This window comes from Drosophila yakuba, chromosome 2R (assembly GCF_016746365.2).
Source record: "Drosophila yakuba strain Tai18E2 chromosome 2R, Prin_Dyak_Tai18E2_2.1, whole genome shotgun sequence".
Classification (NCBI taxonomy): domain Eukaryota; kingdom Metazoa; phylum Arthropoda; class Insecta; order Diptera; family Drosophilidae; genus Drosophila; species Drosophila yakuba.
In genome coordinates this window covers 3,067,113-3,139,201 of record NC_052528.2, presented here as the reverse complement: position 1 = coordinate 3,139,201, position 72,089 = coordinate 3,067,113, and the positions used below count along the sequence as shown (strand labels likewise).

Genomic DNA, 72,089 nt, shown 5'->3' with positions numbered 1-72,089 from the left:
AGGAACTTAGGCTTTTCCTAAGCATGCAAGATATCGACATCATGCTTGCCACGGAAACACACGTGCGAGAAGGACAGCGCATCTATTTACCTGGTTACTCCACCTACTACGCCGTCCACCCCAGTGGAAACAGCAGAGGCGGTGCCACTGTCATTTTTCTCCTCCTACACACAGATAGCTCCATATGCATTAGATTTTTTTGTAACCAAAGGCTACTCTATCAACATCCGAACTTTGCACGATCTGACATCAGACCACACCCCTCTCCTGGCTGATCTATATGCTTCGCCGCTGAAAAAGCCTGAACGCTGCCGTTTCCTAGCTCCTGGTACTAATGTTGAAGCTTTCAAGGATCACCTGTCTGAACTAATCGACTTAAACATGGAAATTCAAGGGACAGAAGGTATTGACAACGCCATTAACTTATTTATGGATAACCTGGAAGAAGCAGCAGCACATGCGGCACCGAGTACTCCACGCAATGCCCAAGCCTTTATCCAGTCGCCCCTGACTTCTGTAACAGTTGACCTCCTACGCCTTAAACGAAAAGTCAGAAAGAAATTTTCCAGAACAGGAGATGCTCATATCCAACAGATCTACAGAGGCTTTCAAATCGGCTTCATAAAGTGCTAACCCACAGAAAACAGCACCCGATAGACAACATCCTCAAAATTCTCTCTGTGGAGAATCACGAAAAGGTTAAAGTCTCAGCCTTTTCAAAAATCCGCTATAAGGAGCCTTTCTGGTGGCACACCACAGGACAAAGCAGAAGTGTTTGCAAGCAACTTGGAACAAAGATTTAAGCCGCCCGCATTTGCCGATGCGAATCATTGTCGTCTGGTTGCGCAGTCTCTCGAAAGGTCATTTCAAATGGCGCTGCCCGCAGATCCTGTCACCCTCGACGAACTGAAATAACTTGTTTTCTTGCTGAAGCCAAAAAAAGCCCAGGGACATGACCTTCTTGACAAAAGAACGATCAAAATCCTACCAGATCAAGCTTCTCGGTTTCTGGTACTAATTTTTAACAGAGTTTTACTTAAGGGCTGTTTCCTAAAAGTATGGAAGGCTCCAAATATTATCCTGATACCGAAACCAGAGAAAAATCCGACAGAGGTAGAGGTAGAGGCCGAACAGCCTCCTCCCCTCGCTGGTAAAATTATGGAAAGGGTTATTCTCAACAGAATGCGTGACGTTGAGGCTGTATTATTGGCGATACCTGACTTCCAATTTGGATTCCGGACTCAGCAGGGTACCCCCGAGCAACTCCATAGAGTTGTTAATTTTTCGCTACAAGCCCTAGAATGGAAAGAGTATGCAGTAGCAGTTTTCCTGGACATTCAACAAGCCTTTGACAAAGTTTGGTGGCCTGGACTCCTACATAAAGCAAAACAAATACTAACACCTCAGCTGTACCAGCTTATAATGAGTTTTTTGCTAGGACGAACATTTTGTCTGACGACCGATTGATGTACCTCTTCCGTTAAAGCCATCGAAGCGGGAGTGCCTCAAGGAAGTGTGCTAGGCCCCACTTTATATTCTTCTCCTCGGATATGCCCACCCATACAGCAGTCACTGGACTAGACCGCAAAGATGTGCTGATGACACTGCAGTTCTGACAAAGAGTAAAAGCATTACCGAGGCCACGGATGCACTGCCATTTCAGAATTGGGTTTAGATGTGGAACGTCTGCATCAACGCTGACAAATGTGCAAATGTTACTTTTACCAACAGAACAAAAAGATGCAGCGGCGTCTCACTTAAAGGAAGAGTGCTTGACCAGAAATCATTCTACAAATACCTCGGAGTGATCTTTGATAGAAAATTACTATTTGAAAGGCATATTACGGCGATACAGCACGCTTTTAAGACCAAGGTCTCTAAAATGTCGTGGCTAATTGCTGCCCGCAACAAACTTTCCCTCACCAACAAGGTCAGAATCTTCAAGAGCATATTAGCTCCTGGCCTATTCTATGCCATACAGGTGTACGGGATCGCTGCCAAATCGCACCTCAATAAAATTCGGGTCCTGCAGGCAAAAACGCTCAGGAAGATCACGGACGCTCCTTGGTACATGGGGACCAGAGATATTGAACGCGAGCGAGGCGACTAAGCATCGCAGCCCAAATTCATCGGACAAGAAGATGACTAAAACGCCACAACCCTTAAGACCTGATTAACCGGGACTTGACTTGAACGTTCTAAATGTGAATCTTATTCTTATTTTTATTCGTTATAATCATCCATTTACTTTAAAAACAACCCAATCTTTGCAAAAAAGTCTTTGTAAAAACTTAGATATTAAGGAAAAATCGTTTAAAGTATTTCAGATTAGATTAAGTTGTCCAATAAGGGTAATAGTACGCTAATCCAAATAAACAATTTTGTTGAAAATCTTTTACATCCACCAGCGCGCTGCAGCGCTTCTATGTGTACTTCAACTCCAGGCCTAAAGAGGTAAACGCGCTTGTTGGCCATTACATTAAGTTCTCCTGGTTGGCAACAAACTCTACCTTGCATTGAGCCGCCCTATGTCCTGGTTGCTTGTATCTAAAACATTTGTTATCTCTTTTTAGACCATCTCTTTTTATGTGTGACTCGTCCCCACAGCTGAAACATTTCCTAACCTTTTCAACGGCTTTAAGTACATATTTTCACCTTTAGTGAAGTGAGAGTGACACCTGACTTGCTTTACAGATGATCGCCTTTTCTGATTTGCTTCCATTTGAATTTTCAACTGTCTTAGAGTTTTGGCTTGGTATAATAACGCCTTGGAATCTGTAATACCTTGGATAAATTATTTAATCTAGAGCTTGATTCGCTAAAAAACTTTTTGCCACGCCCACTCTAACGCCCACAAACCGCCCAATGCTAACACGCCCACACTTTTGAAAAATATTTTGATAGTTTTTCATTTTTGAATTAGTCTTGTAAATTTCTATTGATTTGCAAAAAAACTTTTTGCCACGCCCATTCTAACGCCAACGAATCTAGTATATAACGAATATAATAACGTTAGAATAGTATAACATTATAAAGGTAATGTTTATCAAATATAAGAGATTAAATCCAAAATATGCCACTCGGCCCAAAAATACAGCTTACTCTATCAAGAAATGCTAATTTAAATCAAGAGAGAACGCTATAGTCGAGTTCCCCGACCATCTGATACCCGTTACTCAGCCAGAGGAAGGGAGAAGGAGGGTCTTAAACACAGTTTTTGGCAGTTTGTAGGCGTTATAGTGGGCGTGGCAGAAAGTTTTTTGGCAAATCGATAGAAATTTACAAGACCAATACGAAAATGAACAAATATCAAAACATTTTTCAAAAGTGTGGGCGTAGCAGCTTTGGGCGGTTTGTGGGCGTTAGAGTGGGCGTGGAAAAAAGTTTTTTGGCAAATCGATAGAAATTTACAAGACCAATACAAAAATGAACAAATATCAAAACATTTTTCAAAAGTGTGGGCGTGGCAGTTTTGGTCGGTTTGTGGGCGTTAGAGTGGCGACAAACTTGTGCTGCGTCTATGTCTCTGGAGTCTGTATGCCTAATCTCAACTTTCTAGCTTTTGTAGTTCCTGAGATCACAGCGTTCATACGGACGGACAGACATACGGACAGACGGACATGGTCATATCGACTCGGCTATTGATCCTGATCAAGAATATATATACTTTATATAGTCGGAAACAATTCCTTCTGCCTGTTACATACTTTTTAACGAACCTATTATAGCCCTTTACTCTACGAGTATAGAAATGATAGCCCGCAGTATACATACATATGTTGATGAATAAAGCCGACTGACTTTTCTTATAAGGATTAACCAATTTTTAAGATAGGTTGAACAATATGAAAAGGACTTTGCACATGTCTAATGTAAATGCATGAAAACCTAACAATCTGTTAGATCCCTGGTGACAAGTGTGTTTTTATTTCAGAAATGTCCGATTTTAAAAAAGCTTGTCCTTCAAAAGTTCGCATAAATTACCGCTATTTTGTACTCTGCAAATGACTACTTTAAATGAAATTGTCATCATCTACTCATTAGTTTATGGCGCGACCCATAATACTGAATTATGAATTAATGCTCACACTTCAAAATAATTTTGATGCAAATGGCACCTAGAATGTAAAGGGACCAGCCTCGGTAAGGAAACAAGATGTTTTCATACAAAGAAAAAGTCGACAAGTGAGAGACTAGACCTTCTGGTCAAATACCGGAGCTGCAGTCAATGAATATAGCGTGAAAAACGCAATGCGGCAAAGAAGTTACGTGACGGAAGGTAAGTAAAGGGGATGTCCCACAGGACTTGTAAATATCAACATCGCAAACAAGTTAAAAGTTTTCCTCTTGTTCTTTGGCATTTGTTTATGTTCGGGTCGAGGCCGAACCATAATCGTTTCTTATTTCAATCCTGTGCGAGGTGCACCTTATATATTTCGCCCAACTTCCGCAAAGGCACTAAACAAAATTTTCACAAAACATAATTATATAAATGATATGCTAAGATAAAAACGATTAAACTTCTTAAGAAAGAATTTTTAAAACAAGAAATTCATATGTTTAAAAGGGCTGGTTTTGGCGAGGGTTCTGATTCGGATTATTTTTACTGTACGCATCCTTTAAATATATACCATTTTAATATACGTGTATGTATCACGAGCATTCTCTATTCCAGTAAAGGCTAATTTGTGCAGATTTGTAATAAAAGATCGCAGAAACTATAAAAGCGAGAATGTTGAAAATAAGCATGCACGTTTTAACGTCTACAGACCGCACAAAACTGTCACGGCTACACTTTTGAAAAATATTGAATATTAAAAAGTACGGCGTTTCGGACCATATAAAGTACATAAATATATTCTAACTGCCACGCCCACACTTTTAAAATATGTTTCGATATTTTTTCATTTTTTTGTTACACAAGTAAATTTTTATTGATTTGCCAAAAAGAACGCCTTTTAGTTCTGAAAGTAATTTTGTTTAATAGCGCAAGTCGTCAGATAAAATTTTGCTGCTGTAGAGCTGCAGCCCCAACCAATTGTCTCGCCATGACATTGGTACTAAACTCTTCGGCCTGCCACACTACCGCTGTTAAAAGAAAGGTCTCTGTTTTGGCGGATATCGCAAGTAAATTCCTTAGTTTGGGCCATGTCCGGGGGCCTAGGGTGAGCGTCCCTTCGGTTTGTTTTATTGGAGGTAAGGGCGTATCGGTGGGGAAAGTTTTCCAACGGCCGCTTAAGTTACCGTTTTTTGCAGCATGACGATTTAATTTGCATTTTATGATAATTTCACTTCATAAATATGTCACGGCATCATCTTAAGGGTGCCAGAAAAACCACCATACACAGCGAAACAAGACATCTTGTTTCCTTTACGAAACAGGTTCTTAGTATGTTTTCTGTGATGACAGGTTGTTAGGTTTTCATGCGTTTACTTCAGCCTTGTGCAAAGCACTCTTTATATTGTTCAACCTATCTTAAAAATTTTGGTAATCCTTATGAGAAAAGTCAGACGTCTGTAATTTCTCAACATCTGTATACTGCGGGCTATCGTTTTAATACCCGTTACTCGTAGAGTAAAAGGGTATACTAGATTCGTTGAAAAGTATGTAACAGACAGAAGAAAGCGTTTTCGACCATATAAAGTATATAATTAAATAATCGCAATACTCATATGTAAAAAAATATTATTTTATTTTACTGAATGATTACAATAATTATAATAATGCCGTAAACTGAACTCTCATAATTACTCTGATTTAATTGACGTTCAGCCTAGGTTTCGAGCATTTCTAATATGGACTTTAGACTGGTCAAATGAAGAGAGTGAGCTTTGGAGTTGCTCACTTTAATTGTTTTTGCATTTCTCTTGGATGCAAGTGCATTCGCTCTTGGATACAAGTGCTCTTAGATTCTTATAATTTTGTTTATTGAAATCTAATACTTCTGTTTTTCGGGATTGCGAGTCCGAGCTTTGAACGTGGGAACGGGGGGCTTAAGCAAGGAATGTTTAAATTAGGCAACGGATGTTTAGTCCAACAGTAGGTGACTTATCTGGTATCTGGTATCCATTGATAACATCCAGACTAGTGTAGGGTGTGTGTGGGTGTACGTGTTGTATGTGTATTATTGTATAGGCATGTGCTTAAGGCTTAGGGACTTATGTATATGTCACTCCCCCAATCATTGAATTTGGCCTGTCCTCAGGTTGTAAATTTGGATATATCATAATATTGTTTTCTTCTTGTTCTTCTTTTTGTTTACAATATTTAACAATCATTTTCTTAGGTATATATATTTTTTAACTTATATGCTAAATACAGAGTCAAACTAATTATAATGATGACAAAAGTTGTAAAGCATATAATTTGGAAAAAGATGTAGTGTTTTACATGGAATTTTATAATTTCTCTTGTTTTTAAGTGATATAATCGTTTGTGTAAAATCTGCTAGATTATTAGAAATTAGGAATTCATCTATTTGCATGGTACAATTTTTAATTTTAATGATGTTGTTCCTGATATTAATATTTTGTTGTTTGTACAATCTTGGTTGACAACTGTTTCATGAATATTCCATGTTAAAAATATATGTGGTTCTACATAATTTATTTGGAAATTTCTTTGGGTTTTAATGTATTTGCATTTAGTTTGCTCTTGTTTAATAAGTCAAACAATACATTTGTCGAATATTAATTTATCTGTATCTTTATGAAATACTTGGTTATTGAATATACAAAATTTATCGAATATTTGCTCGGTTAGAATATAGTTAGAATATTTGAAATATTGAATCTTTAGTGACCTCGCTAGGAACGTGGGATATAATCAAAATTTCGTTCGTGTCTGTCTTGAGCCAAGTTGATGTTTTCATCTTAAGCATTTTCTTCGAATTTACGTGTTTCAAATAATCGTGTTTTAGTAATTTTGGGTTAAAGATTCCTAATCTTGCTAATTGCATACCTAACTTGATATCTTCTATGTATTCTGTAATATGCTGTAGGTTGAATATCAGTATCGCAATTTGTTGGTTCTGTTCTTTTTCCACCTTGAGCCTATTAATTATGTCTATACCGCTGTTAATAACGTCGATAACCATGTTAAGATCATGGGTTTTCACGGAGTCTTCTGACATGCTATTAATTTTTTCCTCTAGCTCCTCACTGTCGTCTTCATCTAATATACCAAATAAGTGTTTATATGCCTTCCCTACTACGTTCAAAAGACCTCTTTTGCTTCTGTTAATAATTCTTAATCCATTTATTTCCAGTTTTAGTTTATCGACTAAATATTGTAACTAAGATACATTGGGATAGTCGTTTGCTTCAGTTACTAGCTTTTCGAACATAAGCATTGTCGTTGTTATGTTCATACTCAAATAGTGGTATTCGTAGCTGGTTGGAATTTCCATCGTTCCGGTTTGGAATATAAGATATTCATTGTTCGCACTTATTGGGTTTACTTCGATATTGCTGCATTTGACCATGGTGATAAATGGTAACATGCAACTAAGCATTATTAAAAATATGTTGCGTACTTTGCGCTTCTCTGGCTGGTCTGGAATTATCGTATTTGCTCTTATTAATCTTTTTTGTTTCTTGAATTTTGATTTATAATGAACGATTTTCCTGCCGCGGTTTGTTTCCTCAAAATGTTTACTGTCTACTTGTTCAATCCTTCATCTCTTTTTAAATGGGTTGGTGATTTTACTCTTTACGAGTGGAGCCTGTCTATATTTTATATCAAATTCAAAATCATGCCTATTCTTATTGAGATATTCGATCTTATCAATTTTGTTTTGTTGTACATTAAAGTCTGGGCTGCCTGCATATAGAAAAATGTCTGCCGAAGATTGTTTTGTACTATTAGGTTTAGTTTTATGATTATAGACGTATAAGATTGTTTCGAATCTTGTACACCTATCTTCAATATTTTGTTCACTACCGATGATTCTCAGCTTTTCATTTACGGTCTTGTGAAATCTTTTTATATTAGATACACCATTTTTGCTGGTTGTTACAGAAATTTGTACGCTTTCGGATCATAACCAGAGTTACAAAGCTATGCTCATAAAAGCTGAATATGGTTACCCGTGAGATAAAAATCTATCACGTATTTTTTCCTTGTGTTAAAAATTTACACATATTCTTAATGAGGGTTTTGGCGAGTTCAAGTGTCATTTCTTTATAGATTATTTTAATCTTTAGTTTTTGAAAGTAGTGGCTTACACTTGTTGTGTCACTGTCGCCTTTTCCTATCTCTATTTGTCTAGAGAAGAAATTGATTGGTCTCTCCGTTATGGATATATAATTTAAATGATCTTTATTGGCACTATGTATAGTTGCGTCTGCGCTGTTTGCAACTTCGACTTCGCCATCCATGACTTCTTCTATCTTTGTGCGGGAAAGAGCATCCGCGACATAGTTTTCTTTGCCTGGAAGAAATCAATTTATAATCGAATTCATTAAGTTTGATTTTCCACCTTTGTAATTTCATGTTCGGCTATTTGATATTATTGAGCCTTACCAATGGCATGTGATCACTCATTATTTCAAATGGTCTGCCGAATAGGTATGACCTGAAATATTTTAACAATTATTTTTTAATGGCAGCATAGTTAATTTCGTGTTCGGTCAACGTTCTGCTGGCATAACAAACGGGCTTATGGTTCTGTGACAGCACTGCACCAATAGCTACATTATTCGTGTCAGTTGTTAGAAAAAAGGGCTTTGAAAAATCAGAGAAGATTTATATCGGATCTGAAGTTATCAAAACCTTTAGTCTTTCAAATGATTCGATGTACTTTTTACATTTGATATCTATTACAGCACCTTTCTTTAGTTGGAGGGTCATGGGTTTAACTATCTTGGCAAAGTTAAGAATGAACTTGCGATAGAACCCACATAATCCCAAAAATGATTTTATCTGTTTAGATGTCTTAGGTAACGGAAAATTTGTGATTGCATTAATTTTGTTTGGGTTTGGTTTAATGCCATTTGTTGTGACTATATGTCCCAGGAATTAAGTTTCTTTTTCATGAATTCACATTTGTCTAGCTGCAACTTCAAGTTGGCGTCTCTCAGTTTCTCAAAGACTTTCTTTAGAGATAAAATATGTTCCTCCAATGAAGTGGATTAAACAATAATATCGTCCAAATAGACTAAGCAATCTTTGTAGATCAAATCTTCCAAAAGATTATTCTTACATCTCTGAAAAGTAGCTGGAGCATTTTTTAGTCCAAAAGGCATACGTGTATATTCGTAATGCCCATGCTTAGTTGAAAAAGCAGTTTTTGAAATAGAATTTTCGTCCATCTGGATTTAGTAAAAACCCTTAGCTAGATCAATGGTGGTAAAATATTGCCACCCACCCAATCTCATCCATTCGAGGAATGGGAAATTTGTCATTAACAGTTATCTCGTTAAGATTCCTGTAATCCCCTACCAACCTAAATTGTTGTTTTCCAGAGGCGTCTGCCTTCTTGGGGACCACCCAAATAGGAGAACAATAAGGGGACTTAGATTTGCGAACGATCCCTTGTTCTATCATTTCTTTGATTTGTTTGTTGACTTCAAATTTTCGCCTTTTTTGTACTGAATGTCTCTATATTTGTATAGAACCTTCATTAAACATTTAATTTCCGCTACATTTAGATGCTCGAGTCTATAGTATAGACTCTATACTCGTTACATTCGCGTAACTTATTGTTGATCGCGAAGTTGAATATATCTTTGTAAACGGACATGGGATCGAGATGTGTTTCATCATTGTCCACTGTGTCACTAACAACTTTTGAAGTGAGACATTTTGGTACCGTGGTCTCCTTCTTCTGTTGTTGATGCTTTGGTTTAAGGCACTTAGGTGCGGTCTTAACCTTTTGCATCTTTGGATTGATTTCCTCCACTTGAGCAGAATCATCCTTTTGCTGTGGGTCGTGGCATTTAGATGCGGTCTCGCCCTTCTTTTCTCCATAAAAAACTTAGTTCTTGAGAGTTTAGAGTTTAGAGTCTAGAGTTTAGAGTCTAGAGTTACCGTCTCTTTATCATAATCTATCTTAGCTTTCGTATCCTCTAGATACTTTCGACCTAACAGGAAATGTCGGAAAATTTGTGGATATAGAATTTCTGAACAGACGGACATAGTGATGTGGGCTTCATTATAATGTTTTTCTTTAATTTTATTTAATGGTAACACTGTTAGATCTTCTTCTTTTTCTTCTAAAATTTCAAAATGTTCCCTTATGATATTGATTGATGAGCCTGTGTTGATCATTTCCTTGTAAATTTTGTTATGATAACCTATTCGCACATGGGGACTGGTACGTCCTTCTGTGTCACTTGAGTGTCCGAGGCAGTTCGATTAAAATTTACGTCCATTCTGCTTTTGCCACTTTGACTCTCGCGTTGCCTTTTAACCGGCATCTGACCGTTAGTATTATTTGAAGTTGAAGGTTGGAAATTAAGGGAATTGTTAAGAGGATTGTTTTGTTGGCCTTGTGTTAACTCCCTTCTAAACGGTAGTCCCTTTGACTAACCGGTATGGGACGAGTGGAATACTGACTTTGATTTTCGTAGGTTGATTCAAATTTAGAGGTTGCCTATTATTATTCTGATTCGTTCCAGAATAATAATTGCTGTAATTGTGAATTCTATTATTGTAATATCGTTGATTATTGCTTTGACTATGATTTCCTCTGTTCCTGCGTCTGTTCCCTTCTGATCTATTAGAACGCTGATTTTCTGGACTGGCGTCATAGAGGCCTAGCTCCATCGAAGCTTGTTTTAATTTATAAATAGTATCGATATCTTTGCGTGCCAATGACATATAAATTCTATCCGGCAATCTTCGATCTATTACAGATTTAACAGTTCTTTTTAACATTTCAGTGTAATTTGATTTATCGACAGGGTCGCTTTCTAATTCTAACTTGTCAAACATACTTACATACAACTTTTCAAACCAATATTGTGATTCGATCTTCTCGATGAACTTACAGATGCTTCCGGGGTATGGTGTATCCTCCAGCTGTCTTATAAGTGTTTTGTAGGGCCTGTGATCCTTGAATACAATCGTCAGGGGCGTCTTTGTATCCAGCCATGTTTTTTACTCTGGTTAACAAACACAAACAGCTTGCCAGGTGTGCCATCGTAGTAGTTCAGTTCTTTAATTTGATTCAATAATTGATTTAGGTGGGTTTCCCAAAGTTGCGCAACTGCCATGGTGTACTTGTATAAGTTACTGGATACACGGAGTTTATTTTAAATTTGGTTTTAAATTACGGAATTACAAATTTTAATTAATTAACCCCGTTATTCCTAAAGTAAAAGGGTATACTAGATTCGTTGAAAAGCATTTAACAGGCAGAAGGAAGCGTTTCCGACCATTTGAAGTATATATATTCTTAATCAGGATCAATAGCCGAGTCGATCTGGCCATGTCCGTCTGTCCGTCTATATGAACGTCGAGATCTTAGGAACTACAAAAGCTAGAAAGTTAAAATTAAGCATACTGACTTAGACGCAGCGCAAGTTTGTCTATTCATCTTGCCACGCCCACTCTAACGCCCACAGACCGCACAAAACTGCCACTCCCACACTTTTGAAAAATGTTTTAATATTTTTTCATTTTTGTATTGGTCTAGTAAATTTCTATCGATTTGACAAAAAAATTTTTGCCACGCCCACTCTAACGCCCACAAACCGCCCAAAGCTGCCGCGCTGAGTAGTCGGGGAACTCGACTATAGCGTTCTCTTTTGTTTTGTTTATTGAAATTTTATAGTTCTGTTTTTCGGGATTGCGAGTCCGAGCTTTGAACGTGGGAACGTGACGATGATGCGAGGGCTGTTTCTGTCCAGAGGAGCAAGTCTTACTCAACCTGAAGATCCATAATTTCCTACTTTCGAGGTGATAATTTCTCAAGGCGAACTTTCTGAGGCTCAATAATTTTATATCTGGCTTTAATTGGTCCGAACTTTACTTCTGGAACATAATGGCGGATGCCATAAATAATTTGTATACCGATGTACTGTCGATCAATCTCTAACAAACCTCCTTAGATTACCAAAAAGTTCACACCAAAGAAATATAAATACAAAATTAAAAATGCCGGCTTTCAGTCTATCCCTTTCTAAATATTTAAGTGCTCGGTTACATTTTACCGTGCTTAATGCTCAGTCTTACAAGAACTATTTAAACCGTTGTAAGTTCCAGTTTGTCGAATTTAATATTTTATGTATTATATTGACATATTCTAAACCGTGATTTACAATCTTCTGCGTGTAAAGCCAGGCTCCGATGGAATGCCCGGGTGTGCTTTGTTTCTATGCGGAAGCCTTAAGCAAGACTACTAAACCTTATCTCTGAAATATTTCCCCCATATATGGAAGGAGTCCTTTCTATTAAAAGGTAACAAATTGGATGCAAGCACATACAGAGGAGTTCTTAACTTTTCGGCTATCCCTAAGCTTTTTGGAATTGTTATCACTCCTCATTTGCAGCACCTTTGTAGGTCAACTATATCACCATGACAGCATGGTTATTTGAAACGCATATTTACATCCTCTAACTTTTTGGAGCTAATATTCAAACAGATGTCATCTACACTGACTTTAGTAAAGCATTTGACTTTGTTAGTCATTCTCTTCTATTAAAGAAACTTGATTTATTAGGTTTCTCTGTTTATATGGTAAATTGGATTTTAGGTACTATTTCTTTCTTGCATTCTCCAAATCACATCCGGCACAACCGGCTCCTTTGTAGAAAGCCATCTTGATCCACTCCTTTTTAACTTATTTATTAACGACCTTCTCTTAGTAATAAAACATTCGCGCGTACTTATGTAAGCAGACGATGTTAAATTATGCCTCCAGTAGGACATTTCCTGTCATTTGGACTTACAATCTGATCTAGATAGCTTTAAAATATGGTGCCGTTATAGCGTGCTACACTTAAATGGCTCGAAGTGTAAAGTTATGACCTTCTGTCTTGTCAACCCAAGACACGCGACTTACACTCTAAGTAGTAGCTCTTTGGACAGAGTTGCACGGGTCAATGATCTTGGTGTTTTTCTGGACCCTAAACTACAATTTCCAGACCATATTTCGTCTATTGTCAATAAGGCTAGGGGTGTGCTTGGTGTTATAGGAAGGTTGTCAAAGGAATTTTTTGATCCTTACATGACCAAAACCTTATTCATTTCTCTCACCTGCTTGGAGTCCACAATATGAAGTTTATTCGGACCCGGACCGCATCGAATCGGTTCAAAAGAACTTCTTACTTTTTGCCTTACGGCGCCTTAATTGGGATGTAAACCTTAGATTATCTCCTTATTCAAGTAGATTAATGTTAATTAACTTACCCTCCTTAGCTAACCGTAGAACGATGCTTGGAACAGTCTTTATTTGTAACCTTATTCGTGGTGAAGTGGATAGTCCCGACTTAATTAGTCGGCTAAACTTCACTGTTCCGAGCAGATTTACTAGGAATTACGTACCTCTAATTTTAAATCATTGTAGATCTAACTATGAGTTGCATGATCCCTACAGAGTATTATGTTCTGACTTATTGAGTGTAAGTGAAGTTACTGCTAATTATATGATCTATATTATAATGATTGTGGCCTCAAGTGATAAAATATATCTTTTATCATCCTTATAGTTAAGACAAATTATACCCGTTACTCGTGGAGTACAAGGGTATACTAGATTCGTTGAAAAGTATGTAACAGGCAGAAGGAATCGTTTCCGACCATATAAAGTATATATATTTTTGATCAGGATCAATAGCCGAGTCGATCTGGCCATGTCCGTCTGTCCGTCCGTATGAACGTCGAGATCTTAGGACCTACAAAAGCTAGAAAATTGAGATTAAGCGTACAGACCGGAGAAGCAGCGCAAGTTTGTCGATTCATGTTGCCACGCCCACTCAACCGCCAAAAACTGTCGGTGTTGAAGACTCTCCTTCGCACTTCCACTAGCTGAGTAACGGGTATCAGATAGTCGGGGAACTCGACTATTGCGTTTTTTCTTGTTTATTAATAAGTATGTTAGGTAACATTTTTCTATACTGATTGGGTGTTTAAGTTCAAATTCTGCATTGGAGTTTTGCAGTCTTCCTCCCACTCCTAGTACCCCATTTTTGTTTAAAAATGGATTTAGTGACAATATTTTATTATTTGTCTTAATTTCTTTGTTGTTTTGCAGGCACTTTATCTCCGGACTGAATTGATGTTGTTATTAGGGATCTAAAACCAAAAAAGGCTCCAGGCGGTGACCAAACATAAACAAGAGAGAACGCTATAGTCGAGTTCCCCGACTATCTGATACCCGTTACTCAGCTAGTGGAAGTGCGAAGGAGAGTCTTCAACACTGACAGTTTTTGGCGGTTTGTGGGCGGTTGAGTGGGCGTGTCTAAACGTTTTTTGGCAAATCAATAGAAAGTTACAAGACTAATTCAAAAATGAAAAAATATCAAAACATTTTTCAAAAGTGTGGACGTTAGAGTGGGCATGGAAAAAAGTTTTATGGGAAATCGATAGAAATTTACAAGACCAATACAAAAATGACAAAATATCAATTTATTTTTCAAAAGTGTGGGCGTGGCAATTTTGGGCGGTTTGTGGGCGTGAGAGAGAGCGTGTCAAAAAGTTTTTTGGCAAATCGATAAAAATTTACAAGACTAATACAAAAATGAAAAAATATCAAAACATTTTTCGAAAGTGTGGGCGTCTATGTCTCTGGAGTCGGTATGCTTAATCTGAACTTTCTAGCTTTTGTAGCTCCTGAGATCTCGACGTTCATACGGACGGACAGACAGACATGGCCAAATCGACTCGGCTATTGATCCTGATTAAGAATCTATATACTTTATATGGTCGGAAACGATTCCTTCTGCCTGTTACATACTTTTCAACGAATCTAGTATACCCTTTTACTCTACGAGTAACGGGTATAAAAACCTCTTACTTTTAGCATTACGGCGCCTAAATTGGGATGCAAGCCTTATGTTACCTTCTTATTCCAGTGGACTAATGTTAAATAATTTGTAATCTTATTCGTTGTGAAGTTGTTAGTCGACTAAACTTCTCTGTTTCAAGCAGATACACTAAAACTTCGTACCCCTAATCTTAAATTATTGCTAATCTAACTTTGAGTTGTATGACCCCTACAGAGCATTATGTTGTGACTATAATAGACTTTATCCTATTATCTCTTATCTTAACTCTCTGTCATTCTTAAAGCACTCGATTCTAACTTTTTAAGCACATAACTAGATCTTAATATTATTTATAAAGTTCCTCGTTCTATATTCTCGTAAATCGAGCCGAACGATACACGGCAGGTGTGGCCGTGGAACTCAAGTGTATAAAACACAAGAGAGAACGCAATAGTCGAGTTCCCCGACTATCTAATACCCGTTACTCAGCTGAGTGGAAGTGCGAAGAGAAATTTCAACACTGACCGTTTTTGCCGGTTTGTGGGCGTTAGAGTGGGTGTAGCAAAAAGATTTTTGGCAAATCGAGAAAAAATTTACAAGACTAACAAAAATGTAAACAAATAACAAGACATTTTTCATGGGCGTGGCAAAAAGTGTTTCTGCAGATCGATAGAAATTTACAATACTATATAATAAGAAAATGAAAAATTATCAAAACATTTTACAAAAGTTTGGGTGTGGCAGTTTTGTGCGGTTTGTGGGCGTAAAAAGGGTTATAATTAAAATAGAATAGGTCGATGTATTTGATTTTTGTAGAGCCTAGTACTCACCTGTATAAAATATACGCTATGAAACAGTAAGGGGGAAATAGGTGAAAGGTACGCTTAGTTTTAGACATATTTCACCATATAACTTCAACAAACAAAACAGAAGAACAGAAGAGAACCTTATGGTGGAGTGGCACGACTATAAGATACTTTTCTTATATCATAAGACGCGTTATATGCAAATATACAAATTAGAAATCGAGACTTTTCGAGATTTCACCCGAAAGCCACATAGCGGAGCTTACATTTATGGCTCATGGCACTATTATGATTTGGCACTATTATGATCTTCCGTGCAAGAAATCACGTCTTACCCCTTTGTAAACCTACAGCGGACAAGCTCTACTCAATAACTCAACTAGACAAAATCCTATCATATTAACCCCTTCAAAGCTCAAGGTAAAAATGAACATCTAACGCCTCATTAGAATCGAGACATCAAGCTATCCCAACAGCAACAGCCGACGTACCCATCCGCAGCCACAAGACGCAGGCAATGAATTTACTCCGGCATAAACAGAATATATGGCCGCAAATCCCAGAAGCGCCTAGCAGGGAATGAATATTAATGAGATGTCGTCAGTCTTTCGTCAAATTAAAACACAGCTCCAACGGGCCAGAACTGTGAGCAGGGATCGGGTGAGAAATTGGTCCTGACAGGAGAGGACACATCTTCTCGGGTGTTGTGCGCGCACATCCTGCGGTAACTTTTCTAATTGTTGTCAGCACTACGCGAATAAATCAGCAGCCGTGAAGCTGGGCCACTAAACTAGCTGAAGGCCTTGTGGAATTTCGGCAATTTGTTTTCCCCTAGTTGGGTTGAATGTTTCGAACGAGGATGACTGGATGAGAAGGACGGGGAAACAGCACTTAACCCTTTTGGGCAATGTGACTCTGCCAGTCACCGCCATCGTCACACGTCAGCGCACCATCATCAGCTTGTTTACACGCATAATTATGTGAGCCGGATTCCGGGAATTGCTCCAGGCTTCCGGCTAACCCACTCTATTTCTACTCCTTGCCCGGTATCATCCTTGCGGCTTTTGGGGGCTACCACGCCAGACGACTTAATGCAACGTGACAGATTTCTCACTTGAAGTTAAGATGACGGGAAATGTCACAATTTGATGCTGATAATATGCTAATGGGGTTTGTTTGTTTGATTTATATTCCCCTCGTCAAGGCTGCGAAGAGAAGGTGTAGACGCCAATGGGCAACACGAAAGTCAAGACCTTAAGTTTCCCTTAAATGGTAGTTAATGTCGGAGAGCTCTTTCAACTTAAGTTAATTTACTTAAATGAATTGGTAGTGGCTATTTGATGTTGGAGCACTGTTTTTAGAGGTGTGTTTTACCATTAACCGTTTCAATTATCCATCTGCTGATAAGAAAGTTAGGCACACATATTTCCAAATAAAACAAGTGAGAACGCTGAAGTCGAGTTCCCCGACTATCTGATACCCGTTACTCAGCCAGTGGATGTGCGAAGAAGAAATTTCAACACTGACAGTTTTTTGCGGTTTGTGGGCGTTAGAGTGAGCGTGGCAAAAAGTTTTTTGGCAAATTGATAGAAATTTACAAGACTAATACAAAAATGAAAAAATATCAAAACATTTTTCAAAAGTGTGGGCGTCTATGTCTCTGGAGTCGGTATGCTTAATCTGAACTTTCTAGCTTTTGTAGCTCCTGAGATCTCGACGTTCATACGGACGGACAGACAGACATGGCCAAATCGACTCGGCTATTGATCCTGATTAAGAATCTATATACTTTATATGGTCGGAAACGATTCCTTCTGCCTGTTACATACTTTTCAACGAATCTAGTATACCCTTTTACTCTACGAGTAACGGGTATAAACACTATGAGCTTGACAGCTTAAATTTTTTACAAATGCTGTCATTGATCACCCTGTCGAAATTTGTCAATAATCTGAGTTGTTCCGGAATCTATATCTAAATCGTTTTGGACTGGTTAACCACAACACAAAAGTGCAGAAATACAACTACTTCAAAATTAATTTGCCTATGTATGTATAAAACGATGATTAATATCAACTAAAGCTACGCTTACATCTGCAGACAAGATGTTCCGCACACTGTCCATTGAACCGATTAGAATCGAGGAGCGCTCCAAGGATGAGGTCCGTGCTAATATTTTGGTGTTTACCGTCACCTGTGCCCTCATTCGGTTTTTTCCGATAATCTTGAGGAAATTATCGTAGTCAAGGTTAAAAATGCGATTGTGAGCTTCCGCTTTGGCTGAGATAAAACCGATAATAAATATTAACATATAAGCTAACACCAAATTATTATAGCAGATTTAAAAACAAGAGAAGAGCAATAAGAAATAACAATAGCAAAACGAATATTGATATCCAAAACATCGAAAACATTTTACAAAATGTTGGATGCTCGGTTTGTGGGTGTTTGTGTGGGCGATCTTTAAAAGTAAACTTAGGACAGCGCCACTATAATTTGCATGCTTAATCTTGAATGTAAGCTTTAGTTTCTGAGAACTCGACGTTCATAAGGACAGACGTCCATGCCTACCTCATAATATTATATATACATAAATATGTATATACAGTAGAATCCGGTTATAAAGACTTTCAAGGAACCGACGATTTTACGTCGTTATATCCGGAAGACGCACTATCAGAAAGGTAGAAAACAATTTTTTTTGTTTTTGTTTATTTTTTGGTTGCCGTGTTCGTAATTTGTTTTAACCTAAAATTAATTCTTTTTTTTTTAACATTTGTTAATGCACTAACTCACATTTGGCGAATTTACGCATTAAGTTTTATTGGAAAAAAGCTGAAAAAACTAGAAATATAACGGGACATAGGGAATGGAATATAGGCATGAGGTCTGCACACGCACGCTGTAAACATTTTTGTGACGTCGGTCACAGATAGATACATACATTTCTTACAGAGTTGTTTGATGCTTAAAATTGTTGGCATTATTTTGCTGTATTTATACCCGTTACTCGTAGAGTAAAAGGTATCGTTGAAAAGTATGTAACAGGCAGAAGGAAGCGTTTCTTAATCAGGATCAATAGCCGAGTCGATCTGGCCATGTCCGTCTGTCCGTCCGTATGAACGTCGAGATCTTAGGACCTACAAAAGCTAGAAAATTGAGATTAAGCGTACAGACCGGAGAAGCAGCGCAAGTTTGTCGATTCATGTTGCCACGCCCACTCAACCGCCAAAAACTGTCGGTGTTGAAGACTCTCCTTCGCACTTCCACTAGCTGAGTAACGGGTATCAGATAGTCGGGGAACTCGACTATTGCGTTTTTTCTTGTTTATTAATAAGTATGTTAGGTAACATTTTTCTATACTGATTGGGTGTTTAAGTTCAAATTCTGCATTGGAGTTTTGCAGTCTTCCTCCCACTCCTAGTACCCCATTTTTGTTTAAAAATGGATTTAGTGACAATATTTTATTATTTGTCTTAATTTCTTTGTTGTTTTGCAGGCACTTTATCTCCGGACTGAATTGATGTTGTTATTAGGGATCTAAAACCAAAAAAGGCTCCAGGCGGTGACCAAACATAAACAAGAGAGAACGCTATAGTCGAGTTCCCCGACTATCTGATACCCGTTACTCAGCTAGTGGAAGTGCGAAGGAGAGTCTTCAACACCGACAGTTTTTGGCGGTTGAGTGGGCGTGGCAACATGAATCGACAAACTTGCGCTGCTTCTCCGGTCTGTACGCTTAATCTCAATTTTCTAGCTTTTGTAGGTCCTAAGATCTCGACGTTCATACGGACGGACAGACGGACATGGCCAGATCGACTCGGCTATTGATCCTGATTAAGAAACGCTTCCTTCTGCCTGTTACATACTTTTCAACGATACCTTTTACTCTACGAGTAACGGGTATAAATACAGCAAAATAATGCCAACAATTTTAAGCATCAAACAACTCTGTAAGAAATGTATGTATCTATCTGTGACCGACGTCACAAAAATGTTTACAGCGTGCGTGTGCAGACCTCATGCCTATATTCCATTCCCTATGTCCCGTTATATTTCTAGTTTTTTCAGCTTTTTTCCAATAAAACTTAATGCGTAAATTCGCCAAATGTGAGTTAGTGCATTAACAAATGTTAAAAAAAAAAGAATTAATTTTAGGTTAAAACAAATTACGAACACGGCAACCAAAAAATAAACAAAAACAAAAAAAATTGTTTTCTACCTTTCTGATAGTGCGTCTTCCGGATATAACGACGTAAAATCGTCGGTTCCTTGAAAGTCTTTATAACCGGATTCTACTGTATATACATATTTATGTATATATAATATTATGAGGTAGGCATGGACGTCTGTCCTTATGAACGTCGAGTTCTCAGAAACTAAAGCTTACATTCAAGATTAAGCATGCAAATTATAGTGGCGCTGTCCTAAGTTTACTTTTAAAGATCGCCCACACAAACACCCACAAACCGAGCATCCAACATTTTGTAAAATGTTTTCGATGTTTTGGATATCAATATTCGTTTTGCTATTGTTATTTCTTATTGCTCTTCTCTTGTTTTTAAATCTGCTATAATAATTTGGTGTTAGCTTATATGTTAATATTTATTATCGGTTTTATCTCAGCCAAAGCGGAAGCTCACAATCGCATTTTTAACCTTGACTACGATAATTTCCTCAAGATTATCGGAAAAAACCGAATGAGGGCACAGGTGACGGTAAACACCAAAATATTAGCACGGACCTCATCCTTGGAGCGCTCCTCGATTCTAATCGGTTCAATGGACAGTGTGCGGAACATCTTGTCTGCAGATGTAAGCGTAGCTTTAGTTGATATTAATCATCGTTTTATACATACATAGGCAAATTAATTTTGAAGTAGTTGTATTTCTGCACTTTTGTGTTGTGGTTAACCAGTCCAAAACGATTTAGATATAGATTCCGGAACAACTCAGATTATTGACAAATTTCGACAGGGTGATCAATGACAGCATTTGTAAAAAATTTAAGCTGTCAAGCTCATAGTGTTTATACCCGTTACTCGTAGAGTAAAAGGGTATACTAGATTCGTTGAAAAGTATGTAACAGGCAGAAGGAAGCGTTTCCGACAATGTAAAGTATATAGATTCTTGATACAGGATCAATAGCCGAGTCGATCTGGCCATGTCCGTCTGTCCATCTGTCCGTCCGTTTTTCCGTCTGTCTGTCCGTATGAACGTCGAGATCTCAGGAACTACAAAAGCTAGAAAGTTGAGATTAAGCATACAGACTCCCAAGACATAGAAGCAGCGCAAGTTTGGCCACGCCCACTCTAACGCCCACAAACCGCCCAAAACTGCCACGCCCACACTTTTGAAAAATGTTTTTTGCCACTTTTTGCCACGCCCACTCTTACGCCCACAAATCGCCAAAAACTGTCAACGTTGAAAACTCTTTCCCGCACTTCCACTAGCTGAGTAACGGGTATCAGATAGTCGGGGAACTCGACTATAGCGTTCTCTCTTGTTTTATATTAGATTTTTTATAAAATTTAAGGCTGTAGGTCCCTAAAAAAAAGGATTCAGAGTAAATGGAACCCAAAGTTACAAAAAAAAAGTTGTAAATATCCAAAGGAATATTGCCCATTTTTGTCTTCATGCCAAAACCATGTTGGCCAGGCCGTTCCTAACGCAAGTAAAGGACAAAAAACATTAACTCACAAAACTTAAAAAAAGTTATAAAAGTAGCGTTCTCTTTTGTTAGTTTTCCCATCTTTCTAAGAATTTTTGACAGATTTCAAACTTTCGAAATCTACACGGAATCCGCAACGACAAAATCCCCATAGATAAATTTGACACTACATTGTGCAGGTCCGCCTCAGAGATTTCCGAGAGACGCTTTTAGCTATGTGCGCTAGCAAGGGCCGAAGATGTTATAGAAAGAATCAACTTGGTTGCATTATCGTTGCCATTGAATTCCAAGGGTTTGCCTAAAAAGAGATCCTGTTCCTTGTTCACTTGTCTCACTCAGTGTCACGTATCCAGTATTTGTTTTCTTAATGGAACGTGCTGTGATAACGACGATACCAAAGCCACGAAAACTAATAAGCATGAGCGGGTCATACCGACTGATAAGTTTGCTACATTATATATATACATACAAATTAAAATTGATGTTAAAAAATTATTTTAAAAAAATATTTTATTTTTATATTTTAATAAATTTATTGGTGATCAACTTTTTCACTTAACCAATATTACAAGACACTATTATCTGATTTTATTTTCGATCGTTCTCGATCCGATCCCCAAACAGACTGACTCTTAGATTTTAAATCCTGATCCAATCAACCTCGGCCAGAAGTTTTTCTTTGGAAACTTCTTGAACTTTCAATTATGTTTAGAATAAAAGCTTGATGCTAAAATTATTTCTCTGCATTGTGAAATTCAATTATGCTGACCGATGCAGTTTGATTGAAGCGCAATAAGTTGACCATGGTTTGGTCTCCAAGCGGAAGCTGTGTTTTTTTTTTTGAGTTTGATTGTTTATCTTAGCGGGTAGCTAAGCGCTGGCAAAGGCAATGACAAAAACAAAGACAAAGGAAATGCCGCCTAGATTGAAATTTAATATTTGTTTATAAACTGGGATAGAGTGCTATGTTTACGGGTTGGATAACTTACATATATGTATATTAGAGAGAATATATTTTTTTAGAGTTATAAGAGTATTAAGCGTGCAGGATGCCATTCACAACTCGCAAGGCGATTCTGCCTTCATTGTCAACTCCTTCTGTCGAATTACATCGTCTAGGATCACCCAGGAATTCCAGGACTCGTTCGGTATATGGTAAATATCAGAGAGAGGACCGATCCTTCCTAGTGATAACCTTCACGACATCATAACCGCTCTCTCGACCAAGGATAAGAAAGCTTATGCGAAAGTATCTTGGCGATCTCTGGACAAGAAGACGACATGATTCTCGAGTCCAAAATCCATATTAGTTTTTGTTTAATTGTTATTAAATTGTTTATCGTTGTTCTGCTATGTACTGTAATTATCTTTTCCCTCTTTATAATCAATTTATAAAGCCATTATTTTCTAATAAATAAGTTTTCGACTAATTTATAAATATTGGGTTGGGTTTTAGGCGTGCACGCTAAGTGAGTGTTGTGTTTGCATTGTTACTGAAAATATATTTAAGAAAGAGTTCACATTTTTGAAAAATAATTAGCTTACAATAATCATATAAAAATCCTCTCTTTACATCTGAGTCATTTTTTTATTCTCAGTTTTAAAAAACGCTTTGATGCTCTTATTGGTTTATTGGTTGCAATGCCGCTGGATTGGGCCTGGGCCTAAGTCAAATACCGTGTTGTGCGCCCGTTAGTCCGAGCAAATTCCGGTGCACATTATTTCTGGCTCGGCACGTTTTGGACCGCAAACAGATGAATTTTTGCAGTGCCGCGCCTCGTCCGATTAGGACAACGAAATATGAGCAGGCGGCAGCCACTAAGGGCAGTTTGCGTATTCCAAGTTTTGGTCCAGGAACTGAAAAATGAGCAGGTCCCGGAGCTGGAGGAGCAATGCAATTCGTCCTCGGGGTCTTTTTTGCATTAATAATAAATAAACGGACCTTGCAGCAGGAGTCCTGCTCGTGTTTTGGACAAACTGGAGCGGATTTTAATGGACGGATGCGAGTGCACCGCCGGAGTGGAGCTAAAACCCATAAGCCGTACCCGGAACACACCTTTTCCCAGGTGCATGTGTAACACCCGAACCCTTCCTACGTTCCTGCCTTAAAATACAGCATTTGCTCGTCCATCTTGTGATTTAGCACCGACATAAAAATGATTTATCAGTGACATTAAAATAATGCACACTGTGGCGCATTTTATGTGCGAATGGATTTTCGCGCCTTTTTGTTCTCGCACTGTGAAGGGTGAGGAACCATGTGGTGGAGTCGGTGCAGTCGCATTTACCCCTTCCAAAAGTTGCGGCCCGACCAGAAGCAACCCATGCCATGGCGAGGCAAGGGTAAATCACATATGAGGCAACAGCCGTCCGTCCGTCCTCCGGTCCTCATCAGACCTTTTGTGTCGCCGTCACCCGAATGTTTTACGGCCGGGATGTTTGTGACCAGTCTCCGGCAGCTGCATCAGCCTGGTTTGTGACTGGGTGGAGCTGCATGCACCTATCAGGAACTAAATAGTCCTCTGGATGCTGTGGAATCGTGAGTGTAAACTTTTGTGCGAGTATCGCGCACTCGTTCTGTATGCCAGGCGTCATGCGACGTATAAGCTGCACTCAGAGAATGTCTAGGTCCTCAATTGACGCGAACAAATCAAACAACTTAAAGGTGAGAGTAATATAATCTCCTTCAAGGTTGGTAGGTAATTCATTATAGTAAGATAGGTACTTAACGACAGCTAACTTAAACGTTCCCCAAAATCGAACAGCGTTACTTCACGGAATCCACGTGCGTTTCATTGCTTTTCAAAATATGCCATAGCATGCACCCAGATGTGTGAGACAGCACTGCAAACGCGTCGAACGGGAATATCCTGATGCTGGCTACTCGTATCAGACTTTCAACTGGTAGGCGACTAGGATGCCCTGCTACCGAAATGGTCGACAGCATATGGAACTCATTAGAGTGGTCCTGTGTGTGCAAGTTTAATGAGGACACCACAGAAGCGAGAAGATGGCGCAGGCACTGGACTAGGATGCGGGAGTCAGGGACGCCAAAGATGGGACAGATACAAGGGACGTAGACACGGATATGGAAGTGGACATGGGCAAGCACATCTGCAGACGCCGCTGATTGCCCGGTCCAATCTCAGTGGTCGCACGATTCCCATGCCTTCCCCATGCTGTGGCCAGTTGGCAGCGTCAGCATAATTTCCTGATGCTAAATGCCAAACGCAGGACGAACCAGAGCGGGTCAGCCGAACACTTAAGCCCATTCGCCATCGACTGACCGACTGCCAGCCAACGAGTTTACGAAATGGGATTGGACTTTTGCACTGGGTTGGGTTCGGGCTAAAGTAGCCCGAATGGAAACAGCACAGAAGGGTACACGGCCAGCAGGATGAAAGGAGGGCAGAGTGATATGCTGCTGCAGTCGTGATGGTGGTAGTGGTGGCTCTGTGTCATTGTCTCGCGTGGAGACGGCAGCGGAGTGAGGGGCACCCGGGGAGGAGCATCAGGAGCAGGACCATCAGGGTAATTTAGAGAAGCACACATATACACCGACACACCTGTTTTTGGGTAATTTATCTCGAAGAATTATTATTTCAAATATTTTGGGGTGCTGGAGAGCACTGAAAAAAAGTGTATCAGAAACAGTTGTTTGCGTTTTAAATCGAACTACCCTTTATTCCATAAATACCTAAAAATATATAAATTTGCTGTAGTCTGCTATTTAAGATATTCGCGTAGAACACATTTAAAGTTTGAAACCTATGATATAAATATGGTAGGGCTTACAGAGCAAAGCATGGTCTAAGCCGCCAGTGCATAGAAGATAAATACCCCTACATGTATTTTAGGTGTTTTGCCTTTTCAACCCCCGGTATGTAATAGTCGAGACACTCTGTAGTAGTAGTCGTTTTTCCTATTTTTGTTTTAATTTGAACATGATAACGGGCTAAACAGTTGTTTAAGTGCAAAACGAGCTGAAAGATATGGAAGCGATGGGCGACGCACCGAAATAAAAGGATTTTAAAATGGTCATTTGATATGAATTATGCGCGCTGGTGCAATTACAGAATTTCGCCCCTCTGACGAGTTCGCTGCGGCATGAACTCAGACTCGTAGACCACCTCAGCTGGGAATTTTCTCCCTCCCGGACAGTGATGCTTTTTTGTGACTGTGATGTGTTTTGAAGAGGTGTTTCCGGCTGCTGTTTGGGTCGGGCCGGTGGACCTCTTTTGGCGCCCGCGACTTGGACTTCATCGTTAAATAATTAAATCAGCTGCTAGACTAATATATTTCTCTTAATTACCAGTTTCTCATGGCTAGCGCGTACACAAGTGTCCCAGCCATTTGGATCCTATTTTGTGATTTATGTTGCCGCGCTCCAATATCTACTATAGCTGATAAGTTGCATATGCATTGTGTAATGGATTTTCGGGCCAAATAAACCTACCAAATGGGCTGGGATGTCCGGAATTGATTTGATGCTACATATGTCTACTTTGCTTAGATTCCAGTTACATATTTGTCAACGAAAATAGTATACCTTTTTCCTCTACGCGTAACGGGTATAATAAGATAAAGCTAAGAGGGAACAACAATTGTAAAATGTAAAACTCTTTTTACGACTTGTGAAAATAAATTTGTATTGTGTGCTAGTATTGGCAATTTCTTTAAGAACTGCGATTTTCTTTTTTCTTTACGGATCGTTTCGGTGAAAACTGCATAATAAAGACAACATATATTTCATTATCATTGATAATGTTTTCAAACCTAAATAATAAGCTAACCAGCGACTTTAACAAGTTTATACCAATCCCTGGCTAATGGTGATTAGAGATGTTCCTATACTTAACCTCGATCTTTGTCTTATTATTATTACAGTCTTCGCAATTCGGTTTATGTTCAGACAAACTGAAATTTCCTAGGTTGCCATAATATTCTTTTTAAAATGGGAATGAAAGTCTGCTGCGCCACCAGGAACACTTTTCTGTTCCAATCCCCTCTCCGTCGCAAATATTGCAACAAAGAGGAAAATATGAACAAAAAAATGTAAAATTAATCGGCAATAAATTTAGCAAAAGTGTCGAAAACGGCACACACATCCGTTGGAGGGTGTGACGCGTGGGAGAGTCGAACATGGAAGAAATTCGGCCACGCCACGAACTCATAGTTCAATGTCCTGAGCAGGCGACGCCTTCCATGAGCAAAAGAGCGCCGGGACTGGCACCTTTCATGGCCAGCGCATTTATAATAAATTGAATAGCAATAACTCAATCTCAATCAAAAATCATAATTCATGGAACTCGACAGCCCAGAACCGGGGCGACACCAACCCTAAGTTTGAAATGCAGTTAGGAGCACTGCGATTTTTCTTCTGTTTTTCCGAATGATGTTCGCGAGTGTTTGCTCCCTTATCATATGATAAAACTAAGAGGTGTGTGATATTGAATAATTCCTTTTTTTCGGGATTTATTTCTTGGACATACTAAGGCAATGGAATTCGAGTTAAAGGCAGTTTAAGAAGCCTCTTGTGGAGGTGTCACCAAGTTCTCATGATTTCTCTTCTTAGGTATTTGTATGTGCTGCCAGTGAGTTGCGTTGCATTGCATTGGCGACGCAGCCAAAAATGATAAATTTACGGTGTGACATGAAGCGCAAATGTGTGAGTCCGACCGATTGTTTAAGTGCTTTAAAGACGTGGATTTATAGTCGATGACATAAATACAAGACGCAATGCGTCTGGAGGTGGTGAAGCGAATCGACTGGCCGAAGACCGAGGCAATAACGTTAAAAGTGCAGCACCGCCCTCGGCAAAGTTGGAACACGCTAAAGGCTCATAAATATCCTTCCAGTTAACCGATTGTGTGTTTGCGAAGATCCTTGCAGGGCAACGCATTTTGGGTGAAAATAATAACCGCTTCACATGAAATCTTTAGCCAGGGAGAATGCAAGGTCCGCAAGTGAGAAACTTTCAAGGGCTCTGGGAACCAGACAATAAGGAATCGCCAGGAAAATTAAATGCCTACTTCTCCCCGAATCAATGACAAACAAAACAAAAGTGACAATTTTCGTTGGGTCCCGAAAACACTTTAAATTATTATTGGCCTTAACTCGTTGCAAATAATGAACAAAAGAGTAACGAGCAAGGTAGATATCCTAGCAGTTTAATATGTCCATAGATTGTCTTGGAGAAATTTATTAGTTGAAATTATAGTTATAAGCAAATGAAGATTTTCATATCCAGTTTCACGGATTAACTTTTTTAACTATTAATGAACTTTGCTTTAACAGTCAAGTCATAACAAAAGGCTATTTGGCTATAAAGTACACTCTAAAAAATGTTGAAAAGGAAGACCAAAATAAAACAAGAGAGAACGCTTTATTCGAGTTCCCCGACTATCTGATACCCGTTACTAAACTAGTGAAAGTGCAAAGGAGAAATTTCAACACTGACAGCACTGACGCCTTGTGGGCGTTGGAGGGGGTGTGACAAAAAAAAATTTACAAGATTAACAAAAATGGTGAAAAACTATCAAAACATTTTTAAAGTGTGGGCGTGACAGCTTTGTGCGGTTTGTGGGCGTTGTATGTAAAGTTGTTCGTGTTGTGTTAGGAAACGTAAGCAAAAATTTAGACAACCTTTACTACTATGAATTCAAAACCATACATTTTATGTTCCACTTTGAAGCCTTTAACATGCCCAGCCTAAACAAATTTTGCGAAAAACAGATATATAATTTTTTCTTATTTAAAATTCGCCAATATTTTTCAGAATAAAAAATGTAAATTTGCATAGTTGAGGTATTAAATCAGCCGCCTATGTATTTTAATTTTTATTTATATGTAAATTGTAATTGTCATGAAAAAAAGAGCGACTATGAGGACCTGCCCAAAAAGGATGCGGATGCTCGTCGCCGGGAATATTTTTCTAGTGTATAAAGAATTCCAGGCAATGTAGTAAGCTTGCAACACCTTTGAGCAAACAGTAAGTAATAGACCAAAAAAAATTGGTCATTCAACAAAAGAGGATGCGGAAGTAATTTACAATTTAATAGAAGAATTGAAAATCAGACAAAAAAGCAACTGAAATTGTAGGATCACAATGCGTCTGACCCCGACGCAAGTTGCAAAGATTTATATTTAGTTAAAGCAGGAGCTGCGCATTAGCGTATTAGCAGGGTATGCCTATACAGACGTCGTCGCTTTCAATACTTCCATTGGCACTTGCGTTTTATGTTTCATCTTATTTGACGATAAATCAAAAAGGTCGGCTCGGATTCTTTTGGGGAATAAATTGGCGTGTGCCAATACGGGCGGCGGGGACCCAGAGATGCAATCGCATACGGCATAGATAAACGACAAAGGACAAGGATATGCATTGCAATTATGTATGTAATCGATTGCGTAAGTTGCAGCAAGAGGAACATCTAACTTTAACTTTCTTAAAAAACAGATTGCTCGATCACGAGATAAAAATTAAAAACGATAGCAGGGACACAAGTCGGAAATTGATTAATGCAGTGGCATATAATAACAACAAAAATGAGTGCGTATCTTTTTAAAACAGTAACAGCGTAGTTCGTAAACCATTTAAGGAAAAAGGGAAATTTAATATCAAATGTCATATTAAAAGTGCTTTGAAAATAAATTATAAATGATAAAAATAAAGAAATTGACAAGCAAGCAAACACAGCAACAACCCAACCTAGCTTCGCGTTTATGTGAAATCGTCTTGATAACAATAAATCTACAACTGGTGCGTATCTTTTTTTTAAAACAGTTACAGCGTAGTTCGTAAACTATTTAAGGAAAAAGGAAAATTTAATATCAAATGTCATATTAAAAGTGCTTTGAAAATAAATTTTAAATGATAAAAATAAAGAAATTAGCAAACACAGCAACAACCCAACCTAGGTTCGCATTTATGTGAAATCGTTTTGATAACAATATATCTACGACTGTAAAGTAAAATTAAGTTTGGATTCTGGTGCTTCAGACCGTCTCGTAAATGAGGAGAAATGTTAAACAAGCAATATTGCGTTGTTACGTCGGCGTATTAGTGCCCATGTCCTGGGTAAGGACTAAGGCCGAGGGAGGGGCATCCGATGTTCAGGTACCAGGTTGCCAGGAAAACTCGTCGATTTTGGGTCGTGAGATCTTGTTAAGCCCCTAACCTCTCCAACATAACGAGAATAAATACTAGAAGTGCCTGTATTTACATTCGTTCCGTTCGTCAGTCAGCAGTCCTCAAAGTCAGTCAAATGTGTTAATATTTCTGACCTACTCCACCTCTCGCGTCAGCAACACCTTTCAAAGATGTTTACCTACTTATTTTGTTGTAGTTATATTATTTGCATAGCTTTATTGATTAATATATTGTTGGCTAATTGTTGACTATAATTGTTTTTAGCGGTGATCAATAAAGATATAAGTAATTTATACCAAAGGTAGACTTAAGAAAAAAGTGTCACGTACCATCGTTGATAAACTTTTATTGATCTGCAGTAATTTAAAATTTTATTGCTCCTGGATTGTATTATTTGCAGATTATGACTAGATAGTGATTCCTTTACATTGGTTCCTTTTGCTTGTGCGGCTAGTATCCGACCAGCATCGCGATGAAAACATATTGAATATTATGAGCGCGTTGAATAGTGACGAGATGCATAGAGGATTAGCGTCTGTTGCATCGTATTATTCAAAGAAATGGCAAGACGCGATGCTTGCCTGTTATTCCGAGGGCGTTTAGATGGTCCGTTGTTAATCATATTCACGAGGCCATAATGCACATGGGTTGGCAGAAGACACTAGATAAGGTCTACGAGGAGTACTGGTTTGAAAATATGGCAAAATATGTTAGGAAATTCGTAGAAAATTGCGTCACATACAAATTATCGAAATCAGCGTCAGGCAAAACGCAAACAGAGTTACATCCAATACCCAAAGAAGAGATACCGTGGCATACCATTCATATTGACATATGTGGGAAATTGAGTGGCAAGAAAGGCGAAAAGGAATACGTCATTGTACAAATTGAAACTTTCACTAAGAACGTCTATTTGTACCACACCTGGAATTTAGACTCGATTAGTTACATACAGGCGGTGAAGTCCGCCATATCGATATTTGGCGTCCCCAGTATGATTATAGCGGATCAGTGACGATGCTTCACAAGTAGCGAATTTCGCAAGTTCTGTAACACAAACAAAATGGATTTACATGTGATAGCAACTAGGGCCAGCAGAGCGAATGGGCAGGTAAAGCGAGTGATGCGTGTACTTAAAGGGATGTTAACAGCAGTAGAGACTAGCGAACGTTCGTGGCAGGAGGCTTTGGGTGAGATACAGTTGGCCATAAATTGCACCACTAATCGGGTGACTCAGCACAGTCCCTTCTGCCAGTAGATCTGGAGAAAGCTAGAGAGGAGGCTAAAGAAAACATTGAAAGAAATGCAAAGTATGACAAGGCCAGAGTTGATAAAATGCATGCTCGTGTGGTAAAATATAAGATTAGTGATCATGTGTTGTCAAAGAGTGAAGAAAGACACCAAACGAAATTAGATCCTATGTACAAAGGGCCGTTTGTTATAGTAGAGTTGCTAGATGGAGATCGTTACATGTTGAAATCATTAACGACTAAGCGAATGTACCAGTATCCACATGATAGTGTACGCAGTTTGGCCGATGAAAGAGAAACTCGTGAGTTAATAGAAGAGCTTGACGACGGCAGCAGAGAAGAAAACGTAGAAAAGGAATTCGATAATGAGTTGTGAGCGGATTGGTATCCAAATGGTCGAGTTTGTGCAGAAGGGAGCGTGTACTCCAATTTGAAAGTGTAAAGCCTGCTAAACTGACATTAGACGACTAGTGTAAGATAGCCAGACGATTGAGCTTAAGTAGAAGAGAGCCTGTACTTAAGCGTTAAGTTGAGAATAGTATATGAATATATACTAAGCTAATCTCAGATGAAATGTATGGTTGATAGCCAAATTTTTGGGTTTGTGCGGAAGAAAGCGTGTACTCTAGAGGAGATTGAGAAGGTTTATCCCACCAAACTAACATTTGAAGACACGAGAAGTGTAAGAAAATTTACCACACAAAGTTAAGTAGAATGAAGGCCGTGTCGGGAATTTACTTGGTTCATAAGATTTAATATTAATTATAAGTCTCTGTGTATTCGCTATGGAAATAAATGAGGATAAAAAGGAATGAAAAGAGAGAGAGAGCGCTTTATTGAGAGAGCGCGTGTATGAGAGTTTCTGTATAAGAGCGCTGTGGGGAAGGAGAACGAAAATCCCTGTGTGTGCTCCTTAATCCGGACGACGTTGGCCCGGGAGATGGTCACCCTCCATGTCTTCCCTTCGTCCCAAATCAGGCACGACATTTGTTTCCCGTATCGCGGTCCTCTACCCTTTGCCGGACTTCTTCGATGGCCTTCGCCGCCGCTGTCTTCTTCCGGGCACCGCCTGGTATTACCGTTGTCTCCACCAGCTGGGTTTTGCCCCTAGCGGCTTCTATCTTTCGGTGCGTTTCTCGAAACTTCCTTACGCTTTTTTGGAATCGCTATTGTATACTGTGATGTACATTGGTTAGTGTAAAGGTGTGCATAAATTAGTGTTTGTTTGCATTGCAAACTTTGCAATGAAGCTTTAGTGTTGTCTACTGCGTGTCGTAGTGTTGTAATGCGTCCTGGCTATCGACATATGGTTTCGTATCCCCGATATATGCCCGTTCTGTTTTCCGTGTTTTCGGATCCGTTGCTTGGATGATCACTGGTGATACAAATTTATCCACCTTCATGGTCCATCGTATTTTGGTGCCAATTTCGCGTTGAATTTGTCCACTGCCTTCGACAAGAGATGAGTCTTGCACCAGGTAAGATCCCCGACGGCCGGTTTCCAATCTCTTTTGCGCAAGCTATAGTGGAGCTCTTGTTGTTCTGTTGCGTCCTTCATGTGTTTCGTTGCTTGTCTAATTACCTCTTTCAGCCTCCTCCACCGCGCCTCTGCGTTTTCTGCCCTTATTCCCCAGCCCGTGTTACCATATCCAAAGGCGTACTTGGAAGTCTGAGCTCCCTACCGAAAATGAGGTGTGCAGGACTGTATTGCGTAGATTCTGAAGCGCTGCTATTATATGCCAACATTAGCTCTGGTACCTGCTCGTCCCATGTCGTTTTCTCGCCTCCCGAAAGCTGTGCGATCATCGTTTTTATCGTTCTGTTTGTCCTTTCCGTTGGGTTCTCCTGGGGTGTGTATGGCGCCGTGAATTGTTGTTGGATGCCCCATTTTTCCATGGCCGTTCTGGTTTTCCGCCCCGTGAACTGTACCCCGTTGTCCAAAATCAGAATCTTTGGTGCTCCAATCCTCGATATTATCCGTTCCCGAAAGACGCGTAGGAATGATTCCGCCGCAGCGGACCCACGAAGTCTACGAACGGTAGAATGGTTTCGAACGGCGCTTCCGCAATCTTCGTCAGCTTTTTCCCTGCTCCTTTCTGTTGTGAAACTTTGTATCTTTGGCAGCACAGGCACCCTTTTACGAATTTCTTGACGTCTCTCGCGAGCCGTGGCCAGAAGTATCGGTCTCTCACCCTTTTCAACGTCTTAAAGGTTCCCAGGTGTCCTGCTTCCGTCGTGTTATGGTTCTCCGCGAGCACCTGTTGTACCTCGTTCTTCTTCAAGCACAGCTTCCAAGGCTGCTGGTCTCCTCGGTCCGCGTTTAGTATATGTATATATCCTACCCTCTTTTTTTGGGATAACGGCAAGCTCGCGCTGTGTTCGAATTAATAGTGGTAATTAGTTTCTTATCCTTTAAGTCTACCGTTTAAAAGAATTACTCATGTTGTTATTTTTGTTGGAAATACAACATTGGCATCGTAAAGATGCATATTGCCAAGCAATTTACTTTAACGCCTACAAACCACCCAAAACTGTAAAGCCCACACATTAAAAATTTTTTTTAATATTTTTTCATTTTCGTATGTCTTGTTAATTATCATCGATTTGCCAAAAAACGTTTTGCCACGCCCACTCTAACGCCCACAAACCGCAAAGAAGGGTCAGTTTTGAAGAGCCTCCTTGGCACTTTCACTAACTGAATACCGGGTATCAGATAGCTCGACTACAGCGTTCTCTCTTGTCATGGTGCTTGTTTCTTGCTTCTAAAGCATTTTCTCTTAAACATCCAACTAATATTTTATGAACCGCCGGCGTCATCGGATACCAAGACATAACACATATGTAGCATAAATGTTTTCTCACAAAATATCTTGAAATTCTCTACATCAACGCAATGTTCACATGAAATAGTGATTAGAACTATATAGAAATTATATTAAATGTTTTGATTAATGCTTGTGATGAAAATAATTGGTAATTCCAAAATTCTCTTATAGCCGTGTTTCCATCATTACTATTCCCACTTCCATTTTGATTGGGAATGCTTACATGTAGGCCTATTTTGTCCACATAATTTTTTGAATTTCCTTTTTCCGAGACTCATTTCGATTTTATATGCTTGTGATATGTGCCACTTTTGAAGTGGAAGCCTAAGGATACGTTTAGTACAAACTCAAAAAATCGTATTCAGACATGCAATGGGCTGACACCATCATTGGTTTCGAGAAGTATTTTATGTTTCACCCAACATATTGGGCTACACTGAGTTCATGCAGTGCCTGTTAAAGCATTGAACACTTTACCATCAATAAGTGTCATCTGTGGCTTATAGGTGACGAAGATTTCTCTTCCTTCGGTAATATATGTTTTTTTCTCACGGCTTTCCTTAGCATTTTTACTCAATTTTAAGAGGCCTGCAGAACCTTACAGATTATGGAGCTTTGTTATTCCAAATAATTTGCTGATTTCCATCAATTAATTTTAAAGGTATTACAGTGCAGACAAAAAGGTACAGATCTAGGGAGGCAGGTTCTGATCCAAAATTTTGCTTATATAAGCTCTGGCCTATAGATCCATCAAATCCGTAGCTTACTTTTAAAGCGCAACACGAAACATTTTCCATTTGAATTATAACCTCTTTTTGAAGGCCCAATATTCGTTCAGCAGTATGGTCTAAAAGGTTCTGTATTGAAAACTTTGCTAAATTTTCACGAATTTCTATTTTATTTGGCCTGCAAGTCGTCTTAACTTTTTGAACATCTAAATATTACGGGATAATATCGCAGCCACGAGCTTTATTTAAATGATGAATATTGATATACTGCTGTTCGGTAAGTCAGTTTTCCAGCAAAAATTACAATGCTTCTTCAGGGGTAAGAGGAATAATCACTTGGGACTTCCTGCCTCCAGTCGAATTTTCTGCCTGTTCTTCCCTGATGATTTTTAATGCATTAACCAAATCACTCTCGTTAGAATTCTTCGGTGAAACAGAAGCAGCATGTGCTGTGCTGAGTTATTATTATTCCATTTGACAGCCAATTTAAGGGTTTCATTTAGGCTTTTTTTAAATTTTATCAACGACTGATTTGCAAATTTTGCCTATATTCATTTTTTCAATCATCCATTTTGTTAATTTGGACTTATTGCGGCCATTGCTCTCCCAAACCTGCAGCAGCGTAAAATGTCGAAACTGCTATTCGGCAGCAACGTGTAATTAAAAAAGGGGCAAAAACGGGAAAAATATATTATGCCACTTTGATTATACACTTTTACGCAAAACAAACCAATCTTAGTAGAACGCTCCTACAGGCGCCAAAAAAGTTATAATCCACGGATCACAAATAAATATGTTAGATTTTAGCTGCAAAAACCCAACAACATTGGACAATACACGACGTAATATACAGACACATAAAAACTAACATGAAACAATGAAAATAAATACCAGTACTATTTTTTCATCATGCAGTTAATTAGCTGACTTTGTTAGCGCGGCAATTTTGAAGCGTGACTAACAAATTTTTTAAAAAATAGTTTTTTTATATGGAGAATTCATATTTAGAAAACACATTCAATACTGTGATTTAAAATTAAAAAAAAAAAACAAATTAAAAAAAAAATGTCGAGCTTTTTGCCCATAGTGCACTGCTCATATCTGCTCAGCGTACTCCGTTTTCCGCGCTATGCATTATTAGGGCTGCGGGATGGTGGATATCATTATTGCCAGAAACACCAACAACGCTGCAATGAAATCAAGTGTATGTTGTACGCCTAGGATCTCTTCTTTGTGGTCAATCACTTCCACAGTGTTGATCACATTGGCGGTATTGTCGGATGCTCCATCCTAGCCGCCCATCTTGAGACTTCTTTTACGGTTTTTGACGAATTAATTACTGATTTGATTGCATCTGGTGGCAAGTTGGATGAGATGGATAAAGTGAGCCACCTTCTATTGTCGCTTTCTTCATCTTATGAAAGCGTCATAACCGCCTTTGAGACACTGTCAGAAAATAATTTAACGCTTGCCTTTGTTTAAAATAGATTACTCGACCACGAAATTAGATTAAATAAGTTAGTGAAAGATACAAGTTTAAAAGTACTACAGGCTGTAACTAATAAAGTAAATAAAATGGCAAATTATCAAAATAAAATAAAATACAAAACTAAGTGTCAATTTAAATCCAGAAATAAATTTAATAAACTAAAATGTTTTCACTGTAACAAGAGTAAACATATATATAGGGATTGCTATAAGTACAAAAATGAAAAGAAAAACAAGAGAAAACGCTATAGTCGAGTTCCCCGACTATCTGATACCCGTTACTCAGCTAGTGAAAGTGCGAAGGAGAGTCTTCAACACTGACAGTTTTTGGCGGTTTGTGGGCGTTGAAGTGGGCGTGGCAAAAAGTTTTTTGGCAAATCGATAGAAATTTACAAAACCAATACAAAAACAAGAGAGAACGCTATAGTCGAGTTCCCCGACTATCTGATACCCGTTACTCAGCTAGTGGAAGTGCGAAGGAGGTCTTCTACACTGACAGTTTTTGGCGGTTTGTGGGCGTTAGAGTGGGCGTGGCAAAAAATTTTTTGGCAAATCAATAGAAATTTACAACACTAATACAAAAATGAAAAAATATCAAAACATTTTTCAAAAGTGTGGGCGTGGCAGCTTTTGGCGGTTTGTGGGCGTTAGAGTGGGCGTGGCCGCATAATTCGACAAACTTGCGCTGCGTCTATGTCCCTGGAGTCAGTATGCTTAATTTTAACTTTCTAGCTTTTGTAGTTCCCTAGATCTCGACGTTCATACGGACGGACAGACAGACGGACATGGCCAGATCGACTCGGCTATTGATCCTGATTAAGAATCTATATACTTTATATGGTCGGAAACGCTTCCTTCTGCCTGTTACATACTTTTCAACGAATCTAGTATACCATTTTACTCTACGAGTAACGGGTATAAATACACTTACGCTACAGGTAACGGATAAAATAATAATGTAAAATAAACAAGAGAGAACGCTATAGTCGAGTTCCCCGACTATCTGATACCCGTTACTCAGCTAGTGTAAGTGCGAAGGACAGTTTTTGGCGGTTTGTGGGCGTTAGAGTGGGCGTGGCAAAAAGTTTTTTGGCGAAAAGATAGAAATTTACAAGACTAATACAAAAATGAAAAAATATCAAAACATTTTTCAAAAGTGTGGGCGTGGCAGCTTTGGGCGGTTTGTGGGCGTAAGAGTGGGCGTGGCAAAAAGATTTTTTGCAAATCGATAGAAATTTACCATACCAATACAAAAATGAAAAAATATCAAAACATTTTTCAAAAGTGTGGGCGTCGCAGTTTTGGGCGGTTTGTGGGCGTTAGAGTGGGCGTGGCAACATGAATCGACAAACTTGCGCTGCGTCTATGTCTCTGGAGTCTGTGTGCTTAGTCTCAACTTTCTAGCTTTTGTAGTTCCTGAGATCTCGACGTTCATACGGACAGACGGACAGACGGACAGACGGACGGACAGACGGACATGGCCAAATCGACTCGGCTATTGATCCTGATCAAGAATATATATACTTTATATGGTCGGAAACGCTTCCTTCTGCCTGTTACATACTTTTCAACGAATCTAGTATACCCTTTTACTCTACGAGTAACGGGTATAAAAACATTTTTTTGCTTATCTAAAAATAAAAAAAAAGCACGCTTTAGTCGAGTTCCCCGACTATCTGATACCCGTTACTCAGCTAGAGGAAGTCTGAAGGAGAGTTTTCCACACTGACAGTTTTTGGTCGTTTGTGGGCGTGGCAGCATGATTCGACAAACTTGCGCTGCGTCTATGTCCCTGGAGTCTGTATGCCTAATCTCAACTTTCTAGCTTTTGTAGTTCCTGAGATCTCGACGTTCATACGGACAGACAGACGGACATGGCCAAATCGACTCGGCTATTGATCCTGATCAAGAATATATATACTTTATATGGTCGGAAACGCTTCCTTCTGCCTGTTACATACTTTTCAACGAATCTAGTATACCCTTTTACTCTACGAGTAACGGGTATAATAAAATATTTTTTGACTTTCTATCATTGGGATTCTTTTCTATTCTTTAGAATTTTCCTAACAATTAATTCGGAAAATTATGCAGAAACAATCCTCAGTTATGTTTACGAAAGTATTGTAATTAAAATATTCTGGAATACTTGCTTTGGAAAACATCCAGAAACCTTTCAAATAATGCATACAGAAGCCTTTTAGGGAATGCATCCAGAAGCCTTTCAGGGAATGCATCTTGAAGCATTTCAAGTAATGCTTACAAAAGCCTTTCACGGAGTGCTTACAGACGCGTTGCAAGGACGCCCTACTTGTGGAACACCTTCCACTCGAAAAAGAGTTATGAAAGAACGTGTTCCGGAATAATTCTGGGTACCTAAACTGCACCTTTACTTCTATATCTTTTTGTAATATGTAAGGTCCAAATTTATGGGATAGGTGAGTACGTGCTTCATTGTTAAATTTTTCCTGTAAAAATGTTCGTTGTCATTGAATATTTTACTCTGCCTGCTACAAAATTCATAAATATCATTTTAATTAGAAAACAAGAGAGAACGCTGTAGTCGAGTTCCCCGACTATCAGATACCCGATACTCAGCTAGTGAAAGTGCGAACAACTATGCGAATAACTATTGACAGAAGTAAGAAAAAAAATTATTAAACGAAAAAAAAAAACGTTTCAAAGGTATAAGCGTGGCAGTTTGAAAAGTTTGTGGGCGTGGCAAAAAGTGGCTTGGCAACTGAATAAAAATTTACAAGACTAATAATACAATAAAAAAAAATGCAACGTTTTTTTCGAAACTGTGGGCGTTAAGTGGGCATGTCAACCAGGTTTTCGGCATACCGATAGAAATTTACAAGACTAATAAAAAAATATCAAATTATTTTGTAATAGAGTAGGGGTGCCAGTTTTGGCGGTTTCTGGGCGTTAGGGTGGCGTGGCGGCATTGGTCAACCACCTTGCGCTGCGCCTATGGCTCTGGGGTATGCATGCTGAATCACAACCAACACAGCTTTCATAGTTCCGGAGATCTCAACGTTCATACGGACGGTTATGACCAGAACGACTACGCTATTGAATCTGATCAAGAATCTTTATATTGTCGGAAACGCTTCCTTTTGCCTGTTACATACTTTTCAACGAATCTAGGGTACCCTTTTCCTCTACGAGTAACGGGTATAATTAGCCGAAAATATGCAGCTCACGTTAATAGCATGACGTCGTTGTCATTGTTATTGTTGCAATGAAAACGAACCTGAATTGCAAATGAAAACTCAGGTGAAGCGGATACGAATCTCATGCAATAACCAGGAGATGCGACAAGAACAGACTGTGTGTCCCCAGCACACTCGCCTAGAATTCGCAGTACCATCCTTGGCCCCCTTCGTGTTCCTAACACTTAAGATCGTTTGCTTTTTACTTTAATCAGTGTTTCATTTAAAAAGTGACTTTATAATTAATTATAGCGCAATAACATGTTACTGTGTCACCCTTTTGAAATGCAATTAAAATAGCCAGCAAAAAGCCAACAATCCTGAATAGACATTTTTTCAATGTGTGAAAGTTTTGACGTGATGATGTTTTGTCATTTCACCAAAAAAAAATACGCTTATTATTAGCCAGACTCACCAAAAATGGTTCGCTTATGCTTGCATATTTTTGTCCCCTAGCTAACTCAGTCACCTGTCGGGGATTCTAGCTTATTAAGTTGTTTTTTCCTTATTGAACAGCCGCCACCAAGAATTCCAATATCAAATTTCGTATTTGCCAATGTCGAGCGAAGCAAATTAAATGGGAAACACAACAGCTGCGGGAATGTTAACATATTTGTAATATTACAAATATAGCTGGTCTAATATACGGTACCGAAATTTGAAATAAATATGTTTTCCGGTGAGGCCTATTTATACCCGTTACTCGTAGAGTAAAAGGGTATACTAGATTCGTTGAAAAGTATGTAACAGGCAGAAGGAAGCGTTTCCGACCATATAAAGTATATATATTCTTGATCAGGATCAGTAGCCGAGTCGATCTGGCCATGTCCGTCTGTCCGTCCGTCTGTCTGTCCGTCTGTCCGTATGAACGTCGAGATCTCAGGAACTACAAAAGCTAAAAAGTTGAGATTAAGCATACAGACTCCAGAGACATAGACGCAGCGCAAGTTTGTCGATTCATGTTGCCACGCCCACTCTAACGCCCACAAACCGCCCAAAACTGCCACGCCCACACTTTTGAAAAATGTTTTGATATTTTTTCATTTTTGTATTGGTCTTGTAAATTTCTATCGATTTGCCAAAAAACTTTTTGTCACGCCCACTCTAACGCCTACAAATCGCCCAAAGCTGCTACGCCCACACTTTTGAAAAATGTTTTGATATTTTTTCATTTTTGTATTGGTCTTGTAAATTTTTATCGATTTGCCAAAAAACTTTTTGCCACGCCCACTCTAACGCCCACAAACCGCCCAAAGCTGCTACGCCCACACTTTTGAAAAATGTTTTGATATTTTTTCATTTTTGTATTAGTCTTGTAAATTTCTATCGATTTGCCGAAAAACTTTCTGCCACGCCCACTATAACGCCCACAAACCGCCAAAAACTGTCAGTGTCTAAGACTCTCCTTCTCCCTTCCACTAGCTGAGTAACGGGTATCAGATAGTCGGTGAACTCGACTATAGCGTTCTCTCTTGTTTAATATTGGAAAGTCTAGCGATGCATGGAATTTCCAATCAAACAATTTTTATATCTAACATTAGATTATTAATTTAAAAGTCAAGGCCAATGACGGAAATTAGGCATTCGATTAAAGCTTTTACCCCATTTTTAAATATTTTACTTCAAATAACCTTTGATTTAAAAGCCACGACACGATTCACATCACTTGGAGTCGACTTTTCGACTGTCAGAAAACGCCTCAAAGCCATAAGAATAATGTAGACAACTCAAAAAGCACGTGTTTGGCACGCGTTTTCATCGAGCAACGTTAAAAAAATGAAGTAGCACTCCACGCAGAATGTTGCCAGTACTGGACGAGGCTGGACTAATCCCTGATCACCAGTTTGGAACATGGAACACCCGAGCAATGCCACCGGCATCCTTGCCACCGCAACAAACCCACTAGAAGCATCAGGGCATCATCCAAAAATAACTGGATGCCCTGGATCCCTGGCTGAAACGATGGAACATTATGGTGAACGCGAAGAAATCATCCCACGCAAAATACTCGCAAGAATCGCAAGAAGACTGGACAACCACCCCAACCATCTGGCCAACAACCAATCCCGTAAATGTCTGCTGAGAACGCAACCACTTGACCTCGCCTACATTTAACTTCTACACAAGTTCATCTTAGGTACTCCCCTTATTTTAATGTGTGACTATGAATAGTTGGCTAGCGTCATCTTTCGTAAAACGCTACCAATTAATTACAACACCTAGTAAATAATAAACATCGTAGGAAATTTGAAAGACAAAGATTTTTAACCTTTTCAGAAACGCTCTCTTCTACCTGCATACTATTTAACGAATCTATCATACCTCTTTAGGCTACGAAAAACGGAATCCATAGTATACATATTTAATTCTATTTAATGGAATTATTTTAAAATCCCCTATTGTCATTTTAACCTTTTCTTGTGTACTTTTGCCCAACATAAATTTGATATAATTTAAAAATGGTCGCCACGGTCGTAAACCATATGCTGCAATTATCTGCTTCAAGTTCCTTTAACGCATTTTGGGAAATATGCAGCCAATTAAAATCGGCCAGCATGCTTATGAAATTCGTTGAATGAACCGTACGACGGAGCGTCGAACAACTTTTAAAGCACAAGTTTTTCTTAATTTATAACGAGGATTACAATAAACAATCTAAACTGTGGCAATAAACACTAACAATCCCCCAAAAAGTGCCTGAAGATGCTGTGTGGTTGGTTGTGCACTCAGTGGGAAGGAAAAGAGACGCAGGAGATGAGATTTCGCCGCTATAACGAGTTGGAAGTCCTCCTGGGCATTGGATTTTATAAGTTAACTCGCAGAAATCCGCTGGCATTTTAAATATGCTATTTCCGTTGTGAGATTATTTTTCGATATCGTACGATTAGAGATGTTTACGAGTGTCTAGAGTCTACAGAGCTCTTTCGATGGCCAGATAGGCATCTTTAACCCTATTGCCACCAGTCCACAGTTCAGATATTTTGTAGCCTTTTGAGAGAGGAAGAGAGGTTTAACGTGGGGGCATCATTGGCTCGAGCCCTTTTTCTATTAACAATAAGTTTGTAAGAGTTTTATTTTGACCACAACGATGGTCAAGATGTGTGGATAGAGCGGCTTAAGGAAGAAGTTTATGAACAACTTAAAAAAGCTTTTTCCTATGAAATTAACTTTATAAGCAACCTCAACATAATTTTTTCTAAAATGTAAGCTTTTTATTTCTACTAGTTTAATTGCCGAAACGCCTTTAAACAAAAAAGTCAAAGAAGAAGGTAGCGGAAAAATTATCTATTCTTTCCATCTTCAAGCCCATGACCAACCAGCTTTAATTGGGGGATGTAGGAGACACAAAACAAATCGGTTAAACTCGAAACGCGTGATGACCAAAAGAATGCCATTAAGGACAACGGTTACAATCGTTAGTGAAGCCATTAGTTTGGAGGGCCAATATGCGAAAATCACATTTACACACACGCTTGTCGTCAACCCCATCGATTCCTCCCGGAAAAAATGTTGCAAAGTAAGTGTATAATTGCAAGTGGCACAGCTTTCGGAAAAGGAAAATGTCATGTAATAACTTTAGCATGAGACCCGCACCTCCGAAGTGACCATCTTCCACTAATGTATTCCGGCTGCGATTGGACGCCAGTCTGCGGCAGGGGAGGTTCACGAAGTTGGCAATGACTATGACCCAAGCAGTGAAACAATTACAATAAAACAACGTTCGGACAACGAAAAATAATTTCAGCGATATTATCACCACCTTCGGCAGATACCTCTATTTGGATATAACCCGAGCCCAACAGACCTGACTTGATCAGGATCTCAGGCGGGCATCAACATAATGTCTACTTTATAATGTCTATTAACTTGAGGGAAAACAAACTCACTTTCACATCAACCCCGAAAGGTCCGGCTAGAGATGTTAACGGTGGGTAAAAATATCTTGAATCGAAACATTTAGAACAGATGTTGTGGTTATTTTCTTTAAGAGAAAATTATACATACCCTTCACCACTGTATGCCTCATTCCAATTGTGTGATGTGCAGCGACCCCATCGGAGCGTTCGCTACACACCCGCACGCCACAACGCCATAAGCTAGCGCTGTCCCACCCATTACGACGTCGTGGCAAATGGTGGACGGTGGAGCCACCTGGCAGAGTCTGAGACAAATCCGAAATCCATACTCATAAACAAATGCAACTAATCGCCGTTCGTGTTGAACGTGTTCACGACTGAGAAACGTGGAATCGTGGCCAGCCACAGCTTCAAGTTCTGTTAGAATTTCTGTTACACAACTACATAGATTGGGATCCCCCTCCGCCTCGCGGCGTATGAATTATTTTGTGATGGGTTTTGGCTCTGATATTGATAGATATTTGTAATTAAAACAGATATGTCAGGACTACCACTGCATTACGACTTTGGTAATAAGTTAATTACGTAAAATCATAAAACAGGAAACAAGAATTGCTGAAGAGAGATAATGCTAAACTTTAATTCGATTTCGTTTTAAATCAAACAAGAAAGGAAGCTAGCTTGGGCGAGCTAAGCTTATATACCCTTGGAGTATTTGTACAGGTAAAAATCAAATTATGTACACCAAATAGGAACATCAAAGATTAAAATCGACAAGTTCCGAAACCATCATTTATGGCGAAAAATGTTTTTAAATCAACTATAAAAATACGATATTTAAAATGTACTTATCAGGTACGCTATATAAAAATATTGAAGCATGCTATATCTAAAATTAACCTATTCAAAACGCTTTAATAGAAAATTCATAGAAGGTTTTTAAAAAAAAAAATTGTTGGACTTAATAATAACGTTTTGATACAGACAGATCCTTAATTTAAACAATATAGAAACTCAGTTGACTTCTTACCGTCCTTTTGACAATAATAACTGTTGACATTATTCTCAAAAAGGTTTAAAGAAAATACTATTAAAGAGATGTTGCGAATTTTGTACGAACTTGAACGAAGAGGTCAAATAATGTGAGAAACAAAAACAAAATGAAAAAAAAATTAAAGGTTTCAACAGTGTGGTTGTGACAGTTGGGCGGTTTGGGGGTGCTAGAAGAGGCGTGGCCATTATTCTTTTAGCCATATCGATAAAAATTGGAGGGTCAAAAAATAAAACGAAAAAAATTGAAAATTTTTTTTAAGTTAACGGGTGTAAATATTGCGCTGCTGTTGATATGGACGTTAAACAATCGTTTTAGAGGTTTATACGCGTTCAATGGTTTTCACGGAGCTTAAGGCAACAATTTGCAAATTTTCGGGAACCGGTCGCGAGCTGTGATTATCCTAACCGGTACAACATTCTGCACACCTCCTTAGATGGAAAACTAATCGATGCTGGCTTTTGTTTCCTACAGATGAAATCTCCCCTGTTAGAAGAAATTTTTTATAGCCTTGAAAAAAAATAATAAATTCTTATTCCGCAATGTGTGTATTTACTTGAATTCTGGTATGCTTCTATTTTTCTGCATATATTAATAATATTTTTTTAATAATAAATATATTTAATTATTAATAATTTAATAATAACGATAACGTTTTTATTTAAGTGCAGTGATTATACAATCCATTACAATTATACATATATTTTTCGTTTGCTGTGTCTATCATCCAATAAGACTGAAACTATGGCTTATGTAAATGACTGACTAATAGCTATCCATACTTATTTTTTCGAAAAAAGTGTGCTCTGGAAGAACCGTATTTTCTCAACCTAAAAATCAAACAATCAATCAATCAATGCTGTTCTTTCAAAACTTCAAAGTCTCAGGGAATTGGATCAAAATCGATTATTGAGTTAGGAGGGCCTTTACGACAAGTTCAACGTTCCATTAAAGTTGGAAAACAGCCCAATTACAGAATGAATGAGCGCGAATGGTCAAGACGTAAGATCACAAATAAACAGGAGTCTGGTGACAATAAGGCTCACGCTTTTAAGCGTTTATTAGCAATGCGGAACTATAAATTCGGCAAGGGCAAATGTTCCGAAGACTGTGCAGGGAAGACTAAGGCTAGTAATTATTGCAAGGCACAAAAGCGGAAGGAGGTAAATATCATGGGTATAGAGACTTGTTCCGGAGACTACTCGCCACACAGTGAGTGGGAGAATGTATCCCAAAACGTTCCGCCAGAGAAATTTGAAAATGAAGTATTCGACCGGGAACAGCTAAGTGGAGCAGTCATAAAACGAAACGACATGGAGAATTTACTAAATAAATCTATTTTCTCGGAGACTGTAACCGGATCCTTTGTGCGGCTATGTGTTGGAAAAATCTACTGCATCTACGAAATTATTGATTTAAATCAGGACAGAAAGGATTACCAAGTAGGCAGTAAGCACACCAATCTGCTCCTGACATTGAGGTGCGGTTCCGAAAAGCGTTTCTCGCGTATAGACGTGGTTTCGAATCAGCCAATTACACAAAAGGAATTCTTATTGTGGCTGGCAACCAATCTGCGCGATCGACACATTTTGCCAAAACTTTCTGACATTGCTAAAAAGCAGATGCAGATAAAAGAGGCCTGTAAATACAATTTCCCTGAAGCTGATGTGGAGAAACATATTCAAACCAAAAGGAAAGCTGGTCTAAAGCAGAATGCCGTTTACAGAAAAATTTGTCTAATCTTAGAACGGGAAATGGCAGCGGGTAAAGACGATGTGGGAAAAGTGCAAGCGTTGGAAAAGGAAATCCAAGAGATCGATAAGGAACACAGAGCCCATATCGATAATTCTGGCCAGCATCGGTATCCCGTACTTAGTTTTTCACGCGTGGTTCAAAAGCATACCATTTACCGGGACGAGTTAGGTGTGGTTCCCAGAGGAAAAAGTTCCTTTGGTAGGGGAACCGCGAATCCTGATCAACTTAATCTGGAGCAGTATATGCGTCGAAAATATAAAAAAAGTGTTGTCGTCAGTCGCAGTCGACTTAATGAAAAATTAGATGATCAGGAGAAGGGTTTTTCAACTACGATACTCGAAATTCCTATCGAAAAAGAAAAGAAAGAGGGTGAGGCTGAGACAGAGAGAACGAGAGAGAAAGATCTCCATTTGCAAAAGTTTAATGCGTTTAAAATTGAATTAGATACGACAGGATTAAGTAGGTGCTTTTTAATAGATGTAACGAAATTAATAATATTTCTTTATAGTTCCTTTCAATGAAATCTTCACAAATGTGAAGTTTGATAGCCCTTGGGATGAGATAATGAAAGGCTACTAAGGATTTCAAACCACTACCGCTACGAGAATGCTTACAATGCAACAAATGGATCAAATCTTATAAAATATAATAATTGTCGTGCGATTACACTTAAGTATTTAAGTTAATGTTTAATATTAATATTGAAAGTCGCAGTTGTGAAATAAAAGGACCATCGTACTTAACTATTAGATATTATTATTATTAATTATTATTTTTAGGCGTAAGAGTGGGCGTGGCAAAAAGTTTTTTGGCAAATCGATAGAAATTACAAGACCAATACAAAAATGAAAAAATATTAAAACATTTTTCAAAAGTGTGGGCGTGGCAGTTTTGGGCGGTTTGTGGGCGTTAGAGTGGGCGTGGCAGCATGATTCGACAAACTTGCGCTGCGTCTATGTCCCTGGAGTCTGTATGCCTAATCTCAACTTTCTAGCTTTTGTAGTTCCTGAGATCTCGACGTTCATACGGACAGACAGACGGACGGACAGACGGACATGGCCCGAACGACTCGGCTATTGATCCTGATCAAGAATATATATACTTTATATCGTCGGAAACGCTTCCTTCTGCCTGTTACATACTTTTCAACGAATCTAGTATACCCTTTCACTCTACGAGTAACGGGTATAACAAATAAGTGTGTTCGTGACTGTTTTGTGGACGTTGGCACTAGAATCTGTATGCTTGACCTCAACTTCCTAGCGACAATAATACGAACGGGGCAGACAGACAGCCAGATCGATCCGGGTAGAGATTCCGATTAAGACATATATCCTTTTCAACAAATATAGTGTACGATAAACTATCTCCTGTTGACTGCTTCTCGCCGCTTAGGGTTAGTCTGTTGCTGTCGTCCAACAATGTACATTCTTTTTAATGTCAGAAAGGTCTGGATAGTTGAGTCGGTAGTATAGAAAACAATATATTAATACTCCAGCACCTTGAATTTGGTCTGCATGGGGACCTCGTCCTGACGGCTGCGTTCCTCAAGTTTGGGGCGGGTTGTCGCCAACAACTAGCCAACACTTTAGGGCGCAAATTTACGACCGCTTTTTTCAGCTGCAGGTATGCGCTTTTCCGGCCAAGTACTTAATTGATGTTGCGTCGCGTAAAATATGAACAAAACAAAAATAAAAGTTGACTCCATGCTGCTCCTTGGCTTTGTTGCTGGTGCTGCCAGTTGCGGAAATGCTTTCATAGCAAATAGTGAGGGAGGTGGTCCCATAAAATAACATCTCACCACCGAAGAGGCGGCCACACACGTATAGAAGCTTACATCCCATACCGGCTTTGCTAACGGTAGTCAAGAGACTAAGCAGGCTGCGGTGAGGTCAAGCACAAAAGTGGTGCTCTACTCTCCGGATGTCCATCTGACTCCTACAGCGCTAAGCCCTTCCCACCTGGCTGGGTTCGCATAAATTTTAAACTTTTTGCATTGTTAAGTGTCATTGAAAAGGCACCAACAGTGCGATCGCGCAACGTTCTGAGTGCACCTTCGTTTACTAACATGTTTTTCATTACCGATTACCAGTCATTACCGCTAAGCAGTCAAGCTTTTCAATATTAATACTATACACATTTTTTTAGGTGCTTTTAATGTAATACACTTTATGAGTAAATATATATTCGGCCCTCTAAAATTTGTTTCAATATATATACGTATATGTATTTTTAAATCTTTTTAAGTACCAAAATCTCGATTGTATCAACCGTATTTTTAAATTCATCGGACCAACTGCTATGGCAATGCGGTGCATTAAATCTTAAAGTTTGGTCTTTGGTTATAATTGTGTAAATGTACCAGATTGACTGAAGCTACGAGTCTAACTGCTATATTAAATGAAGAAGTTCGTTAGATACCGCGTATCCATATAATACCAACTGATATGTCATTTGAGTCCGAACGATTGCAATATCCAGCAGGCTTAATATCTGTGCTGTCCGAATGGCAAAAGGATTTTCACTTGTCAAACTTTTTGTTGCCTGTTGCAAATCAAATTGAAAAATTTTTGAAAACATTTAGTTGGAGTGATTTCCAAAATATCTGGTAGTGTGTATATATATATATATATGTGGGATTTGAACATGGCGGATCGCCATTTAAAATGCCAAACAAAGTTCTAGATACTTGGTAGACCGCCGATTCTTGTGCGAGAAGCGGAGTAGTAGTGGTGTTGAGACAACCGAGATATTAGCAAGTAAAGAGAACAGTAAATAATATAACTTTGTAAATCCCAACAATAATCCCAATAATAGAACTTTGTAAATCCCAACAATACACATTATGTTTAAACATATCCTAATAAAAAATTGTGCGCGTATATAAGGAAAGTTGGCGAGCATTCTTAAGAAGCAGTACATAAACATTTAAATATTGTTATTGACAAGTACGAGTACAAACCAATCATGGTCAAACGTTCTCAAAATGCAGATAGAAGTCTATATGAAAGTTCGGGGCACATACAAGAAACCCAACAAGAACGGGACAGTGAAAGTGCGACGGAGAAATTTTAACACTGACAGTTTTTGGTGGTTTGTGGGCGTGAAAATGAGAAATTCTCAAGACTTACATACATGTGCAAAAATATCAAACAAATTTTCGAAAGTTGGTAGGCGTAAGGGTGGGCGTGGTACAAAGTTTTTCTGCAGATCGATACAAATTTACAATACTAATTAAAAACAAGAGAGAACGCTATAGTCGAGTTCCCCGACTATCTGATACCCGTTACTCAGATAGTGGATGTGCGAAGAAGAAATTTCAACACTGACAGTTTTTGGCGGTTTGTGGGCGTTAGAGTGGGCGTGGCAAAAAGTTTTTTGGGAAATTGATAGAAATTTACAAGACTAATACAAAAATGAAAAAATATCAAAACATTTTTCAAAAGTGTGGGCGTGGCAGTTTTGGGCGGTTTATGGCCGTTAGAGTGGGCGTGGCAACATGAATCGACAAACTTGCGCTGCTTCTATGTCTCTGGAGTCTGTATGCTAAATCTCAACTTTCTAGCTTTCGTAGTTCCTGAGATCTCAGCGTTCATACGGACGGACAGACGGACATGGTCATATCGACTCGGCTATTGGTCCTGATCAAGAATATATATACTTTATATGGTCGGAAACGCTTCCTTCTGCCTGATACATACTTTTCAACGAATCTAGTATACCCTTTTACTCTACGAGTAACGGGTATAATAAAAAAAGTTTGGAAAGGTGTGGTCTTGACCGCTTTGGGCGTAAGGGTGGTCGTAGCAAAAAGTTTTTCTGCAGATCGATATAAACGTACAATACTAATACAAACAAGAGAGAACGCTATAGTCGAGTTCCCCGACTATCTGATACCCGTTACTCAGCTAGTGTAAGTGGGAAGGACAGTTTTTGGCGGTTTGTGGGCGTTAGAGTGGGCGTGGCCAAAAGTTTTTTGGCAAATATATAGAAATTTACAAGACTAATACAAAAATGAAAAAATATCAAAACATTTTTCAAAAGTGTGGGCGTGGCAGCTTTGGGCGGTTTGTGGGCGTTAGAGTGGGCGTGGCAAAAAGTTTTTTTGCAAATCGATAGAAATTTTCAAGACCAATACAAAAATGAAGAAATATTAAAACATTTTTCAAAAGTGTGGGCGTCGCAGTTTTGGGCGGTTTGTGGGCGTTAGAGTGGGCGTGGCAGCATGATTCGACAAACTTGCGCTGCGTCTATGTCCCTGGAGTCTGTATACTTAATCTCAACTTTCTAGCTTTTGTAGTTCCTGAGATCTCGACGTTCATACGGACAGACAGACGGACAGACGGACGGACAGACGGACATGGCCAAATCGACTCGGCTATTGATCCTGATCAAGAATATATATACTTTATATGGTCGGAAACGCTTCCTTCTGCCTGTTACATACTTTTCAACGAATCTAGTATACCCTTTTACTCTACGAGTAACGGGTATAAAAAGTGAAAAAATATCAAAACATTTTTCAAAAGTGTGAGCGTGGCAGTTTTGGGCGGTTTAAAGGGTGTTAGAGTGGGCGTGGCAACATGAATCAAACTTGAGCTGCGTCTATGTCACTAGAGTCTGCATGTTGAATCTCTAGCTCTTAAAGTTCCTTAGATGTCCACGTGTATACGGACGGACAGGCACACGAGCGGACAGGCGGACATCGACTCAGCAATTGATCTTGATCAAGAATATATATACTTTATATAGTTGGAAACGCTTCCATCTGCTTGTTACATAAGTTTTAATGATTCTTATATACCCTTTTACTTAACGAGTAATGGGTTTTGCATAATTTTAGAAAAAATAAAAAATCGATCGACCATGTTTTTAATCCGATTGAGGTCGGGACTTTGCGCTGGCTATACTATCATCTTGGAATACCCATCTTGCTGAAAAGTGCTCTTGGTACGCACACTGGCCACAAAAATTGGGAAGATGGGTTTGCAATTGTTCAAATAGTCAAATAGTTCAATAGTCTTCCTTTCACATAATCCCGTCAATTTTGTGCAACGATCCAACGTGCTTATACGTGAAACCCCCACATACCATTATGTTGCCGCCTCCATTTTTCACGGTTTACTTAACATGATGCCTTTGAAACGTGTCACCAGGTCTCTGCTAACTTTCCTGTCTTCTATTGTCCAGTTATTGTGTTCCTTTGCGAATTTTAGCCAAGTCTTAAAACTTTTCTCGAATAAAAATCTGGTTTGTTTTTTTTAACTGTTGCGACGTACCCAATTGCTCTTCTAGCTGTCTGTGGCGCCCAGACTAAAGCCCAGTCTGGCAACACGGCGTAAACAAGTACTAACGTACTGAATACCGGAGAGTGTGCGCCTGCACCGCCAACTTCGCTGACACTGGTGAAACTCAACGCGGCAACACCGTTATTTCTGTCGTCGAGTTGGTTGACGCCATCAAGCTACTGCCGTTTTGGAAGCCACATGCGCGGCTATGGTTTCTGCCGATAACACGCGCTGCTACCATTTAATCAGTGCTTTGGATGCTGATATAATGACTGAAGTTTCTGATGTTCTGGCGCAACCCTCGGAAGTCAACAAATACGAGCACCTGCAGGAAATTATCATTAAGCGATTTACGGAATCACCGGACAGACAAGAAGCCCTCGCAGCTCCTACGACAAATGACAACTCTTACTGATGGTCGCGCATCTGCAGACGCCTTGCAAGTCCGCTGGCTCTCTCAGCTACCGCAGCACGTACAACAGGGCTTGAAGCTCCTACGCTCAGCAACTTTGGAAGAGCAAACTGCATTCGCTGACGATCTCATGGAAGAGTAATCGGGTTCTTTTGTCATGGCTGCGCTGGGTCCTCCTCGGAATAATTCAGAGGCAACACCCGCGAATACGCGCCGGCAGCAGACACAAGTGTAGTGGACGACTTGAAACGCGACGTCGCTGCCATGGAACATGCAGCCTCCCAGCCACCTGTCTGCTTTTATCATGCCAAATGAAGCTGTCATCTGTTCAGGCGACTGGTGACAGCAGATCTCCAAGCACACATAATCGATCGTAAAACATAAAATTCCTTATCGATTCTGGATCAGTCATCTCACTCATACCTGTTTTAATAATCAAGGGAATGCATCGTGGCAAAGAGGACTTCAAATTCTACGCGGCCAACACGTCTATTATTGATACCTACGGCACGCTAAATCTAACATTTGGTCTCAACCTACGGCGTAAGTTAACATATTCGTTCGTCGTAGCGAACCTCCAATCAGCAATCATCGGAGCAGATTTCCTCCACGTCCACGGCCTCATTCTTGACCTCAAGGGTAAACGCCTTATGGATCCCTCAAAATCCCTTTCCCATCCCTTTCGACCAAAGGAGAAGTTGCAGAAGCAAAACTCTACAACATTTATACAATCAACGTTCAAAGTTCCAGTGAAATAGATCGCCCGTACTCCAATCTTCTTAGTCGCTTTGTGCATATCACACGACCTAATGGGCCTTTAGCAACCCGCATTCATAATGAGATTGCGCATTACATTCAAACAACTGGCCCACCTGTTTTCGACAAGCCAAGACGGTTTACAGGCGAAAAATTAAAAGCGGCACACCGGGATTTCGATCTCTTACTCCAGCATGGAGTGATTCGCCCCTCCAGCAGCCAAAGGGCCAGTCATATTCATTTGGTCCCCAAAAAAAGCAATTAATGGCGCACTACTGGTAATTATCGCAAACTTAACGCTTCCACTATTCCAGATTGCTCCCCGTTTCCCCATGGGGAAGACATTTTTCAACGTCTGCATGGATGCTCGGTTTTCTCCACAATCGATTTGGTGCGTGCCTACCACCAGATCCCAGTCGCTCCAGATGATATTTCGAAAACAGCCGTCACTACACAGATCGGCCTTTTCGAGTTCGTCGGCATGCCACCCGGACTGCGCAATGCAGCGCAAACCTTCCAGCGCCTCATGGTGGTTCGTGGCATTTAATTCGTAGGATGCTATATGGACGACATCATCGTGTTCTCCACAACGCATGAGGAGCATTTAAAGCACCTCTAGACAATCTTTGAGATTTTGCAGAGGAACCACCTTCAAATTAACCCTCAAAAGTGTCAATTTGGTAAAAGTAAGGTAATTTTTCCAAGTAAACGCGAGCGGATTCAAGCCCCCTGTTGATTGCACGTAAGCAGTCAATAGTTTTCCCAAGCCTCAAACTATCATGGAATTGCGCCGGTTTTTGGGAATGGTCAACTATTACCGACACCTCATCCCACATGCAGCTCAGGCTCATATCCCGCTCACAGACTACCTAAAAGGCGCAACCAAAAATGACAAGCTCGAAATAGCCTGGACCGGCCCTGCGGAGAATGCATTCCAGGCCTGTAAGCAAGAAATTTTACGTGCCGTGTGCTCTTCGTTCCTTTCCCCATCGGCTCACCTTGCCCTTAAAACTGACTCCTCCGATACAGCGGTCGGTGCTGCTCTCAAACAACTTGCCGGCAACGTTTGGCGTCCCATCGGGAAGGCAGAGTAAGGCACGTATGATACAGCACGTATGATCGCAAGCTCCTGGCTATTTTTGCTGGTATCATCCATTTCAAGCACATTCCAGAGGGTCGTCAATTCATCATCCAAACCGACCATAAACCACTACAATACGCCTCGACAACTCCGCCAATTAGATTTTATTTCCCAATTCTTAACGAAGATAGTGTACAATCCCGGGGAAAACAACACAGTGGCAGACAACCTCTCCTCCATAGCATGCCGTCTAACTTCAGTGCTCAAGCCATATTCGAGGCCCAACAAATCGACGATGAAATGGCTGAGCTTCCTCGAACCACGTCCCTTGTTCTACAAGTTAGGAACATCGACAACCTAGACATCTGGTGTGCCATCTCGGATAGACGCTAACGGCCATATTTAGCCAAAAGTCTAAGACGCCAAGCTTTTGATGCAGTACATGGATTGGCGCATCCCAGCGGCCGTACAACTGCAAAGTTACTTAAGCAGCGGTTTGTCTGGCCAGGAATTAACCGTGATGCCACCCTCTGGTCCCGACAATGCGTTCCTTGCAAGCGGGCCAAAATCCATCTCCCGGTGGACAAGATCGATGTTCCTGACAATCGTTTCGAGCACATTCACGGTGATCTGATTGAGCTTCCCACTATCCGTAACTTACGCTACTGTCTTACCATCATCGACCGCTTCAGAAGATGGCCTGCAGCTATTCCACTATCCAACATCACCGCGAAGACTGTCGCGGCAGCTCTGAACACACAGTGGATCTGCATGTTTCGAATTCTCATTGTTTGCTGAGCTGGCTAAACTAATTGGAGCCGAAAGGATACGTACAACCGCATATCACCCTCAGTCAAACGGCATCGTGGTCGATGGCACCGTACCCTCAAGGCCGCCCTGATGTGTAAGTCTCACATAGCATGGCCGGATCTCCTGTCTACGGTTCTGTTGGGGCTGCGCTCGGCGTTTAGGGCGGACCTCCAGTCATCGCCGGCCGAAATCCATTTTGGCGCCACTATTTGTATCCCCAACGAATTTTATGAGTCGCATACTCCAACTGCCTTCAGCAAGGATCACCGAGCAACTACATCAACATAACAGGGCAGCCCGACCTACTTCTACAGCGAATCACGCTACACCACCTGTTTTCATATGTAAGGACCTGAGAACTTGTACGCACGTCTTCAAGCGAGTGGCATCTGTTAAAAAACCACTCGAACCGAATAACGCGGGACATCATCGGGTAATACGCCGGGTTAATGACCAGTTCTACATCATCAGCATTCATGGACAAGAGAAGTCCGAGGATCTACCGCCTGACCAAACGATTTCGCAGTCACTTACGCCACCGAGCCCTGCATCTGCAGCTGCAGAATTTATACCGTTACCTTCACCACATGGCGAAGTCACTGGAGGGGGAGTAGATGTGGCGCCCAGACTAAAGCCCAGTCTGGCAACACGGCGTTAAGAAGTACTAACGCCAAGACCTTTCCTGGAAGACGATAGCTTCTGATATCGTCAGACTGGCCACTCTGGACTTCAACTCGGCCGCGCAACAAGCTTACGGCATCAAATCAACAATATATTGTATTTCTTAATAAAATAAAGCAGCAACTACATAAGTTACTATATGTCCATCGACTCACGCCTTTATTTATTTTTGTAGAAGCTTCTTTGGGCGTTAAAAGTTCACTATTTTTCTTCATTTTCCAGTGAATAGTTAAAGACTAAGTTCCGAATTCAACAAATGAACTATAAACTTGTGGAAGAGAGTGATTTTCTGCATTCTGAAAACGAATAGTAAATAAAAAAGTCACTTAACCGTAAATCTGCAGTTATATTTACTGATAAGAAAGTAAGAAGAACTTAAATATGAGCGAATAACGGATAGTGCAAAACTGATTACAAGCCGCTTGTTTTGTATACTTTTTATGGTATGAACCGCTTCCCCCAGTTAGATACTTTTCAACGAATCCTAGTATACCCTTTATCTCTACGAGGAACGGGTATAAATATCAACGAGGAGCAGCGCAACCCAGAGACCGAGTTTATACAAGAGTTTAAAGGAGTCTTTGCGGAACAGGTTGCACTTTCAGATAATGTTTATTTGTCCCATTTAAATTAATCACAGAACGTCGAGGTCAGGGGTTTGATTGAAAACAAAAGAGAACGCTATAGTCGAGTTCCTCGTCTATCTGATACCCGTTACTCAGCTAGTGCGAAGGAGTCTTCAACACTGAAAGTTTTTGGCGGCTTGTGGGCGTTAGAGTGGGCGGGGCAAATGTTTATTTGGCAAATAAATAGAAATTTGCAAGACTAATAAAACTATGAAAAACTATCAAAACAATTTTTATACCCGTTACTCGTAGAGTAATAGGGTATACTAGATTCGTTGAAAAGTATGTAACAGGCACAAGGAAACGTTTCCGACCATATAAAGTATATATATTCTTGATCAGGATCAATAGCCGAGTCGATCTGGCCATATCCGTCTGTCCGTCCGTCTGTCCGTCCGTCTGTCCGTCCGTATGAACGCTGAGATCTCAGGAACTACAAAAGCTAGAAAGTTGAGATTAAGCATACAGACTCCAGAGACATAGAAGCAGCGCATGTTTCATGATTCAAGCTGCCACGCCCACTCTAACGCCCACAAACCGCCCAAAACTGCCACGCCCACACTTTTGAAAAATGTTTTGATATTTTTTCATTTTTGTATAAGTCTTGTAAATTTCTATCAATTTTCCAAAAAACTTTTTGCCACGCCCACTCTAACGCCCACAAACCGCCAAAAACTGTCAGTGCTGAAATTTCTTCTTCGCACATCCACTAGCTGAGTAACGGGTATCAGATAGTCGGGGAACTCGACTACAGCGTTCTCTCTTGTTAGAAGTGTGGGCGTGGCAGTTTTTGTGGTTTGTGGGCGTTAGAGTGGGCGTGACAACATGAATCAACAAACTTGCGCTGCGTCTATGTCTCTGGAATCTGCATGCTGAGTCTCAACTTTTTAGCTTTTATAGTTTCTGAGATCTCGACGTTCACAGACGGACGCACAGACGGACATGGCCAGATCGACTCGGCTATTGATCCTGATCAAGAATATATATACTTTTATGGTCGGAAACACTTCCTTCTGCCTGTTACATACTTTTCAACGAATTTAGTTTACCCTTTTAATGGATGGTTTATCGAAATATATCTGGCTCTAGCCAATTCGAAGGACAGGTGTCGATGAAGTGGTGAAGCCATACATTTCCGAAATCCTCGCCGTATAGTGTCTGATACGGGCACTGCTTTTACATGCTTTGGCGTTCAAGGAATATTGCGAGTTAAACAACATCCAACATTTCCTCATAGCAAAGGAAAGGATTCCAAGATCGTCGTACCAATGCTTGCGGAGTTGATCTATGAAAGCCCTATTTCTTGGTATAAATACGTTGGAAGAGTTTAATAAATAACTAATAATACTGAACCAAGAAGCACGAAGATCACGTTTAAGCTTTTAATTGAAGTTGAGATGCGAATGACCGGTTGATATGAATTAAAGGACTTGATGCAAGAGCTTAGAGAAATAAGGCTGGATAAAGAAATAGAGATATATCGGCAATCAGCCCGAGAGAACATCAAAAGGATTCAGGACGCAAATAAGAATGCGTTTGATCTAAAAATAAGACAGGAGGATGTCAATCAACTAAATGATTTGGTGGTCAGGTCGCCATTTAAAATGCCAAACAAATTACTATGAAGATACTTAGTAGACTTCCGATTTTGTAGTGGTAGTGGTAGTGGTGTAGAAAAACCCGAAAAATTGAAGTCTCTCCTTCGCACTTCCACTAGCTAAGTAACGGGTATCAGATAGTCGGAAAGTATGTTACAGGCAGAAAGAAGCGTTTCCGACCATATAAAGTATATATATTCTTGATCAGGATCGATAGCCGAGTCGATTTGGCCATGTCCGTCTGTCCGTCCGGATGAACGCTAAGATCTCAGGAACTACAAAAGCTAGAAAGTTGAGATTACGCATACAGACTCCAGAGACATATTCGCAGCGCTAGTTTGTCGATTCATGTTGCCACGCCCACAAACTGCCAAAAACTGTCAGTGTTGAAGACTCTCCTTCGCACTTCCACTAGCTAAGTAACGGGCATGAGATAGTCGGGGAACTCGACTATAGCGTTCTCCCATGTTTTTATTAGTATTGTAAATTTCTATCGATTGGCATAAAAACAGTTTGCCACGCCCACCCTAAAGCCTTCAAACCGCCCAAAACTGCCACACACACATTTGTAAAATGTTTTTTTATTTTTTTCATTTTCTTATTAGTATTGTAAATTTCTATCGATTTGAAGAAAAAGTGGGCGTGGCAAAAAGTTTTTTTTGGCAAATCTATAGAAATTTACAAGACATACAAAAATGAAAAAATATAAAATTATTTTTCAAAAGTGTGGGCGTGGCAGTTTTGGGCGGTTTGTCGGCGTTAGAGTGGGCGTGGCAACATGCATCGACAAACTTGCGCTACGTCTATGTCTCTGGAGTCTATGCTGAATTCTAACATTCTAGCTTTTATAGTTTCTGAGATCTTGACGTTCATACGAACAGACAGACATGGACAGATCGACTCGGCTATTGATCCTGATCAAGAATATATGTATATACTTCGGTGGGAAACGCTTCCTTCTGCCTGTTTCAACGAATCTAGTATACCCTTTTATACATATCGCTACACCGGAACCGTTTCTTGTTATTGTTTTAGGGTATATGTACATAAACGAAAATTTATTTGATTGAAGACCCTCGATGGGAGCGTCTCAATAAAGTCATGGTCTACTGACGTTCACAAGCTGGTAAATTCTGAATGTTTTTCTGATTCTGCTCCTGCAATTGTCGTTGGATGTCCTTGAACTGCTCAATGGGGTCCTCAAACTGTCGATAGTATCGCAGCACCTCCCTTACATCAACTACTTGGTGGTCGGCCACCAACTGCAGAAAAGCCGTGAGATCGAAGAGCTGAACATCATCATCGTTCCCCAGCCACTTTGTGAGCACCAAGCTATTATCTGGATGCAGTGGAGTGGTATACGGATCACAATCAATAACTATTACACGACTCAAGTCCCTGTTAAGATATTCGAGGTTCTTGGTATGCTGTCCCTCTACCAAGTCCGTAGCACCTCTTACTAGCCGATAACTTATGTAGCCATAGGGATCCAAAGCATCTAGGAGGGGAAATGCGGTCATACCCTGCTCTGAAGTATATATGATAATTTCAAAATTTCGGCTGCACTGCTGCAGAAAGTAATCCACACCCGGCCGCTTTTTAAACCGCCACCCAGTCTGATAAGTCCAATCTGGATGCACCAGGACGTCTTTGATTTCCAGGACCAGTGAATAGGGAGATTGTATATACGGCGGTGGAACCACGTTTGGCAACAACTTTGTCATCTGGGGTTCTTCCATCATTTTTTCATAATACTTAAGTGTATGCCACATTCTCATTAGGTACTGGCGGAACCAGGGAAGTCGGCTGAATTCATCATCTATAGGACCCCGGTCGTCTTCCTCGGGCTTACCCAGTCTGTAGATGGTCCAAATAGCTGTACTGAAAAGACTTCCCAGTACAATACTGTAGGTATACAAATTCTTGATTCTTCTCAACATTGGTGGTGAATAAGTTTTGTCGCACGTTTGTATTCTTTTTCTAGCTGCGTTTAGGCATATTTTCTCGCTTGGACTCAGAAAACCAGTGTTTTTTTTCCCGATGTAGCCAAACCATAAAATTTTATTCATTTCAGCGTGACGTTATTTTTATTTTGTTGATTTAAAACACTAAGCCAAGGGAAATATGAGCGTTTACGTAGCTTAATTAATATTCATCACGGATCTGGAAATAGGAGGATTTATTGCTCAATAGGCGTCGTTGCAACAGAGGATCCATCTGTTTTCAGCGGTTTCTATTTATTTAATGTATTTTTAAGTTAGTATATGATATATATTTGAACAGAGCAACCGCTTAATACGCAGCAAACTTGTATCGGCAATCCGAAGCTTATATAACCTTGCCGTAATTCTATATTTACAACAAGACTGGTAAAATTTGAAAATTTTGCGAGAGTGTTTATGTGACAATTTTACCTGTTAGCCCGATTAATGCATCTCTGCTTTATGTTTTTAAAAACCGACCAGGAATAGCACAAACTACATATATCCTTTTCTGCATCTATGCGATTTATTCGTCACTTCTTTTTTCCTCGTCAAGAGGTCTTTTGGTTTGATTTACCAAATATCAATAGCTCTCACATCCCTTTTGAATAAATAAATCCATTAATTTTTATGGCCCATGTAAATAAGTGGACTTGTTCGTAAATCGGAAAGTAAGCAGACCAAGTGGACGCAGCTAATCAGATAGTCGATTTTTCATAAACAATCAAAATCCATTTTAAATTGTATATGCAATTACGGAAGAACCAAATAAGGGTGACGAGAAAGAAAGGGCGACAGAAGTCGCCAGATGCCGACGTAGTCAACACCTCGTAATGTGCGATGGTCGCTGGAAGATTGGGCTAGTTTATTGGCTGGACCCTTTTCGCATTCCACTCGTACTTGTTAGCCAATCTGCCACGTCCCGACGTGTCCTGCGCTTTCGAGTGTGGTTCAGTGTGTGTTTCTGCCCATTTACCGAGACCTGTGCCTGTGTATCGTTGATATGATAATTGGCATGAGGCAATAATCCACTTGGAAACGTTGGCAATCGTTTGTATTGCAATCACTGTCACGCCGCCTACGTCTGCTGCGCTCTTGTCCTGCTATCCAGTGTCCTGGCACCATGAAGTATAATTTTCTCAACCGTGTTCCCGTTGTCTATTGGACTCCTGGTGTTCCTGCTGGTCGTTTCGTCTCTTCCTCTTTTGAATGGGCGACATATTAAATAACAATGAACTGCAATTGCCCAATGAGCATCGTAATTCGTTTGTAATGCGTGCAGACGCACAGATTTTAAGTAGTCAGCAGGCACATGTCCTTAAAGAACTACAGTTTCACTTCCATTGCCATTTCCTCATATTTTGCTGGTAGCTCCTTTACCCCCTTCTTTGTTTTCTTCCATGTGCTCTACTGGCTTTTGTCCTTTGCATGGCTCATAATTTCTGATTTCCTAGCTTAGCTCGTTAAGCAGTTAAACTTAATCACTTTTCAAAATTGGTTCGGTCTGCTGGAGCATTTAAATCGGTTCTGGAGTTTATGTGAAAATGAGTGCGATTTAATTTCAATGTTTTGAAAATGACAACCTAGGTTAATGATGTCTAATAGTAAGGATTACGTTCAGCAATCAGTAGAGGCATAAACAAATGAGAATACTTGTTTGCTTAAGAACGAAGTGTTAGTGTTAGTGTGAGTGTTATTATAATAAATAAAAACAGTTTTTGAACACGTTTGTATATATTTATTATCACAATCCCTAGTGTGAAGCCGCGGTTTTTTTATTTTCTTTCTTTTCCCCGCACCTATGTAAATTTCTGGGTAACAGGGATCTAATATTTGAGAAACTTGACTTAGGCATCTCTCTTGTTCAATATTGTTTTTCAGAAATTTAACTACACATCGCTGTGCTCTATTAAACTTTTTATGCCCGTGCAAAGGGGCTTACTGAAAAGCCCACAAGCCACCAAGAACGGTCATTGTTGAAATTTCTCCTTCATATCAAACCAGAGAGAATGCTCTTCCACGAAGAGTTCCAGATCGACTATTGATCCTGATCCAGTAGTCGAAAACACTTCCTTCTGGCTCTTTAACCAACGTTTCTGTGTAATAAAAAATAAAATTAACGCATCTATTTTTCTTTAGAGGACAACAAATTTATTTTTGCCAAGAAAAAACTGCTGTAACTTTAAATACTGATGCTGCCTGCGGTTTGCACTACGTCTGCTTTGCTTTACGTCTGGGCTTAATCATGGGGCAGTCCACACTTGTTTGTTCTCGGGCGTGGAAAAAGTGAGTTTTTAATTTAAATTATATATGTAAATATAACTCACAGTTCCTGTTACAACATTCCGGACTTTCAAAAGCTATTGGAAATCCAAACAAAAAACGATGACACCATACAAAAAACTTCTGCTTATTAGTCAGAGGCCTAGACAATTGCAAAATTGTCTCGAGAGACTCGCAAACCCAGGTTGCGTGGCTAATCCGAGTGCGGAATCCTTCCCTTCTCCCACTTTGCTCGGATTCAACTACTATCCCACATTTAACCCACAAATATCGTGATGGGCGGGTTCTGGGCCCTAGCTCGTTTAGTCGATCAAAAGTTACGAGCTCATCTTAGATTGAACATTAAATGGACACTAAAATATTTTCCTTCTGCACGCAGGTCTTCGAACAAGTCCGAAACAGGGATGGAACCAACGAAATAAATGTCATGAAACAACACATTGACAGGCACATAAGAACGCTGGTTTTATGGTCCACAGATATGACCAAAATATATGATTACCATGTGTCCGGCAACATGCAAGCTCGTAAATAGGCATTTTCCCTGCTTTAGTTCTCATGAGCACATGCTCAACCCCCAACTGCCACTTCCGACTATTTCCGTAGTCTTTTTGTATTGTATTTTTGTCACTGCTGATTTTTGTTGCTCCGTCCTTGGTAATTTAGCAAGTGATCCAGGTGGGACTTCGAAGGACAGTCACAGCCCATGGGGCAATAGTAAACATCAAAATAAAATGAAACTTATGCGAGATATTCGGGATTTGGAGTCATAAGATTTTTATGCTATGGGTAAGTTGCCTGCATTTCTAATGATGGGTTTTACATTTTAATAAAACCCACAGAGTGACTTAGATTTCCCAATTCTTTGAATTTGATCGTGGCTGGCATATTTTCGTTTTCGGAGTTCTGTTGTTTTATAATAAAAGGTATACAAGAAATTTTAATACTTAGCACGGAACACTCAATAAAATTATTTTAAGATGTTAAAAAGTAAAGAGTAAAAGCGCCTAAAATACTAATGCGTTTATATGGTTTTCATTGAAAACATGTTTGAATTTTGGTTTTTTGTTTATTTATCCATCGCCTTTATGGAACCCTTATGGAATCCTTGAATACTGTAACTCATTTTTTTAGAAGAGTACTGAATATAAACATCTAAAGATTACAAAATTTACATAATTTACATTGTTAAAAAATGCAACAAATTTGACATACCCGGATATATATGTTTAGATTTGAAATTGCGATGCGAGGAAAGAATAATTGTATCACGCGACAAGGATTTACACAATTTTACCGATGACCTAGACGAGCTTAAGTTCGAAACTTTTCTTAGGTTAGTTTCTACATTTACGCACTCGCAGTCCTAAGTATATAGTGATTTCTTCTATCTTATTCAGGCATTACGTGACCTGATTACGTTAGTCCCGGGCGATTGAAGGGGCTATGGGAATCGCGGGTTAATAGTTTGGCATCAGTGACCACCAATGATGGCAGGTTAGCTAGGATGTACAGGGCTTTTTTTTCTTCGCATTTTCTTCACATTATAAAAATGTGCATACAATTATGTACGTTTTTTAAGCCAAATTCTAACAAAGGTTTAGTAAGCAATATTTTATGACATTTTCAAGAATTTTTCAGGGTTTTTTATGGCTATAGCTTTTATATTTCTATCTACAAAAGTCGAATGGATTTAGGATATTGTAGACTTTGCAAAAATCTGTCCTTATAAATCTGTCCTATATATAAAATCATCATATATATTTAAGATATATTTTATTTTATAAAAACCATAATTATAATATTTTGAAATTTAACTAGTATATTTTTTTAAAACTTTATTATCCATTGAAAGTGACTCCTTTTTGTTGTTGTCTAATAAAGTCCGGAATTCAATGATTTCTGGGAAAGATTTTTTGCAAAAATCCGTCAGCACCGATAATCAGACCTTTTTGTAAAGCGGATTCGTTGTGGTTTGTATTCAGTTGGTTAGCGGAAACTTGCAACTTGATGAGAATTGTATTCGCTGCAGGATTTTATGACTTTACCAGGGGAAATAATGTCCCCTTTGGCCTAAAAGGTAATCTAAATGATTTTGCATTATTTTTCCATTTCAGTTCATTGTTTTCGACGGTAGCCGGCCATAAAAAGTCGATGCATGCGAAATGTTTGCGTGAGGAGATCAAAGCAGTCACCGATTCAGTCAGAGTTCGATTTCTTAGCCGGTTACAGTTGGTTTATTTGTTTGTTCATCGAAGAGGGCGAATCGTAAAAATTATGTTGATGAGTCATCAGTAAATGACATTTATTTTATTGCCAGTCAAGCGACCTTTCTCACCTTATGTGGGCGCACATCTCTGATTATTACCCAACCGTGTAGATGATTACAATTCCACTTGATATCTGGACTAAGAATGAGATGCTATTTGTATTATTAATGACGAGGCGCACCAGGGGAATGTGCAAAGGAGAGTACTATTTATTATAGGGGTTACGCTGCTTAGTTCAGCGAATTTTTAACTGGAGTGTCAGTTTTGGGCGGTTTATGGGCGTTAGAGTGGGCGTGGCAAAATGAATCGACAAACTTGCGCTGTGTCTATGTCTGTGGAGTCTGTATGCTTAATCTCAACTTTCTGGCTTTTGTTGTTCCTGAGATCACAGCGTTAATACGGACGGACAGACAGACAGACGGACAGACGGACAGACAGTCGGACAGACGGACGGAAAGACGGACATGGCCAGATCGACTCTGCTATTGATCCTGATCAAGAATATGTATACTTTATATGGTCGGAAACGCTTCTTCTGCCTGTTACATACTTTTCAACGAATCTAGTATACCCTTTTACTCTACGAGTAACGGGTATAACAAGCGGATTTCAAAAAAAATGTTTTCATATTTTTTAAATATTTTTATTAGTCTTGTAAATTTCTCTCGATTTGGAAAAAGATGTTTTCCCACGCCCACTCTAACGCCCACAAATCGCCCAAAGCTGCCACGCCCTCACCTTTGTAAAATGTTTAGATATTTTTTCGCTTTTTTTATTAGTAATGTAAATTTCCATCGACTTGCACGATCTTTGCCACGCCCACTAAACACCTACAAACCGCAAAAAACTGTCAGTTTAGAAGAGCCCCCTTCGCACTTTCACTAGCTGATTAACGGGTATCAGATAGTAGGGGAACTCGACTATAGTGTTATCTTTTGTTTAGATTTGGGCCCTTTGCTAGGTCATCACTTGTTCGGCCGCTTAAACCAGCGCACTTAGTGTGCACCATTTTATCACATAGCCGCACGAGCGCAGTCAGCTCACTTAGAACTTTGTGTGGAACTTAATTTTGTGTGGGAGAGCGGATGGATAGTGCGGTTAATGTTCACACAAAAACTACACCAAAGAGCACTGCCGGCAAGCGCACGAAAGAGAGAATAGAGAAAACACAAAGTCATAAAAGGTAAAGATTTAATATTATAAACAAATTTATTAAAACCCGCCGCTGGTTTTGACAAACGCAAAATAAATTCGGGGCGCAGAAAAACAACACGACCGTTCGCTTTGAAGCTAGGTGAGACCATGTGAAGTATATATATTCTGATAGTCGGGGGAACTCGACTATAACGTTTTCTCTTGTTTATCTTTGAACCAAATAAAAATATTAATTTCATTATAGCCACAGTGCAGTAATGATGGATCGATTATGTACTTAAAAAAAAAGTGCAAAAGATTTCGGTTACATTTTTCTCTTAAAAGGAAAATGTCTACACTCATTCGACTTACGAGGGTCAGCAAGGGTATAATGATGATACGTTCCTAAAAATGCTGTGCTATGTTCTAATCCAGTCGACAAATTAAATAATACTGCCGTTACATTATTATATTACACTCCCGACCAAATTTATTTATTTTTTGGACACACTGCAGGTACACCCATTTTTAATTTTATCGTTAAACCTTTCGCAGCATGCGCAATAAAATAATAAAACGAATGTTTTGCTGCACTCATTTATTTTTTTACGCACAATAAGATAGCAACCCATTAATTGTAAGAGACATTCGAACAGATAAGTAGGGGAATTTCAAAATTACTTTGGCCTATCAACAGAAGTTTACAATAAAATAATAAGAAAATAAAAATGTCTTAGAATTGTTTAAAACTGTGCTCTTTACTGTATTGGTAGCTTTGTGGGTGTTAAAGTGGGGGTGGCCAATGTGTTCTTAGGATAACTATTAAAATTGGCTAGATAAATGATTAAAAAAATTTTAATTTTAAGATGTGTGGGCGTGGCAACGATCCAAACCTGCGTTGCGTCTACGTCTCTAAAATCTGCATGCGTAGTCTAAACTTTTTAGTTTTCATACGGACGGACGGATAGGGCTAAGTCGACTGGGTTAATGAAACTGATCAAGAATGTATAAACTTTATAGGGTCGGGAACCCTTCCATTACTACTTACATACTTTTCGAAGGGTCTTGTATACTCTTTTACTCAACAAGTTATGTTTAAATTTAATGGGGACGTAAACATCGAATAGCAGCGGGCCAGGCTTTTATCCCGATTCGATGCGGAGACGACCCACAGTGGCGCATTAGATACAAATGCTATACTAAAATTAAATTTTTGATGACAACGGATTTGCGTGGGATATCGCATTCGACAGGTAATAGTTCAAAAGGGTTGAATCCAAAAAATGAAATCAAATCGGTTTAGTATTTTAGAAGTTACATGTGTTCAAAGTTGAACCTTTTTTGGGTTGCAAAATATGTAACTGACCGGCTTGGTTATGGTCTCTATGGAAAGGGTCATCAAATCTCGGTGAAACAAAGGTAGAATAAATCTATAATATTCTTTGCAAGTGCAGGAATACCTGTTTTACCGAAGTACTAATTTTCACATATTTTTCAACTTTGATGGAGAATATAAATTTCCCTAGGCAAAAGATACTATCAACTCAGTGTAAACAAGAGAGAACGCTATAGTCGAGTTCCCCGACTATCTGATACCCGTTACTCAGCTAGTGGAAGAGAGAAGGAGAGTCTTAAACGCAGTTTTTGGCGGTTTGTAGGCGTTATAGTGGGCGTGGCAGAAAGTTTTTTGGCAAATCGATAGAAATTTACAAGGCCAATACAAAAATGAAAATATATTAAAACATTTTTCAAAAGTGTGGGCGTCGCAGTTTTGGGCGGTTTGTGGGCGTTAAAGTGGGCGTGGCAAAAAGTATTTTTGCAAATCGATAGAAATTTTCAAGGCCAATACAAAAATGAAAAAATATTAAAACATTTTTCAAAAGTGTGGGCGTGGCAGTTTTGGGCGGTTTGTGGGCGTTAGAGTGGGCGTGGCAAAAAGTATTTTTGCAAATCGATAGAAATTTTCAAGGCCAATACAAAAATGACAAAATATCAAAACATTTTTCAAAAGTGTGGGCGTGGCAGTTTTGGGCGGTTTGTGGGCGTTAGAGTGGGCGTGGCAACATGAATCGACAAACTTGCGCTGCTTCTATGTCTTGGGAGTCTGTATGCTTAATCTCAACTTTCTAGCTTTTGTAGTTCCTGAGATCTCGACGTTCATACGGACAGACAGACGGACAGACGGACGGACGGACAGACGGACAGACGGACGGACAGACGGACATGGCCAGATCGACTCGGCTACTGATCCTGATCAAGAATATATATACTTTATATGGTCGGAAACGCTTCCTTCTGCCTGTTACATACTTTTCAACGAATCTAGTATACCCTTTTACTGTACGAGTAACGGGTATAACAAGAGAGAACGCTATAGTCGAGTTCCCCGACTATCTGATACCCGTTACTCAGATAGTGGATGTGCGAAGAAGAAATTTCAACACTGACAGTTTTTGACGGTTTGTGGGCGTTAGAGTGGGCGTGGCAAAAAGTTTTTTGGCAAATCGATAAAAATTTACAAGACTAATACAAAAACAAGAGAGAACGCTATAGTCGAGTTCCCCGACTATCTGATACTCGTTACTGAGCTAGTGTAAGTGCGAAGGACAGTTTTTGGCGGTTTGTGGGCGTTAGAGTGGGCGTGGCAAAAAGTTTTTTGGCGAATAGATAGAAATTTACAAGACTAATACAAAAACAAGAGAGAACGCTATAGTCGAGTTCCCCGACTATCTGATACCCGTTACTCAGCTAGTGTAAGTGCGAAGGACAGTTTTTGGCGGTTTGTGGGCGTTAGAGTGGGCGTGGCAAAAAGTTTTTTGGCGAATAGATAGAAATTTACAAGACTAATACAAAAATGAAAAAATATCAAAACATTTTTCAAAAGTGTGGGCGTGGCAGCTTTGGGCGGTTTGTGGGCGTAAGAGTGGGCGTGGCAAAAAGTTTTTTTGCAAATCGATAGAAATTTACCATACCAAAACAAAAATGAAAAAATATTAAAACATTTTTCAAAAGTGTGGGCGTCGCAGTTTTGGGCGGTTTGTGGGCGTTAGAGTGGGCGTGGCAGCATGATTCGACAAACTTGCGCTGCGTCTATGTCCCTGGAGTCTGTATGCCTAATCTCAACTTTCTAGCTTTTGTAGTTCCTGAGATCTCGACGTTCATACGGACAGACAGACGGACAGACGGACAGACGGACGGACAGACGGACATGGCCAAATCGACTCGGCTATTGATCCTGATCAAGAATATATATACTTTATATGGTCGGAAACGCTTCCTTCTGCCTGTTACATACTTTTCAACGAATCTAGTATACCCTTTTACTCTACGAGTAACGGGTATAAATATCAAAACATTTTTCAAAACTGTGGCCGTGGCAGTTTTGGGCGGATTGTGGGCGTGGCAACATGAATCGACAAACTTGCGCTGTTTCTATGTCTCTGGAGTCTGTATGCTAAATCTCAACTTTCTAGCTTTTGTAGTTCCTGAGATCTCAGCGTTCATACGGACAGACAGACGGACGGACAGACGGACATGGCCAGATCGACTCGGCTACTGATCCTGATCAAGAATATATATACTTTATATGGTCGGAAACGCTTCCTTCTGCCTGTTACATACTTTTCAACGAATCTAGTATACCCTATTACTCTACGAGTAACGGGTATAAAAATTAGAAAAAATATATAAAATAAATAAAAAATTTTTTCATTTAAATTTTTTTGAACATTAAATATGTTCCATATTAGCATTTTCAGAGAAAACAAATGAAAAGTATTTGTCGAGATTTGTATCCTAAATTGAGAAAACTGCCTCCAAAAACATTAATTTTTGAGTATAAAATCTCCTATTTATTATATTGTATGACCACTTAATCGCAAGGTATTAAAATTACCTTTCATTTAAAAATTATGCAAATATCTGAACTGGTTCAAGAGTTAGGATTTTTGTAACCCAAAAGTATCTAAGGCGCCACTGTGCGACCGTTTAAAAAAGTACCAGAACCGTTCGCCATTATTTCCATTTAAAATTGATTACATAGACAGGGGAGCAATAGGGCAGTTTTTGGGGCTATGCCTGTACCGCGACCATTTGCCAGATTTTGAATGCAGCTGGCCCAACATAGACTTTGGCATTGTCAAAGCATTGCAATTTACGGAACAATCGCTATAAACATTGATTCATTTGTTACGCAACTTTATTATCCTAAGCACTGAAATTTGCCTCTAAATTTGCCACGCCCCTCTCCACCAAACTTCGCACATCACACAAACAAAGCAGAAATATTGTTCGTGGATGTTGCGGATGGTGCATTAAATTAATTACTCATGTTAGTATTTTAGCCGAAATGAAGTACGCAACCATTTATAATCGCAACTGCACAAGTCTAGAAGCACCTGCGGGTTGCGCCCGTTCTCATTTTAAAACACAACCTAGTTTGTCCTTTAACAATTTCGAATTGTAAGCCAAAATTAAGTCAAAATCTGATTTAAAATGAAAATTGTAAAATTTCAGCAATGCAGCCATAAAGCGGCAGTGTCTGTCTTTTCAAAACGGATTACACAGATTGGAATTTTAAGTCTGTATTCGAGTCTGTATGATTAATCTCAACTTTCTAGCTTATGTACTTCTTGAGATCTCGACGTGCATACGGACAGGGCCATATCAACTCGGCTATTGATCCTGATCAAGAATATATATACTTTATATGGTCGGAATTGCTTCCTTCTGCCTGTTACATACTTTTCAACGAGTCTAGTATATCTTTTTACTTTTTTATACTTTTTACTTTTTATAAAATGAAAATGTCAAACCAATCCTGAAAGTATTATAATAAATATTATTCCGAACAGAAACCAAGATATCTAGTTACGGCATTTCGATTATTCTGTAAGCCTATAGTTACTGGTCAAGCAATACGTGAATTTGATTTAATTGGCCGCCACATGAATCAACAGGCGTCTGCAACAAGGACCACAATCGCTTCCTAATGCTTTCGCCTCCTCCTACACATGCTGCCCTTCATATGCGTTACCGTTTTCGGCCTTTCGTATGATTATATTCAAAGCAGGAATCGAGGAATTCAGTCCCATTTATTTTCATTGCAAAATTTGCACATGTTCAAATAGAAATTTACGATGCCAAGTGACATCATTTATCAAGCGCCTGATTGGTGATCCTGTTTCTGTTAATTAATACAATAATGGATTGCGTGTGGAGACTTTGGCCACCGCGCTACCCTAGGGAAAAGACGAAAGGAACCGACTATTTACGACGTGGAGAAGTAAGATAGTCTAGGAAGCTTGTTCCTTCCTATTCCTATAGCACTGATTTTAAATTTACAGCGTTTGTGTCGAGGTACCTGCAAGATAACCATATGTATTCTTGATTTATTATTGACAGGCGCACAGTGGCGCCTTAGATACTTTTGGGTTACAAAAATCATAACTCTTGAATCAGTTGAGATATTTTCATAATTTTATTAAGTGGTCATACAATATGGTGTGATAAATAGTAGATTTTATACTCGAAAATTAATGTTTTTGGAGGCAGTTTTCTCAATTTTTAGACGCATAGACGCAACCCAAGTTTGTTAGCTGATTTTGTCACGCCCACTCAAACACCCATAAGCCTCCGCAAACTGACAAGCCCACACTTTTGAAAAATGTTTTTTTCTCATTTTTTTGTTGGGCTTTTAAATTTCTATCGCCCACTCTTACGCCCACAAGCCACGCAACAATTTTAATATTTTTTTATTTTAATATTTTTTTCCCAAATTTCTACTATTAATAGTTAATAATAGGTATCTGATAGTCGGAAAAATCGATTTAGCATATTCTCTAGTTTTTTTAATAATTCCGAACGGCACAGGGATTCATATGATAGTAGAACTAACTTAGCTTATCTTAGTTGTGGCTATGCCACAACGTTTTTCTTTGAAAATGCTAATATGGTAAATATGTAATGTTTTAAAAATAAAAAAAGAATAAATTTTATTTATTTATTTGTTTCTATTTTTTATTTTGTCATATTTTCATCTATTTTTTATTTATTTAATATTTTTGAAGAATAGTTAATCATTATACATTCATTTAAAATCATTACAAAGTCAGGGATTGAAAAACAAGCCGCCAATACAGGAAAAAATGTATGCCCGCCATTCAATTTCGTAGAACATAGTCAAGAACAACACCTCATACGCCGAACCCAAAACCTGGTTAAATCGCATTTTTGTTTTCCATCAAAGTTGAAAAATATGTGAAAATGAGTAGTTCGTTAAACAAGGTATACCTGCACGTGCAAAGAATATTATACATTTATTCTACCTTGGTTTTACAGAGATTTGATGACCCTTTCCATAGAGACCATAACCAAGCCGGTCGGTTACATATTTTACCTAAAAATCAACCGCAAAGTCCGAATTTTTTATAAAAAAACACCTACTTCTTTTGCAACCCAAAAAAGGTTTAACTTTGAACACGCGTAACTTCTAAAATACTGAACCGATTTTAATCATTTTTTTGGATTCAACCCATTTGAACTATTACATGTCGAATGCGATATTTCATCCGTTGTCATCAAAAATTTCATTTTTGTATAGTATCTGTATCTGTTGCGCCATTGTTAGCCGGTACGGCAACAAAAATGAAGCTCTGCATCTGTTTCTAGATCCGGGCACTAGCCAAGTTGAAGGCCAAATTATTAGGACCCGCAAATCCATACACAAATTTCAATTAACAATTTCAACCTTATTTTGGTAAACAGAGAAGAGAACATAATAAGTCGGGTCAGCAGGGTTGATAATGCGGTTGGACCGAAAAGTCCCCAAAAATCCCCATTTTTACCTGTGCTGTAGCATCAATTGTGATTATCGTCACGTTTTATGAGACTCTTATCAAGCGCCCTCTATGCACTCGTATAAGGACAAAGGATATTGCGCCGCGGCGGCTGGAGAATTTAGTGTTCGGATGTCGGTTAACCCAGAAAGAAACTCTTATTTGCCTTTCTTTAGCAGTCGAGTGTATTTGTTAAAACAATCTAGCATAGCCACAACTAAGATAAGCTAAGTTAGTTCTATCATATGAATCCCTGTGCCGTTCGGAATTATTAAAAAAACTAGAGAATATGCTAAATCGATTTTTCCGACTATCAGATACCTATTATTAACTATTAATAGTAGAAATTTGGGAAAAAAATATTAAAATAAAAAAATATTAAAATTGTTGCGTGGCTTGTGGGCGTAAGAGTGGGCGATAGAAATTTAAAAGCCCAACAAAAAAATGAGAAAAAAACATTTTTCAAAAGTGTGGGCTTGTCAGTTTGCGGAGGCTTATGGGTGTTAGAGTGGGCGTGACAAAATCAGCTAACAAACTTGGGTTGCGTCTATGCGCAACTACTTCTACTTGTTACCTACTTTTCAACGAATCTAAAATAACCTA

General features: G+C 39.3%; 5 protein-coding genes and 1 long non-coding RNA gene across 6 annotated transcripts; 4 read left to right on the top strand and 2 right to left on the bottom strand.

Annotated features, from left to right (window-relative positions):
- Positions 1-17,641: 17,641 nt before the first annotated feature.
- Positions 17,642-18,058, top strand: LOC120321056. Its single transcript, XM_039372343.2, has 2 exons — positions 17,642-17,786; positions 17,839-18,058. The coding sequence occupies exon 2, from the start codon at positions 17,844-17,846 to the stop codon at positions 17,979-17,981; it is 138 nt and encodes a 45-aa protein (XP_039228277.1). The 5' UTR covers positions 17,642-17,786; positions 17,839-17,843; the 3' UTR covers positions 17,982-18,058.
- A 2,266-nt stretch (positions 18,059-20,324) lies between these two features.
- Positions 20,325-20,743, bottom strand: LOC26534937. Its single transcript, XM_015197367.3, has 2 exons — positions 20,597-20,743; positions 20,325-20,544 (listed from the first exon to the last, which is right to left on the bottom strand). Exon 2 carries the CDS (start codon positions 20,537-20,539, stop codon positions 20,402-20,404), a length of 138 nt encoding a protein of 45 aa, XP_015052853.1. The 5' UTR covers positions 20,540-20,544; positions 20,597-20,743; the 3' UTR covers positions 20,325-20,401.
- A 4,339-nt stretch (positions 20,744-25,082) lies between these two features.
- LOC120321186 lies at positions 25,083-26,088 on the top strand. Its single transcript, XR_005560774.1, has 2 exons — positions 25,083-25,288; positions 25,372-26,088. It is a non-coding gene; the product is annotated as an uncharacterized LOC120321186 (long non-coding RNA).
- Positions 26,089-37,938: 11,850 nt separating this feature from the next.
- On the top strand, positions 37,939-46,478 carry LOC6529186. The gene is made up of 3 exons (XM_002090157.3): positions 37,939-38,289; positions 44,775-46,188; positions 46,238-46,478. Exons 2-3 carry the CDS (start codon positions 44,952-44,954, stop codon positions 46,306-46,308), a joined length of 1,308 nt encoding a protein of 435 aa, XP_002090193.1. The 5' UTR covers positions 37,939-38,289; positions 44,775-44,951; the 3' UTR covers positions 46,309-46,478.
- Positions 46,479-52,964: 6,486 nt separating this feature from the next.
- LOC122319557 lies at positions 52,965-54,734 on the top strand. The gene is made up of 4 exons (XM_043206960.1): positions 52,965-53,127; positions 53,706-54,027; positions 54,085-54,170; positions 54,334-54,734. The coding sequence occupies exons 1-4, from the start codon at positions 52,965-52,967 to the stop codon at positions 54,732-54,734; spliced, it is 972 nt and encodes a 323-aa protein (XP_043062895.1).
- A 3,290-nt stretch (positions 54,735-58,024) lies between these two features.
- On the bottom strand, positions 58,025-59,091 carry LOC6529184 (mitochondrial import inner membrane translocase subunit TIM50-A). The gene has a single exon (XM_002090155.4). The coding sequence runs from the start codon at positions 59,048-59,050 to the stop codon at positions 58,088-58,090; it is 963 nt and encodes a 320-aa protein (XP_002090191.3). The 5' UTR covers positions 59,051-59,091; the 3' UTR covers positions 58,025-58,087.
- Positions 59,092-72,089: the final 12,998 nt, after the last annotated feature.

Bases quoted from the DNA above. Each gene is read 5' to 3' on its own strand.
- LOC6529186 (XM_002090157.3), top strand. From the start codon at position 44,952: ATGAATGAGCGCGAATGGTCAAGACGTAAGATCACAAATAAACAGGAG. The intron at 46,189-46,237 runs GTAGGTGCTTTT...ATTTCTTTATAG, and splicing joins ATTAGATACGACAGGATTAA to TTCCTTTCAATGAAATCTTC.
- LOC26534937 (XM_015197367.3), bottom strand. From the start codon at position 20,539: ATGTTCCGCACACTGTCCATTGAACCGATTAGAATCGAGGAGCGCTCC.
- LOC6529184 (XM_002090155.4), bottom strand. From the start codon at position 59,050: ATGAATAAAATTTTATGGTTTGGCTACATCGGGAAAAAAAACACTGGT.
- LOC122319557 (XM_043206960.1), top strand. From the start codon at position 52,965: ATGGAATTGCGCCGGTTTTTGGGAATGGTCAACTATTACCGACACCTC. The intron at 54,028-54,084 runs GTGGATCTGCAT...AACTAATTGGAG, and splicing joins GCGGCAGCTCTGAACACACA to CCGAAAGGATACGTACAACC. The intron at 54,171-54,333 runs GTAAGTCTCACA...AACTGCCTTCAG, and splicing joins CCTCAAGGCCGCCCTGATGT to CAAGGATCACCGAGCAACTA.
- LOC120321056 (XM_039372343.2), top strand. From the start codon at position 17,844: ATGTTCCGCACACTGTCCATTGAACCGATTAGAATCGAGGAGCGCTCC.